At 40.0% G+C, this 59,029-nt stretch overlaps 2 protein-coding genes across 3 annotated transcripts; one reads left to right on the top strand and one right to left on the bottom strand.

The window, feature by feature from the left end:
* The first annotated feature begins 1,078 nt into the window (after positions 1-1,078).
* Positions 1,079-4,702, top strand: LOC141764036 (transmembrane protein 233). Of its 2 annotated transcripts, XM_074628948.1 has the most exons (4): positions 1,079-1,618; positions 1,693-1,887; positions 3,275-3,409; positions 4,009-4,702. In XM_074628948.1, the coding sequence occupies exons 2-4, from the start codon at positions 1,702-1,704 to the stop codon at positions 4,018-4,020; spliced, it is 333 nt and encodes a 110-aa protein (XP_074485049.1). In that variant the 5' UTR covers positions 1,079-1,618; positions 1,693-1,701; the 3' UTR covers positions 4,021-4,702. The 2 variants fall into 2 exon arrangements, with proteins under 2 accessions (XP_074485049.1, XP_074485040.1); XM_074628939.1 differs by having other exon boundaries at positions 1,081-1,887.
* A 22,162-nt stretch (positions 4,703-26,864) lies between these two features.
* Positions 26,865-55,876, bottom strand: dnai1.2 (dynein, axonemal, intermediate chain 1, paralog 2). Its single transcript, XM_074628928.1, has 19 exons — positions 55,650-55,876; positions 55,423-55,530; positions 53,910-53,990; positions 52,646-52,772; positions 52,331-52,386; positions 52,032-52,187; positions 51,787-51,846; positions 51,535-51,663; positions 50,481-50,565; positions 50,263-50,380; positions 50,017-50,060; positions 49,541-49,788; positions 48,719-48,808; positions 48,429-48,516; positions 48,144-48,223; positions 43,257-43,405; positions 39,277-39,376; positions 34,574-34,759; positions 26,865-27,175 (listed from the first exon to the last, which is right to left on the bottom strand). Exons 1-19 carry the CDS (start codon positions 55,680-55,682, stop codon positions 27,074-27,076), a joined length of 2,040 nt encoding a protein of 679 aa, XP_074485029.1. The 5' UTR covers positions 55,683-55,876; the 3' UTR covers positions 26,865-27,073.
* Positions 55,877-59,029: the final 3,153 nt, after the last annotated feature.

Here is a 59,029-nt window from a genome sequence, read left to right as displayed (position 1 = left end):
ATATATGCAGACACACTGATGTCACACCACTTGACCAGCAACTTCAATTAAATTTAGTCTTCCTCTAAATTAATCCAACTTAAAGTCCCCGCGATATAGGATTTGAACTGAATTTCTGAATTTGGCAACACTTAGTGGAAGTATTCAGATTTGGCCCAGGAATATACAGCACTCACAACAAAAGTGGCGCACGCTCTGGTGATTTTCTGCAAGATTGTATTGCAAAAGTTCATCTAAATTGAACTTGTAAATATTCTGGCCTCCACAAGCACGTCCAGTGGGAATCTGGCATTGATGAGAGGCAGAAATTAAAGGGTCAGTTTGGGTGTTCTGAAGTGGGGTTGAATGGGGTTCTTATCCATAGTCAGTGTATTACCTACAGTAGATGACGGTCGGCACGCCCCCAGCTTGGAGAAGCAGACAGGAGTAAAGCAATAGTGCTGTGGACAGGGACGGCAACAAAATGGATTTTAGCCACCTACAAAGAAAAGCTCACCCACAAAAATCAATAACAGTTTAAGTGTACGCTATATTTAGAATATTTTCACCGCTTTATCTTGTCAGACAGCCCTTTCCGACGGAACTGAACTGAACTGAACTGAAAAACTGAAAAAAACAACTTTCTTTTAGGTGGCTAAAATACATTTTGCTGGCGGCCCCGTCCACAGCAGTACATTGCTTTGCTCCCGTGCGGTAACTCCTGTCTGCTTCTCCAAACTTTGGGCATGCTGACCGTCATCTACTGTAGGTAATACACTGACTATGGATAAGCACCTCATACAAACCCACTTCAAAACACCCAAACTATCCCTTTAAGATGCTAACATTTTAATGTAAAAGTTAAACTGTATGCATCCCCACATTTCCAGAATAAAAACTCTACTATTAAAACATAGTGGCTTTAAAGACACTTGTGACAGTCATATCATGTGCATTTCACTATTGTTTTCATCCCCTCCTGGCCCTTTGTGGCCCTGGTGCCATGTTTACTAGCTTTCCTCATGGACTATATGCATCTGCCTCTAATGCTGTGTTCACACTACGAGTGGCCCATATAGGATCCTTTTCTTACTATAATATTACTGAGGTATTATATGAAAGGAGATAAATGCCAAGTTTAAAGAGTGAAAGGTTACAATGATAAGACATTCAAGATGCAGTAAATGTGCATGGAGGACCAGTTTGCCATGTGCAGCCTGATAGTTTCAACAGTGTTTTCACCAGCTTTAAACTGAACTGTGACAGTCCCAGAAGAACACAATACTGTAGATGGTGTTCTGTGTTAACAACATTCACAGACGTTAGATGGCACTGAACCGTAGACAGGGATTATTTCCTTGTATCATCAGCATGTTGTGTGTCCTGTGAGGTGCCAGCAGTGGTAAATAGAGTCTGATTCCTCACACTTCAGCTCAGGGCCGGGTCCTGGATGGAGGCCAGCAGGGTTAGTGATCCTCTCCCACCTCTCTCCTCCTGTTCCCCCTCTCCCCACAAACTGCATTTTTTTTTCAGCTTTGAAAGAGGACCACCACACAACATATCAGACTTTTGAACTTTTGGTTTCAAACTAGTTACAAGTTGGACTTCAGCTCCTCAAGTTGGATTTCTGTCCTTTCAGGTTCGGCTTATTTACGGCTTGTTTTCACCGTTTCTAATTTCTAATTTTCTCCTCCGGACTGTGTTTCATTTCAGTGAGGTACGATGGCTCCTGGAGTGCTTAATGCACAAGTTAAAAATTCCCTGAGTGGGAATGAATATTTCGACCACGGTTCTATAGAGGAACAGGAATCTCTACCTCCGCTCCGCAGCTACCTTTGCTTGACTATTCTCACCTGCTTTTGTCCTGCATACCCCGTCAACCTTGTGGCCCTGGTCTTGTCTATCATGGTAAGTATGGCATGTCCTGCTGGGTATCATTAAATGTGTCAGAGAGAACAGAAAGTTGTTCTCTCTTCAGGATGTTGAATGTGTTTCAGTTGCACAGTGTTCTGGCGTGTTGTGTTGTGAGTGAATGTGTTAGACACTAAAGATGCAACGCAATCAAACACACACACACACACACACACACACACACACACACGCACATACACACACACACACGCACACACACGCACACACACACACACACACACACACACACACACACACACACACACACACACACCTGTTCTGCCCATCAAAGAAACCTCACGATACTCCATTTTGGAAAATGAAACAAAATGTCCATGTGGCAAACGGATATAAACATTCAGTCAGTGGCTAAACTACAAATCACACTGATGTTTCCAGTAATCTGTCTGCAGGCCTGTTAAGTGTTGTTTTACCAACATTTTAAATATAACCATTAAACCATGTTGTGACCAGGTCCCAACAAGATGGAAAGCTTTTCATGACACTTTAAAGTTTCCAAAAATGTGGTTCGTTTAAAGTGAAGAAGTATAATGTTCAGACGAAGGCTGTGATATGTGTAAACTATGAAATAATTATTAAACTATAAGTTTTCTCTTTAATCTTTTTGGGAGTTATCTTTTGTAATAGCTTAATAATATTGGCCAAAATGATGTACATTTGAATAGTTCAAATGTTTTTGGGGGAAACCCAATATTTCCTAGTATCTTTTATTCATTCTAGAAATTCTGCATATCTGCAATTATGCATGCTCATGGGGGATCTCTTGTTGGGTCTCTAAACTATAGAGTACGTTCTAGACCTGTTCTATATGAAAAGCATCTCAAGATAACTTCTGTTATGATTTAACACTATATAAAAATAAATTGAATTGAATTGAAATTCATAATGTGTCTCTTTATCCTGCTACATAATATGTACTAGCATCCTGGCTGGGGCACTGCTCCTAAAACCTGAATGATACCCTATAATAGGCTACAAATAACACAGGAAAGCAAGTTTAACTTTAAGTATTAACATTATGGATAAATATACAAACACACCACCTTAACCCTATAATGTTCGAGTTGGAATAAAGTATTATAGGCCTGCTATAGAAGATGCATAACCCAAGTATAATAATATAACAACGGCTGATACACACGCCGACATGTGAATAAGGGGAGTACTGGCACTTATTTTTTTCCTCTTCAAGCTCTGGTTTAAACTAATTATCTGCAAATCCTGGAGTAAAATCTTTAATTGGCTTTTTCATTTCTGGGACTGATCAAATGCTCAGAGGGTTTGTTCGTCACAGTTTTTAAAGTAAAATCCTCAAATGTACTGACAGAGTTTTAAGTGTGTAATTGTGATTTCTTATTCTCAGTCTAGGAACAGCTATTATCGCGGTGACTACGATGGTTCGAGGCGGCTGGGCAGGAGCGCTCTCTATGTCGCTGTTGCCTCCGTCATCATCGGCCTTCTCATCATCGCCATCTCCTGCATCGTTCATTTTACCAATGTAAGACCGACTCCTATAGGGTTGGGCAGTATGGCAGTATATTACGGGACCATTACCATGTGGTTATTTTATCTATAAAACTACATTTACTGAGATAGACTGTTTTAACTACACCTTATTCAAGGTATTAATTGTGATGTCATTGTCAAGTCAATTTGATGCCTCTGCATATTTAGTGTAAAAAAAGACAAAGACCAAAATCACACGTTTTAGTTGCCTGTTTCAACTCAGAGCACGTCCTGTTGTATGCTTAATTATACAGAGATTAAAAGTATTTTAAGTATTTTTTCCATAATCTGAATTATGAAATAATAAAAAAAAACTTTCGTTAAACTGTTATCATGAAAAAAAAATAATGAAATAATTCATAATAATGAGTTGGGGTTTAATCATTTCTTAGATTATTTCAGAAATTATTGCTTCATCTGTATATTTTAAACAATTAATTCATGTGACTAATTATTTCAGAATTACTAATTTTTTTAAATTTATTTAATATTGAACACTTTGGGGTTCCACACGATCAAATATGCCATTGTGACACATGATGTAAAATGCAGCACAAGATGTTCTTTAATGTACGTGTGTTTGTGTTGCAGGATGATGTTTAGTGTTGTGGACGGGGAAAGAGAGGGAGAAGAGAAATAAGACAGCTGGACAGAAAACGGTGGATGATGATGTCTGGATGGGCTCAGGTGGTTGGCTCATACTGTACCATCTGCTAAAGAAAGGACTATGACTCGCCTCGTGTTTACTTCAATCTGCACATCGCTTCCTCTCATGTTTACTGCTCTTCATGTGGACGATCAAGGACTATAAAATCTGGTAAATGTTTACATTTCAATGATGCTTTGAATTAAAAAGGCAGCTTTCTTCAAATGTGTAGGGAATCGGTGCTTTACAGCAAGTTTTTGTTAGGTTGTGAACCCAATATGAAAAATGTATTTTCACTGTTGTTTTTTAACTAGAATGGTGACAACAAACTGTCTATAACTTGATCAGAACACCTACTTTATCCATTAAGAAATACTTTTATTTCTGATAATACTTTTACTACAACATACTACAACATTTATATTCATTATTATAATAATGTCTGTCATTGGTAACATTAATAAAATAACTTTGGCATGTACAGTACTATTTTTTCTCATCTGTAACAATAGAGAATTCACAATGTTTTAATGCTCCTTAGCGAACTCCTTATTAATTAGCTCTAGATATTTTTAGATTATTTCCTGCTGTATATCACGATTACGTCTAAGAATTAATGTATAAACAAACCTGTTGGTTCATTTTTGTTCTATGTTTGTTGTTTTACTGTAAAAGGGCCCTCAACCGATTTTATTTCTGTTTACTTGTTGAAAAGAATTCGACTCGCCCTGTGGCTACTTCTGAGGCTATGAAGGGAGCTTTTTATCTTGAGACGATGCAACTTTTAAAGAGGAAATAACATATTATTCCACTACCTACATTCATGAGCAATAAAACACTCTCTTCTTCAATTTAATACAGTCAGGGTTTTGCTGCTACAGCCACACGTGGTCTGGTATGACTAGTAGCTTATGGTGGCTAATGTTAGCAAGTTTGATTCAATATTGTTAGTCATTTCACTGAATCGGTGTTCACCAAAGTGTTTTTTTTCCCAGCTGAAAACACCAGTTGCTCTTCTGAAAACGCTCAGGTGTTCCCATTGCAAAGCCTAAAACAAAATATGCTGGCCTCAGGAAAAAACACTTTGGTGGACAGGGCCCCTTACTCTTCTTCACTCGTGCTACTGTTATAGGTTTTAGCAATGATCCCTTAATTGTCACTTGTGGCTGCTGCACAGCAAAAGTTACAAAATCCCACTTTAAAAGTACAGAAAATAACCCTGATGATGTCATCACAAATTTGGAATGAAGTGCCCCTTTAACAACATACTAAAAAACATTTTTTTTTTACCTTTCTTGGCAACTGCAGGTTATATTTCCCGTTTGATTCATTTCATCTTGTTAATGCTATGTTATCTGAGAAGTGCCACACTATTTCCTGTGTGGATTGACAAGCCATGGCGTGGCTCGAGACTGGGCCAAATTTGGCATCAAAGCTATCATATAAAAGTAAACACAATCCAAAAGATCATATTACATGTCTTTGAGATTATCTACACCTGTTGCCTATTGGACCTTCACACTCCACCCCTCTTTTTTAACCTTTAAATTCTGTTTTAAATTATGATTTAATGCACAATTAATAGAGTTATGTACATAAACAGACTCAGGCCTATTTGGAATATTTATTTCTCACCCAAGTTTATTTCGAAACCTCATTTGAACCTTTAAGTATGACATGTCTTACTGGGAAATTTTCTAGTAGTTTGATATGTCATAGTATCTCCCCAACTAAATATAGAAGATTTCCCGTCCGTGTCGCAGGTTGCGCAGCACGGCACATGGTCAAGCAGAAGTGACCCTGTTGCAAGGTAGTTGAAACATATGAAAAGTGTCATAAAAGGTAGGGAGGAAATAAAGTGATGATTCAGATAAGTTCAAGCAGGAAGGGGCTGACCCTGTGTAACAATGACCTTCATAGACAGACAAATTAACACCTAAATGCTATAAACAAAACTAATTAAAATGCGCCGTTTGCGTTTTCCTTTTCGATTTGCAGTATTCTGTCAAACCAATCTCCCGTGTGCAGGTGTAACTCAAAGCAGTGCCTCTGATGTAACAAGCCTGCTGCCAAGTTCAGCAGTTATTCTAATGCACTTGGACAAATTAGTTTTGGCAGTAATCTTGTACTATTATCTCCCATTACTTGAAATGCAGTGTGTTTGTAGTGCCACCTCTTTGATGTCACACCAAAGCAAAACTCAAGAGAACGAGATGAAAAATGAAATGACTGCAGGGATTAGGCGACTTGAAAGCACTTAGTAAGATTATCTTGGGATCAAGGTAGACTTTGTGACAGGAAACTGATTACCGTAGTATATAATGAAGCCTTTGTATTGAAAAATCCGCACAAACAAAATTAATTAATATAGTTTTCATTACATATTTAATGCTACATTACAGAGATTTCCAGCTTTGTGAGTCAGCTGTGTTTTTTTCTTATTCTGTACCAGAATGATGTTCTTTTCCAGCTCGCATTCACAGCATCAGCTCACCTGAAGCTGTGCTGTTGTGTTGCTAGCTGCACTATAGCAGCCAATACATTTGGAGAGCACTCCATGACTCACATGAAGTGCTCATAAATAGGCCACTCAAAGCAGCTGCTTCCATTAGCACAAGATAGAGCCTCCGCGCGTACATATCCCATGACACATTCCTCCCAGGGAGCAGCAGTTTGATCCAGTTGAAATACATGAAAGAGGATAACTGTGGGAATGATGCAGAGCAGGCAAGGAAACACTAAGATGCATTCAGGTACCTAATAGCCATAAAGCTACAGGTTCATTTTAAATACACATTTTGTCTCAGTTTTATGAAAGCTGTTTTAATTGACTTCTTTGGTCTCTTGGGGAAAATTAAATGAGCTGTAGACACAACACTGACATAATACCACGGGCTATGTGTTACCAAACAGGAGTCCATTTACACATCCGGCAGAGACAGAGCAACATTAGCATTCATTTGGAGTCGTGTTTGTGATCAACTGACAAATGTAAATCCAATATTTACTCTACTTTTAGCTCTGCTTTTGGTCTCCACCATCTCCTGAGATAAATATCTGGCTCTTTAGCTGCTAAATGCTCCACTATGTTCTCTGTGTCAACTGTGTCTGTCTGCTGTTTGGTGCAGGGCAGGTAGTGTACGGTGGGTATTTAGAGCTTTTATTTTTTTTTTACTAAAATGGCAGGAGTATTTGACTTTGCCGCAACCATCAGCTAAATTGAACACACCTGTGGAGGCAATTAACGGGGGCGGGAGCACAGCGACAGGATATAACTGCTGGCCAGAACTGAGCGACAAAATAAGAAAACACAACGGAGCAAAAGAGAAGCGGAGAGACACGGAGAGCGGAGCAGGCGGACGCAGCCGCAGAGCTGAACCTGATGGTGGTCCAAGGAACTGAGGCCACAAATTGTACATGTAGGCCTACCCACCCAGGTGAGCTGTACACGGTCTGGACGGCTTGTCCCAGCCGCCCAGACAAGGCCTTGTTTTCATGCTAGTTTTAATAATCCTGCTTGGTGTCACTTTCACTGAACAATTTATAAATAAATTATTCAACTTGAGTTCTGTCTCCTGTTTGGTCATTTCTACTGTTCACCCGTTATTAACAAAACATACATGAGTCCTCCTAGGCTCTCTCCTAGGTGGCGTTGTCACGACAAAGAACATCTCGGTCCACATATGTCAGTCTGTCATTCGATTTTCTCAACAACTGTATATCCGATCGACTTCACACTTGGCGGGTGTATTGCAGAGGAAGGGCAGTATCGAGAGCGAGCTCCTGAGATCTACGGGACTAACTTTTACACCGGTGAACGGCATGCTGGGTACAGCTCGCTCTCTGTTGCTCACTAGTACAATATTAACTGTCACACCGCCGAACGGCAAGCTGGGTCGATGTTCGTGTGAGCTTTTGCACCCAAATCATGCGTGTACTCTAGCAGTGCTAGGGGATGCAACTATGTCATGATAGGTGTATTGCTCAGGACCCAAGGAAGCGCAATGTCGAGTGTGAAGTTGTGTTTGGATGAGCCGTTCTTCAGAAAGCTACAAGCAGCAACACCACAGGCCGAACCATTGGCCCGTTCCAAATAGAAAACGTTTTTAACAGCAATGCACTAGTAAGCCGAAGGACGCAAAAACACTCCGTAGAGCTGAGGGGAATTGCAGAGTCGGGTGATAATTACCTGGGGGTTAATCACTGCAAGTGACCCAATCCATATGCACTTAGTTATGTCATCCATTGATAATATAAAGATATTGATTATAGCAGCTTTAAACTCAACAACTAAGATTTCTATAGTGTTGTGTTAGCTACACCATGGTCATTACAGTTATAGTGTGTTGTGACATTTATGATTTCATATGGGGACATATCAGTACTGATAAGTTAAGTCAAGTCAATTATATATATATATAGCCCAATATCACAAATCAAAAATTTGCCTCAGGGGGCTTTTGTTGTTGTTGATGCAGTGGGTCAGTGAATATCTTTGATAGTCATTTGACAAACTGAATTGTCAAAATTTGCATCTGTCTGTAGTTGAAATGCTTTTCACTCTGTTCATAAATGTGTTAACACAGTATTTTGACACCCACGTCTACACTGATGTTGCCTATGTCGACCCATAATATCTTTGTCTACTTGAAGTGATGCCCACTACGCTAATAGCGGTTTAGCTGGACGGTTGTCAGGAGAGATCTGATTACTGTGTTACATTATGTTGAATAATCTCTCTTGTCTTGTTGGTGCACTTACACACGGACACTGTCCAGAGGTAGTGAAGCACCGACAGCTCGAGAAGTCAACTGTGTTAAAATGAATTGAGTTTTTAAAGTCAAAACCTTGATTTCAACATATAGTTTCATTGTTTCCAACATGGTGCAGGATTGAATGAAATGGGGGCGGTTTGCATGCTTGTTCCGGATGTCTTCCGGCGGCAGCTATGTTTGAACACTTGTATGATAATACTGACTGATCCTTCTCTTGTTAGCCTGAAATCAGGAAGAATAAAAGATTTTATAGTGATTATAGAATCTACTCCTGTTTACACATCACTCATGCATTTACTGAGATACACTGAGCAGCCTAAATTGCATAAATTGTTCATGGAAAACAAGCTTTTCTATCACTAATTAATAGAGAAATAATTAATAATGCAAAAGCTTTAATTTATTGAGAAATGCATTATATATTCAGTGTATCCTGCACTTAAAATAAATTAGATGTACTGTTGGTATATTTTTTTTCTATTAGCTTTAGTTTTTTTCTTTATCTTGTTTAAACCTTAAAGGTGCAGTGTGTTGGATCTGGTGGCATCAAGCGGTGAGGTTGCAGATTGCAACCAACTGAAGCTTCATCCGTGTAGAAGAACTACGGTGGCCAGCGCGAAAACATGAAAATGTGAATCGCCATATCTAAAGCCAGTGTTTGGTTTGTCCATTCTGGGCTACTGTAGAAACATGCTCCGTATGTAGATACTGTATAAACAGCTCATTATAAGCTAATGAAAACACAATGATTCTTAATTTCAGGTGAATAAACACTAAAGAAAACATATTTATTCATATTATATTCCATTTCTGCCAATAAATCCCTCTAAATGTTACACATTGGTCCTTTAATATATGATAACTTTTCACCCGATTGTCGCACAGTCTATATTTAGAAATCATTGTATCACAGAGCGTGACCTGTAAGAAATGGCATTTTCTGACCTGCTGCTATTTGTTCGCTATTTGAGTGAAATGACCTTTGAAAACACACACGTGGTAGAAAAATCATTGTCACACAGCGGGTCAAGCCTGTGACATGCGCACAGCAGAACAGTACAGATGACTCATCTAGTGGTGTATTGTCATAACACAAATAATGGCTGTTAACATTAACTCTACAGGGATTTTTATAGAGTAGACTGTATATCATGCGCTGTTTATTTTGATGTGAGTAACGTTTGAGTTACTGTTTGCTGAGATGAGATGGACTGATCGTGCTCAGCTGGCCTGCCAACAACACACTTGTCCCTGCTACGTCATCTTGTCCGCAGTGTAGCAACCACTAAGGCTGTACTAAATTCGAAACTACATTCACTCCGACAACAACAGATTTCTTGTGAATTACATGTCCTGCAGTTCTTTAGTTCCATTCTGAAACATTATGCTTATTAACTGTACGTGCGTGGGTGTGTTTCAGCTGGAGGTGCTGTGCTAGGGGAGATTACAAACACTGCAGCGTAAAGACAACCAGATTCAGCTGTGGGAAGTAAAGGAGAATGAATGAAGAATGGAAAATAACTGAGTTGTTTTGGCCGTATGTTAATCAGCATTTGCTCTTAAAAGACCTGTAATGAGATGTGCTTATTAATGGTTTCTGTTAAAGGCAGTGGATTATTGAGCAGACAGACATTGCTGTTGGTTCATTTTAGTTTTTTGGTTTCTTATGATATGCAGAGTCTATGTTTTCTGTCAAAAATGTAAGAATGTTTAAAAAGTAATTACATGCTGTACATACAGTATATGTGATGGTGAGCAGCCACAACACATCAAGTTTAGTTCCTAATCATGATTGATTAGGAACCTAATCCTATTCAAAATATCTGTAATCATTTATTCAAGACAGAGGTTTAACAACAATTTCATAAATGGAAAGTAAATGTTTGACTTTCCTTTGACTATTTTGTTGACTAATTGACAGCTCTTTTACCCTGTATTAGATTACACCTTGCTACAACCTTTGACAATATAAAGCTCATGGAGGTTCAAGTCATTGACTTGATTGCAAAAGATGTTGCGGTCATTTCAGCAACGACATCTTTAATGACATCTGCCATGTTGTGAAGTTATGACTGAGCTTTTAAGAACATTTAGAAGGCTGCAGATAAAAAACAGTGAATCTTGCTATGCGGCCTCATTACAGAAAAATATCCTAAATGCTTGTCCTATCTTAACTTAAAGGTGCTAAATGCAACAATGGGAGCATTTCTATTGCTTCCGCTGACTCTCAACATGGCGAGAGCTGAGCCGGCGGCTAGTAGCCTATGGTGCAAACAGCGCTAACAGTAAAAACAAGGGCAACAGTGCTGACGGAGCTAACAGTGTTAAGCTAAGCCGAAACCGGAGGGTGGGTGCTACGCTTCCATGACGGCGCCGTCGAGCTAGCCAATGGGCACGTTCACATGCATGAACATGCACTGGAAGCACACACGGCCGGCCCGGCTATGTCAACAAAGCACTGACTTCATTCTCGGCTCAGGTAGACATTACTCCACTTTATCTTTACATAGACAATAGTTGTTTGCTGCTATATTAATGCTCTAGATATCGTATGGAGAACCTTTAAGTTTCAAAGACAGGAAAAAATCCTATCTTCCTATTACAGAAGCAATTCCTAAACTCATGACTGTGTCCCATCTTATCTCAGAGCTCGTCTCTTATCGTAACTTATCCTAACTATATCTGTAAATTACATTTTTCAATCGGCACTCATCCGGTCATGCTTGTATCTTTGATTAGAACGTACCGGTAGGCTACTTGAGATGGATAAGCCATAAATCAACGGCTCTCACTTGTCACCGGCTAGCTAAATTGCTATCATGGACAAAAAATGACGGCCGTTCAATTTTTGGATCAGTATGACCACTGGTAGAGCCCCCTGCCTCCTTGTAGGCCTCTCCAGAGCCAGACGTAGCATGTCAACAAAATTCAAAATAATCACAGTCGATATAATTTATATACCCATTAATACGTGGTCCGGGAAATTTAACGCATCAGACTTAGGAAGTTTCAGTAATGAGGCCTCAGGAATATATTTCTTTGTATGCAGGTCAACATTGAGTTCCTCATTCAGATTCTAATTTAAATTTTATTTCTCGTTGCTAAGCTATAAGTGACACACGTCTCAACACAACTACAGTCTCCAATGATGTAATTTAAGGATAGTGGGATTTAAGATTGTCAATCTTCACGTGAAAGCAGAACATTCCTCAGCAGATTTAAATTAATTGTGAAGTACTTGATGTCTCAGGAAACTGTTATCTTCTATCTGAAAAGCCGTCAAACATAAAGGAGTTGGTGCACTGAAAACAATAAAGAGTTGATATTTTCAAACAGACCTTTGTCTGTATTGCCTTCTGCATCTGTCTAAATCTGGCAGCAAAATAAAGAAAGGTTTCCCCCCCACATATTTCCAGTTCTATTTTCAGTGAATTTAATAATCATTCCACAGGTGCATGCTTTAGATTTACAGCAACCAGATGACAGATGAAAGTCTCATTTTCAACTGTTACAGGTGTGCACTGCTTTTCTTCTTTTCTTCTAGGAAGACCTGATATAAGAATGTGTATGTCTGCCGTCACGTTTTGGGAGCTAACACAGAGTTACAGTATGTCCTGTCTACGCACAGCAAAGGTCTCGATCTGTTGTGCATCGGCTTTTCTATCTCAAAGGGAAAACTGTCTTTGATCCCAAATCCTGGTATTTTAAGTTGAGTCAGTGTGTGTGTGTGTGTGTGTGTGTGTGTAACAGAAAGAGAGACAGTGTGACAGTTTCACAACCATATCGTTCACATTCAGTCTAAATTCTTCTCATTTTCTCACAAGTTGTCGTGTGTTTTTTGGGAGTACATCATGTTCTATTTGTTATTAATCACAGTTTATATCAGGACAGTAGTTTGCAATATGATTGATGACTTTGTCATGGACATTGCTAGCAGTACTTCAAGCTTTGCTGCACAGCCACAGTCCCTTCAGAGGGAAGCTGCAGATTCTTGATTTTTCCTGTGAAGCCTGTTAGTCTACACAGCTTCCAAAGTCAATTCAAACTGTCCTACACATGCCAGTAATAATATTTTTGGCCTGTAGAGGGGCCTCAAGCTAAATGTTCCATGTTCTCCTCAAGTACTGATCCTGCCTTCTACTAAGTTGTAAACAGTAAGCAGCAATGGGTATAAATAAGCAGATTCCTTCAAGGTCATAATTAAGAAAGCAGAAACACAACACCTACGTCTGTATAGAACAAGCTATTTCTATAGAGAGTCCAAAGAGGTCGTTCTAGGTTGTATTGACACATTTACATTACAACAATAATTAACTACAACTTCACAAACTCATCCAAAAATTAAAGATTCTTTAAAGTCTTTAAAAGTAGCATGGTAGTAAGGCACTTTTCAGCTCCGTAACTCTGTAATTGAGATTTGTTTTAATTTGCCAAAAATAATTGTTGTTTATGTTTGACATTGAGTAACTGTAGATATTGAAAACATAACTAAAAATATTAATAGCTTATGGAATAAACAGTCAGAACAAACCTTACACAATTTGAAAAATAAATTAAACATTTTATATCAGTCTTTCATTTGATATAATGCATTAAATTGTACAAACTAACTAAACAGTACCAAAGAAAGTATAATGCTAAGAAGTGAAAGTCAATTGTTCGTTCCATTGCAACGCCAGCGCTCAGCAGCAGACCTCTGCCTCCGTCATTTTGGACTGTAATCAAGTCGACTACCATAATGACGCCAGTTAAACGTCCGCCTACAAAGTTCTGTACAATTTTAAAACATATGATTTCTATTCTATTGCCATAATTTCTCTACCGAAAAGGCCTGAGTTGAACGATAAAATATTTAAAATATGCACACTATTATAACTATCTAGTTACTATCTAGGACCTCCAAAATGGATGTCCAATAGACCACAGACCATGGATGTATAAGAGGTTGTGCCCTGTGCGTTTGCCCTGCGTGTTAGTAAATACCCTACAACTACATTAAATTCTGTTTATGTCATGCTAATAGACCTACAAACTGCTGGTCGATAGCCGTTTGTTTGGGAACAGAGACGTTAATACATCCACCACGGTACAGGCTTACAGCATACAGCCCATGGGTGTATTATAAGATAATAAAAGTGATGAATTACAGCCAATATATCCAATATTACAGCTGCATACAGCTAGCAGGAAGCTGGCAGAACCGGATGTGTCATATGAGCGTGCAGGGCGGTGCAGTCCCGGGGGTCTGATGCACGTTTATTATGCCGAGGAAAATAACTCTGGATTTGGGTATTAGTGAATTTGACAACTTTTAGAACATAATAATTTAAATGAGGGCTATTTGAGGGTTCGTACTGGGAAGTTGATTTACCTAAAAAAAATTATCCTGTGATTTACAGACGTCTCTTTAAGATTCACAGCTATAGACTCATTGGCGTTTACAGTCCAACCTAGTGGCCATTGTCAAAAAAGCACCAGAGTTTCGCTGCTTTGCTTCTATACTCTTTGACAGTACAAGTTAATTTGCTTTCTCCTTCTTGTATACCAGCCAGATGTACAGTATGTTCATGGTCTTACACAGAGCTCATACTGTGTCCCCCCCACCCCCACAGCCCCAACAGCAATTTTGAGCAAGATCCCATGAGAGAGATCATTGTGACTGACAAAGGAGGATCATAAATCTAATGCAGAGACCTCAGATGAAAAACAATCCATTGTTTTCATTTGCAACAGAACATGAAGTCCTAGTGGAGCAATTTTGTGGGTGTATACTGCTGCAATCAGGGCCGGCCCTAGACCTATGGGACCCCCCCCCTCATTGTACAGTAACATGTTCTTACTTACTTCACATGGCACTGAACCAACTTGTGTATTGTAAAGTATTAGTTTAAGCACACATTAAATAAGCATGTAAAGACTAAAGTGGGAGCTATCAGCAGCATCACTATCTTTAAATAGACTACAGTAAATACAGTATTTGTCTATTACCCCTTAACCCCATGAATGGTCCTTCTCAGGGGCTTTTGCTCCGGTTAAAGTTTGATGCACATTTTAGTTTCATGTTCTCGTTGTAAAGAGCTGAATCTCACCTGTGTTCAAGTGTAAGATGTCCGAATGTAAAAAGGATATGACACAACCAAAAAGATATGATGCACGAGGCATCCATATGGTGAAGAACATACTTCTATTACAAATAACTAATAATATTGTGCAAAGTCTGGTACAGTGATCAAATGAGCAAGAAAAATAAAAGGATGCTAATATAAAATTGACCTATTAAAGGAACCAATACAGCAAATTGGCAGTTAGTTTGGAGCACAAATGTATTTTTTCTTCTTTAATTGATTATTATTACAGTTGACCTTTCATATACTAGGGTTTAAAGTACATTTGTGCTATTCCTTATAATTTCATATTCCATCCACCATGCAGGCACTTAGGGACATAACATATGGCCGTTGCAATATGACAAGAATTATACCACTTTCTAAACTGACCTCCAAATGTAATCTATTTCTCATAAATCATGGGCTGCAGTGCTGGCAAACTGTCCACGAATAGCTTGTGAATATACTTATTCCAGTTTGAGTTGACATTTCATTCTTGTCTTGTTTATTCATTTTGTTTAACTTCTAATCTAATAAAACTGCAAAATGTGATGATTTTACCGCAGACTCCCGGGAGTGTTTGTTTTGTAGGGGACAGTAAATTACTTACTTTGCCTACATAAATTGTCACCCAACTCTGAGATTATTTTGTCAGTATTTATTGACAAAAATGTCCCTGAGCTGCTTATATTGCTTAATGTTTAGAACCAGCTGCAATACTAATTGTTTCTCTCTCTGCTTTGTCAGCTGCTTTTCAGCCTTGAAGACAATCTCTGTGCTCAAATCATTTTGTAAGCAGTTCATATGATAGTGTTACTGACTGGAAACCCGACTACAGTGATTGTTTTGCAGCTTACTTGGGTTGGCCTTACATTAGAGTATCGATCAGAGGATCAGAGGTTTATGTTATGACTTTAAACATGTAATCTGGTCTATTTCCAGTTTGTGAGTTAAAGCATTAGTGCCCATTCATTAACATCTAAAATCTCATAAAACACCACAAATCTCCAAATTACCCTCCATGGGTTTCAGGACTATATATTCATGGGTCTAGGGCTGGGCAATAAATCACATTTTATTTTCAGTAATTTTTACTACAACGATTATGAAAACAAGATAATCGAGATAAACGATTATTGTGCCGCATTATGTTTCGCAATCATGTTCTCGTTTTGTCTTGTGTTATAAATCCAGCACAGCCCTTTTTTTTTACAGCAGTGCGCTTTCGACAACAGGGACGGACGCTCACCAACGCATTTCCCACGCGGTGGTGCCATGTCATCACCGTTCATATCTATTCAACCAATTTATTTATGATTAAATGGTTTACTAGAGCACAAAATTGTTTACATAAGAGCGCATATGTCTTCATAGATCCATAACCTTTTAATTTTGCTCTCAAGGTGCACTAGATTGATGCATTTAACTTTAAAATTCTAAATGCATCATGTTATTTCCAAAGTCTGTGTATAATCATGTTATATAATCGTGATCTCAATATTGACCAAAATAATCGGGATTATGATTTTGTCATAATTGAGCGGCCCTACATCGGTCATTATCAAACCCTAAAACTACATCACTAGTGGGGCCGAAGGAGGAGGAGCGGGACTGGAGAAAGATGGAAGCATCAGGATGGAACAAAAAAACAAAAACAGGAAACAACTGTGAGACTTGGACAGACAAGGTAAAGTTCCTATTTTGGAAACTGTATAAAGTATCTTCACAAGCTATTCGTTGACAGTTTGCCAGCACTGCAGCCCAGGATTTAAGTGAAATAAATTGCATTTGGAGGTCGGTTTAAAAAGCTATTTATTATGTCCTTACGAGCCTGCATGGTGGATATTTCAACCAGTTTGGAATTTGCTGGATCACTAAACCTGATTATATTTAGAAGTTCATCATAAGAAATCATAAGGAATAGCACAAATGTACTTCAAAACCTAGTAAAAGAAAAGGTCACTGTGTTGAAAAAACGAAAGAAAAAAAATACATTTGATTAAAATAAGACTTAACTTGTACTCCAAACTAACTTCTGATCTGCTGTATTGGTTCCTTTAATTGGTCAATTTTATGTCAACATTTTACTTTATATTTCTTTCTCATTTGATCGCTGTACCAGACTTTGCACAGTATCATTAGTTAATTATAATAAATGCATGTTCTTCAACATATGGTTGCCTTTTGCATCATCTCTTTTGGTTGTGTCATATCCTTTCTACAATCGGACATCTTGAAGACAGGAAAAAAACAAGAAACAACCGATAGACTTGGACAGACAAGGAAAAGTTCCTATTTTGGAAACTGTATAAAGTATCTTCACAAGCTATTCGTTGACAGTTTGCCAGCACTGCAGCCCAGGATTTAAGTGAAATAAATTGCATTTGGAGGTCGGTTTAAAAAGCTATTTATTATGTCCTTACGAGCCTGCATGGTGGATATTTCCACCAGTTTGGAATTTGCTGTATCACTAAAACTGATTATATTTAGAAGTCTGTCATAAGAAATCATAAGGAATAGCACAAATGTACTTCAAAACCTAGTAAAAGAAAAGGTCACTGTATTAAAGAAGAAAGAAAGAAAGAAAAGAAAAAGTGCTCCTTTTATCCTTCTTTCTCATTTAATCACTGTACCATTTGATTTTGCACAATAGTATTAGTTATTTGTAATAAATGCATGTTCTTCACCATATGGTTGCCTTGTGCATCATATCTTTTTGGTTGTGTCATATCCTTTCTACAATCGGACATCTTGAAGACAGGAAAAAACAACAACAAAACAACCGTGAGACTTGGGCAGACAAGGAAAAGTTCCTATTTTGGAAACTGTGTAAACTTGCTCTGAGTGCATCATTTGTAAGAAAAACAATGTCCTTGATTGAGCCTTAATTTGGGTTCCTCTCATAATAGCTGAGCGTGCCTCCCCCCTGTTCCCGGTCCTGTGTTGAACAGCTGAAACAATTTGTTTGGCCATACTCTGCACTGCGAGGCGAGGCGGAAGTCATTGTTTTGTCTGACAGGCGGCTTTGCTTGTTCTCCGTAACAACCTCCACACACACCACCCCCACCACCACCCCCCCCCCCCCTCCGACTCCCCACTCCTGTCTGCAGCAGGCGCCCTGTGTAATTACATCCAACCCGTTCCCCTCTCCCTTACGCTTGATATCACTGCTGACATCGACGAGCACGGCCCCTCCTCTATCTTCCCTCCCTGTCTCTGCTATTGGGGAGCTCTCTCTCACCAGCAAGTGTGCAGTCCTGCCTCGTCTTCAAGCTGTGTGTGTAGTGCAGCGGAGCAGATGGAGAGGGAAAGCAAGAGGGTGAGACGGAGGCAGAGATGAGAGAAGGGGGAAAGAGCACGGTAGACAGCTGAAGAGGGAAGTGTTATCCGTGTGAACAGAAAAAGGAGGATGGAGAGACGACTGAAATTATACGGTGGGATATTTATTCAGAAGAGAAACTCTGAGTCTGTGAGGTAAGTGAGCAACTAGTATGCATCTAAGACTTTGCTCTGGCATGTGACAGCACACAAATTCAAAAAGTCTGAGGTAAACATCCAGACAGTTATGAAAGATGTTTTTTCCACAGGACTGGAGGCAATCTGAGCCTCTTAAAATGTGACGTAATTAGACACCGAATTGATACACAAAGGAGATCTTTAATTGTGATTGCTGCATCCTCAGACTCTCGGGGGAAGTTCTGAATTGTTTGAGATGAATAACAATCCTCCTTAATCTCCTTAGAGTGAGAGAGCGGAGGCTCCTCTCCACCTGGGGGTTGAAGGCTGCACCAAAGCCAGATCAAACGCTCGGTGACTTTATCAAAATCCACCTGTCACACTCCGTGGGCAGACAGGTTTCCCATTACAGCTGTGGGTGTATAAAATCCACTGGGGCAGGGGAATTAACAGATCAGGCTGATTGATAGGAGGTGATTAGGGGTCTGGGTGTGATAGTGCTGTCAGGGTTTCCTAACAGCTCCAGGTAGACCTTGTTTTGTGTGTGTTGTTTATGTGTTTTGTGAGAAAAACAGATTAAAGATCGACTGAAAAGAGATTCAAGTGAGTCAAGTGAATAACTCAGTTGGGAATACATCACTGTGATTCACAAGCTTTTTCTCACGGGTAGTGACTGCACTCATGCTATCTACTGCTTATTTGAGAACAAAACTTCTGAATTGAGAACGAGGGCCACCATTCTTGATCTTTAAAGATAATTTTCTTATTGCACATTAAAGGCAGGGATGGTAAAGATTTTAGAATTATTTTTTGTTATATTAGTTGAAATTTGTATTACATCCTGACAGCAATCAATAAATAAAACGCTCTGACAAAAAAAGGGGGAAAAAATCAGGTATCTGTTGCTGTCACAGGACTGAAATAAACCCAGAATAATTGGACTGGCTACCTGTCTGCCTGCCCGTGCACTAACTGGAGTTTTCCACAACCCCTTATCTTGACAGCTGTGAGTACTAATAATAGCCATATTTGCCGTTCACGTTCAGTATGATATGTTTATGTTAGTAATGATTTTAGGGGAGTGGTTTTGGAGGGAGGCCTGTAGCGACGGACTGTCAGTGTTGCCGACTTTCTCTCTAGATTTAGAGAGAAGTCTGGTCTAGGTTTTTCGGTTGGATCAATTTTAAAAATCTACTGTACTCTTTCTAGCTTTTCAAAATTGCCAACCCTGCCTTTAAGGCAAATCGAAACTCACACAATACTGTATATCTGTCAAAATGAAAAGCTCCCACTGTTTTAAATAAATGTGTCTCGCCAAAGGACCAGAATGCACATCACAATCAAATCTCAAATCATCCAGATACTCTAACATGAGGGTTTCTTCAGTCAGGTCAGTTCTCAGAATAAGTTATACTTCTGTTTTTTATTTTTCATTTATATCTTCTGAATCCAACTGTACCACAAATACAGTAACTCAGCAAGTCTTTTTCTATTGTTGTCTAGACGTTTTTATGAATTCAAAATGATGAGATTGGATAAGCACTCTCCAGGTAAACACTAGCCACTCTCTGTGGCACAAGTTCATTGTTAACTATTCACACTTCAAGTGCTATTCCAATGTAAATTTATGGATATGCAAATGTTCCTAATGGAAAAATAATGGGAGTGAATTTTCAATCTAGTCTCTGATATTGTGCGTCCACATTAGCATATGGGCCGTCTGTACTGCAGATGTTAATTTGAAGGATTATGAAGAAAGATGAGCACATCAAGTATAGTATGTAGACGTGTGTGGAAGAGTGGGATAGTGCATGTTGAACAAAAACTATGCAGCATCTGATTGGATACAGAATTTGTGTTTATTTTGGTGAATCAAAGTGCAGTCACACTTTTGGTGTATAGCCAAAGAACGTATATGGCTAAGAAGTGAAAGCCAATTGGTCTTTTCATTGCATAATCAGCGCCCAGCAGCAGAGCTACGCAGTAAAACAGCCGTACAAAGTGCTGTACAAAAGTAGAACTACATTATTTCTATTATATTGTCGTATTTAATGTCTGTACCAAACTGGCCTGTGTTGAACAATAAAATTATTACAAATATGCATACTTTTATAACTATTTACTTACTTAAAATTTAACTTTTTTGCCCGGCTGCTTCCTAGAGGAGCATAAAGTGAGTGATGGGCATAAATGGAAGTTAGAAAAATCCAGCACACAGATATTTAGAGCAATCTCAAACTTTTTGTCAAGGACCCCCCAAAATAGATGAACAAGAAACCACAGACCATGGATGTATAAGAGGTTGTGCCCTGTGCTTTTGCCCTGCGTGTTAGTAAATAGCCTACAACTACATTAAATTCTGTTTATGTCATGCTACTAGCACTTCTAGCTACTGGCTGATAGCCAGTTGTTTGGGAACAGAGACGTTAATACATCCACCCGGTACAGGCTTACGGCATACAACCCATGGGTGTATTATCAGATAATGAAAGTGATGAATTACAGCCAATATATCCATTATTACAACCGCATACAGCTAGCAGGAGGCTGGTAGAACCAGATGTGTCATATGAGCGTGCAGGGCAGTGCAGTCCCAGGGGTCTAATGCACGTTCATTATGCCGAGGAAAATAACTCTGGATTCGGGTATTAGTGAATTTAACAACTTTTAGGACATAACGATATAAATGAGGGCTATTTAAGTGTTGGCACTGGGAAGTTGATTTACCTTAAAAAAATGATCCTGTGAATTACAGACGTCTCTTTATACATTCATGGTCACAGACTCATTGCCGTTTTCAGCCCAAAATGGCCATTAAATTACCATTTAGCGGCTGTTGTAAAAAGAAAAACAAACACCGGAGTTTCGTCTCTTTGCTTCTATACTCTTTGGTGTAGTTGAAGGCTTGCAGTGCACCAGTGGTGCACGTGGAAACATGATGGGGTTGTCAGGAATCCATTATCAGTTATTATCATTCTAAGGAATTGGTTTGGGGCTAGTAACAATCACAGACACTGACAGTTGTGGTAATAGAGTGGAGAGTTCAGAACAGCATCTTTTAAGTGGAGAGCATATCATTGTGTGTGATTGGAGGGTAGTCTATCTGTTGGAGGGGAAGGCCTCCATATAGCTTACAACAGATGCTGCTAATGTAAGAATCAGCCGATCACTATACCAGGGGTGGCCAGCCATCATGGCAAGAATATGCTGACCTCCCACGCCTACCGTCCTCTGTGAAAAGTGCATGTTCCCTGTCGCCTCCAAGTTACCAATAATTCCAGTGCAAGCTCTACTTCTATGCTGGAATGATACTTAATTTGTGTGAGCTTGTGGTGATTTGATTCAACATAACTTTACTAGGAATGTGCAAAGAGTGAGCACAATGCAAACTTAAATAACGAAGCAAAATTAGCGAATAACCGCTGCTCTGCGCTCACAGGGCAGCTGATAACGCCGTCCCGACTGACGGCGCCGTTGCGGAAGCATAGCACCCGTCCAACACGATTAGCTCTGTCAGCACTGTTGCCGTTGTTTTCACCGTTAGCTGCGAGCTGCTGGCTCAGCCGTCGCCATGTTGAGAGCCACGTGGACGCAATAGAAAGGCTCCCAATCTCACATTTAGCACCTTTAAGGCTGGTTTCAACTGTTACTGTTGTTATTTCCTTCTTCCAAAAACAGTGGTGAAGAACACCTGGAGAAAATACCAGGAGTTGAGTTTTCATTAAAACTAAATTATGACTTCTGACTGAAATTATGTCAGCGTGTCGTTCACTACCGAGTTTGTAACCAGTACCGACAACTCACTTGTCTTTCCTCTGCTCCGCGTGTGTGTGTGGCGTGGCTAAGCCCCGCACTCGGTGAAACACTAGAGCAGATACTAATGATCGTGTGAAATTTTAGCAGCGGCGCACACAATTCTGCAGCGGCACACCACCGAATGAATATAGGGGAAACGCTGCAATTATGTCCTTGCGCATCTGATGAATGTTGATATGTTATGTTATAAAGAATGTCACCTGACTGATATAAATCTTGTTCCTATGTCCCATCACATTACTCCTAACCGTTCTATTTGTTCCTCTCTTACAGACACTGGTAGGCATTTACTGGAATCGTAATCTTTTGATAGTGCAGACTACTGTGAAATCAACATTGTCAGAAAATGCCGCGAGGCTCATCTGTATGGCGGAGCGGTGGTGTGTCACCCTAACGAAGCAAAAAAGAAAAACAGAGCCTTGAGGAGAAAACATTCATCTCTGCACTGACAGGTACAGGCAGACTTTCCTGCTGTTGTTGAATCTGAATATTCAGCAAAACACTATGAGCATCGTGCCAAGGAACACTCCCCTTTTACATTCACAATACATATTGATTTTTTTCGCCTCACAATACCAAAGGCCTTTAACTATATGATGGGAATGGAGTAAGTTAAATCCATCTGTGGACATGAGGAATCATAATCGTATGGATTCAAGCTTCTACAAATAAATCAAGACCTTGGTTGTGCTCAGTCTCACTCAATGAACATCATGGAACCAACTTAAAATCGAACATCCAAGTTGACCAACGCTGGACACTGCAGTCCAGTCTTCATAATGGAATCTGAGGAGAGCCTGCCAGGGCTGTCCACAGCTGCGTTGGTGGCCATCGCCTGCAACACGCTTGTCGCCATTCTGCTCCTTCTTCTCTGTCTTATCATCTACCGAGCCTGCGGGGTCCCCTCCAGCCCGGAGAGGCTGCCGGTGCTAGCTCCGAGCGGAGGAGAACCCCAGCAGGTGAACGAGCACAGGTACCTGTTGACCTCCTGACTGCAGATGGATGAGTCAATGTAGCGACGAGCGAGGGCCTCGGTGCACTCCTGAGGGAGCACTAGGACTGACTGCAAGGAAGAATCAGGCTTGTCCTTCGTAGTTTTTTTAAATCTGCTGCCGATCTGATGGCAGAAATGCCTCAAAAAGATAGCAAGGACGAATTGTGGTGGAGTGAGGAGACTATTTTTAAGCAGCCATCACTTGTCAAATGGAGGAATGCCGATGTGAATGTTTAACATGGACACACACGGCCTGAAGATAAAGGACATGGCCACGAGGATGGAAGCAGGTTACACAAAGACTGAAAATGGAATGTTCCGTACACAAAGAGCGGCTGGCCTGTTGTTGGAGGTTTCTAAATATATCCTCTCATTTTGTACTCTCTCCTGAAAAAAAAGGACAAAACCCGTATATTGCTGAAAACAGGGACTTGAGCCTGTGTGGAGTGTGTGTGTCATTGTCACTCATAAATACCAGCGATCTGTGAGGCATAGCGCCTTGCTGAGGGTGTTATATAAGGACTAGAGAGGCTTAGTCGAGATTTGTGTCCTCTTCAATACGGCCCTCACGCCGACATCTGCTTGTGGCTGTACATGATGGCCCACTCACTCTGGACTGAATCACAGGACGCACACATGCAGACGGATCAATCATGTGGAATTCTACAAACAGAAACTGCCCACATTTCCCCCCACAGATTATCAATACCTAAGCATTTAACCTGCATCGCTGGTGCAGCAACTTCAGACTCGACAAGGCATGTTGTAGAGTTAAAAGATATTATGATGTGTGTTTTAAACTTCACAATATCTTCCAGGCTTTTAGCTCATATCAAAGTACAACAGAGTATTGTTACATTGGTGTTGCTCACATGAAAACATATCTGCTAAAGTTACTACTGTGTGTGTAGAATTTGAAGATTTCAAACTTTGGGACACCCCAGTGGTAGTGCCAAAAATGCACTTTGACAGACAGCAAGGTACACTGCAACATCCTCCTCCAAACTACCACAACCACGGATCGGATGCAGGGAAACTGAGAGGAACGGGCTGAAAGCAATACATACACTGCACCAATTCATACTGGGATTGGCTTGTTTTTCTACAAACAAAAACTTTGGTCACCAGAACAATTCAAAAGATGCTGTAAATCACTTAAATATACTACAGAATGCATAGCGTCTCTAAAGAAACTATTCAAGAACACTTTGCCAATATCAAGATAATGGTTACGTCCAAAATTCTATGCTAACATGCTATGTGGTAGTGGTATGACGTCAACGTTCATAACAGATGTTGACGGATAGCTCAATGACGCTTCAATTCAATTGTAAGTATAAGATTCCATTTTGCTAGGCGTAGGTTGGCATGGGTTACCATGGTTACACATCTCCAACCGGCAAGCAGGCTCTCAGGAAGTGACGACGTAAATTACTGCTCAGTGCATCCGAAAAGATACATACTACTGTTTATTCACAAAAAACGATGATAGTACACATATTGGGTATGTAGTGCATAGTATGCGATTTCGGACAAAGCCAAACTGTTGGGATTGTTCTTGCATTGATAGGACCGTTTCATCAGGTTTAAGAATATCAGAATCAAAGAATAAGAGAAATCCACAGAAACACCAATTTCTCCACCGACAATAGCCCCAGTAGACCAGAATGCAAAGCAGCCACAAAACATGTTATGATCTGAGTAAAAGGCAACTCACGGTCATTAGTAGAATAATTGACTGAAGTCGATGTCAACACAAGAGACGGCGAATACAGAAAAAAGCAACTTGCAACATCTCATCAAGTAGCACCTGGTGCTCAAATAAGCCTCTTTCCCACTGGACAAAAAAACCCATTAACACCCACTAACATCTGGCTTTTGTCTTCAGTGGGACAGGTAACAATCGGCATTCATACCCGGGACAAATGACTCTGCAGTAGTTACGGGTATTTATCAGCTCTGATCGGCAGTGATGGACACCCGGGTGGACACACTCATTGTTGCCTCTTTTCCGGCACGATGCTATGTGACGTGCGTTTAAGTGAAAATATAATAAAACAAATCAAAAGGGATTTGGACTATTATTACCATGTATTAACATACAAAACATACAATTAATATGCTATCCTCAATGCTACCAGACTCCAGTCAACAGTAGTGGTTAGTCTTTCCACTATTCCAACAAACTCAAACTCAATTTTCAATTCAATTCAATTTATTTTTGTATAGCGTCAAATCACAACAGAAGTTATCTCAAGATGCTTTGTCTCAACTCGACAGTTTGGTTGAAGTAAACCCTTAATTCACAGAATTAGATGTGAAAAGAAATTGCCGTTATATGCGCTCCTCAAAGCCACCAGACTCCAGTCAGACAACAGTAATTTCACCTCACTGATTGTCGTAAAACACACCTCATTCATTCGACAGAAACAAAATAAAACTTATCAAAACTGTCTTTGTTAGTCTTTCCACGGTTCCAATCACCAACTCTGGTTTGAGAGTTTGAAAAAGAGACTAAATAAGAAATACACATAAAAAAAGATGTAACCACGTAACATTTTCACTGTTTACTAACCCTGCTTCCAGTGCCGTCCATGACGTCGAACGTGACACAGTCTTAGAAATAGAAACAATAGAAATGCCAGTGCAACGGCACGGCATACTTGCAACGGGAAGGGAGTCTATTGCCTACTTTTAGTGGGTTTCCCGTGTTTAAAAAAAAATGCATGTACACGATAAGTTTGGTGGAAAAAGGGTATAAATAACACATATTGATGATACATAAGAGTACTAATACATGGGTGGAAATACTACAGTTGTTCCCCTGAAATTGTGACCTTTGTTTTGCTCTTTCTAACCACTACTAGACACACTTCCACCCAACCCAAATGCAAAACATGTGGCTGCAACAATCTACAAAAGTGCAACACAAACAAATCTGACAAATACAGTAGCAGAACAAACAGTTCTTGGACCAAACTGCAGTATGCTTCCTATTACCGCAGTAACAAAGTAACTGGTGCAGCTTTGTTCTCATTAATACTACACCATGGCCACAATCATTTGTTACGCATTGTCTGTAAAAATGAGGTGATTGAGCTGCCCTCTCTAACTAAACTTGTGGAAATGAAGTAATGAATCACACTTAAGGGAGAGAGTGCTGTGTGTATTCGCAGGAAGACTCGAAGGGCAGAGGAGCTCTGTGTAGCGTAAAGAGAAAAAGAGAGAGAGAGCATTTGATTCCAGTTGAGCATCAGAGCACTGGGTGGTGCTTTACTGAAGGACAAGATCATTAAGACAGAGAGGAGCGGAGGAAAAGGCAAAATAAAGACGGACACTGCCATGAGTCAAAGCAAAGTTCTCTCCGTAGATGGGAAAAAAGGCTTCTAGCTCATCCCTGGACGGGAGCCCAGGACGGCGTGTGCCAGCCAAGATAAGTCGTCTGGATATGGTCCATAAATGCTCCATCTATTACGCTAATTTAACTCCCCGTTCGCTTGCCGTAACTCTCCCCCTTCACTTTTTAGCTTAATCAACTTGTACAATACATACGGAATGGGTTTAATAAATCCCCGCAGAAGGTCAGTAAAGTCAATGGAATCCTAATGTTGCCTGTTTAACATGTATCGAGTGCTGCAGTATAAATAAATGCATTATTGATTGAATATGAATAATTTATTAACAGTTTAGGAGGGATCAAACAATTTTAATAAACATATAGAAATAGTTTCTTGTTATAGTCTTGTTGTGTTGATGCTGTTTGCTGTTGCACACGCTGAGCAAATGGAAGTGTTGTTTTTTTTAATGAAGGAGAATAAAAGATTGTACCATGTTGCTGTGTTGGGGAGCCACGGCGGCCACGTTAAGCTGTGCTTTGCTCTGGTTCCCTCAGCAGACTCAGGAGCTTCTCCATCTTGGCTACTTCCACTTCTGGACCCTTAGGCAGCTCCTGACCCTTCTTGCCCTACACACACACACACACACACACACACACACACACACACACACACAGAGAGAGAGTGAGAAATTCGAAATGATATTATGCTTACCAAGCACTTAGGGAGACCACAAACCCAGCAGGCAGGCAGTTAACCAGAGGAGAAGACAACACAATCAGACATAAATTGAAATGGATGTAAGGTCAATAGCAGCAGAGTGGTTATATTACTCTATTATGTAATAATGTCTTTCCACCATATTGTGAAACGTTCTTTGAAGACATGGAGCTGCTGCCTAAAGGGCACCACCGCAAAGAGATCTTCCAGTTTGTGGTGTGTTGTTATTATTGGCACATTAAATACCCCCGTGTGTAGAGAAGCGCAGCCACTTAAGAGCTATATAATACGGCTCAACATTTGTCCTGTTCTGCTGCAGGAGGCCATTCTACCTCTCTTAAAGGATATTTAACGGGGCCTTTCCTTATCGAGTCTCTTTTACTATTGTTCCAGGCTTTTGTCAAACTGAATTGGACTGTGATTAAAGAAGCCTGAAACAATCTTACAGTTCAACAAAGCTTCACTTGATCTTAATCAGGAAATAACACACCATTGGGAATTGAAGAGGGAAAATGCATTACGACTTGTACCACTGAATTAATGCAACTGTTCACAGATATTACTGGATATACTGTGCAAATACGATATTTATTTATTTACTACTTTTATGAACAGAGATGTAATAGATTGCTCCAGGCATGATGTATTTTTGTAGGCCAAACAAAGAAGTTAGCATCGCCCTGGTTTTCTCAATAAAAAGCCAATGGGATTTTTTCAGTGAATACAACGAGGCTGTAAAGGCGGATGAGTCGGCGTGATGACATTTAGTAGTCTCATTTAGCCACTTGTTAGCAACCGCCTTTTTTTAAAGACATATAAAGGCTTCAAAATCCACGCGTGGGATATTTACTGACATATTTTATTTAGTAGAAACGTTAAAATCTCTCAAGCTGGTGTTAACCACAGACTTTATTTTAGGCATCTAACTAAAAAGCCATTCAAAAAAACATTGACTTCGAGACGAGGGAACGGGAAGTGCTAAAATGCTCATTAATTTCCGGTTTTTAGGATTCATTCCTATAGCACTCTATTTGTATTAACATGTCTTGTGAGTTTGCAGAGAGGCAGGATACTGATAACAGTTAGCATGATTAGATTTTATTGTTTATACAAATACAGACCTGAGATTCTTAGTTTGAAGAAAGGCAGAGTGAGGTGCAAAAGCCTAAATCATCCCAAAACTGCATGAAAATCAGCTAGCACTGTACAGAAACTACCGTTTATGTAAACAGTGAATATTTGTCTGTCCGTCTTCCACCCCTTGAGAGATCCAACAAACTGCCTCAAGAATTAAAAAGGAAGAGGTTTATAATACAGACCGCTGGAGGGATGCATCAGGACGTTTCCTGAAACCTTTTTCACAGCAACAACTTTGTGACATTTGTTAGAGCAGGAAAAGCACAGGTGTAGCTAATAAAATTAACGATGGCTCGTTACATTCAAGTGTCCCAGTAAGTCATGCTCATTAGCCAGCAAGCACAACACTGTTCAGGACCCTGGAACTACAACTTTACTTAACTATAATTAGTATTAGTAGATACACCTGGGCTTTTAACACTATGACATCCCATAATGTCTGTAATGAAATGCTACGTCTATTCTAATCATTTATTGTGTGTAGTATGTTCACACTGAAAAAATGACAACATGAGGGATAAAAATACCAGTATGCGTAACTAAAATATAGTACATTTTTGAGTGTGGTGTTGATGGATGCTATCATCCCATCCCCTCAGTAAACTCAATCTCAATCCGTAGTTTCAAGTTTCCAGTTTCAAGCTTCTTCAATTTAACTTCAGCATGATGTCCATTTAGTAAATTATGGTCACATTTAGAGTAAAATAAACGATAAAGCAGGGGATGCTTTAGGGCGTGGCTACCTTGTGATTGACAGGTCGCTTCCACGGCGTTGTCCGGTCTGGGAGTTGTCCGTGTTTTTTCGTCATATTACTTTAACCCTTTCGCAGTGTGTTTTCAGTTCATGAAAGTTAATTGAAACATTTTGGTCGTCTAAAAATGTCTTATTCAGCATTCGGTTGTACTCAGCTCCACCCTCTTGTGTCACTTGTGGTTGCAAAAAAACAAGATGGCGACGGCCAAAAACCAAGATGGTGACGAATGCAGAACTCGAGGCTTCAAAACGGCAGTCCACAAATCAATGGGTGACATCGCAGTGACGGTGTGTACATACATTTGGGTATCTGGAGTGCCTACCAACCTACAAACTATGAAATAAGACAGCCCAGTCAGTTTTTTGTGGGCTGCCTAGATCAGAAAACATGTGATTCAACAAGCCATTCAGACTTGGCTCCCCTTCCTATGTCACATGCAGGCTCATTAGAATATATCGCCCAAAGCTTGAGAACTACCTTTGCAATGGTGCACCATATTTTTCTAGCAAGCCAATCAGAGCAGACTGGGCTTTTTGGAGGGGGAGCTTAAAGAGACAGGTGCTGAAACACAGTGTTTCAGACAGAGGGCGAATACAGGTATATTTAGACGGACAGTATGCGAAAAATAATGTGCTTTTTGAACATTAAAGCATGTAAACATGTTCCAGTAGAAACCCAAAATACAAGTATGAACTTGAAATTGAGCATGATATGTCCCACTTTAAAGTTTGAAATGGATACAGCGACGGGGGATGGTCCAGACAGACAGCTGCGTTCCCTAAACGAATGGGCATCAAATCTCGATGCAACATAATATCTCTGCCATGATGAATGGCTCAATAAAGCGTCCTCCACAGTAGAGAGAAAGGCTGAGCGCGCACAAACCAGCGCTTCAAATTAATAAAACTTCAAAAGTAATCAAAATCCTAAAAAATGCATCATCTCTCAAGATGTCAACATGTGTTCTGATTCATTTTCTAAATTCCTGGCTGGCTTGCTTACTGCAGCAGTAAAATCCCAGACTGGTTCTGTCTGTATAAAAGTAATGCATACAGATAGGAAGCCCCACCTGTGGTGTAAGGCCCAGACTGTTGTGTCTGCTCATTTTCTAGCACTCATCACGAATACAAATGTAAATATTATGATGGATGTTATATTCTGGGAGACAACAGTGATTATTAGACAATCACAAAACATTGCATAAGGCTGCTTTTATATTGCAACTGCCACTTGTGATTAAAGAGAAGAGAACAAATGAGATGAACACATTCAAGCAGAACAGTGTGTTTGGTTGAACACAGACAGGGGTCATTTGATGCTAGTGGTCATGAACATTTGAAGTGTGTGTCTAAATAACACTATTATGTGCAATTCCGGGTACTGAATATGCATTATGTGAATTGTGAAACACTTTCTGAGCAGATTCCACTTGAAAGTGAAGACTGCATAAACTAAATCTATGACAGTAGACTCTTGTTTCTCCACGCCAAAGATCCTCCCAGCCCGTTCTCATTTCCTGGGCGTCAAATACTGACGCCTTGTCACTGCGTTTCAATACCGCTGCACAAGGCATCCTTTAGCGCCGGTATTTGACGCACTGGGCTTTCCCTTAACTACAATGTAAACCCATCCACAGCAACAGTAAGCACACAGGGAAAGTGCTGTGGTGATGTAGTTTAAAGAGTGAAAGAGACACACAGCAGGATGGGAGGCGGATGGGTCCAACAAACACAGGAGACCGCTGTTTGTGTCCCGTGCATCACGTTTCGCTTTCACGTTACAATCAGCTGATCGTTCGCGTCCCGTGTACACAACGTCCAGTCACATTTTCACTGTACAAATGTAGTAATTTTAAGCCCAACCAAGTTGTTTTTTCCTAAACCTAACTATAGTGGTTTTGTTGCCTAAACCTAAGCAAGTGTTTTTGTTTAATGCACAACATTAAGCATGTGTTTACTAGGGGTGTAAAGATACATCGATATGGATCGTTATATCGACTCAATGATCAACGATCGAATATCATCAGTGCAAAGTGAAAACATCGATATATGTTGTCATCTCTAAGATATGTCTTTATTTTGAAAGTCCAAGGCACATCTGTGTCACCATTTCCGTCTTTCGTAAACATTCAAACAGTGCTGAAACATGAGAAATGTGGCACTTTATAGTGAGCAGCAGGGGGGTCTATTTGTATTCTTTTTAATAAAAAAGAAAATTAAAATGTCTGGAAGAGCCCAGTAATAAAATTGTCAAATTATATATATATATTTTTTTGAATTGATATAAATGGAACTGATTGTGTTATATGGGCATATGATATCATCCAATATCGATCGCAGGCCCCTGAATTGAATCTAAATTGTATCGTGGCAGACTTTGGGATATCAGCAAATATCGTATCGTTGTCCAAATAATCAATATAATATCAAATTGTGAAGAAACTTGCGATTTACACCCCTAATGTTTACTGAGAGCCATAAGGGACACTGAGGGGTCTGACAAAGTTGGAATGAGAACGTGTTGCAGCGACGCTCCATTTTAACAACACATACCCACAGGCCTATACATTTCTGTGTGTACAGCATAACAGCAGCCACACTCGACACTACCACATTAATGACTGTAGCCCTCGCCAGGCTTACAACTGGGAAATAACTGCCGAGTTCAACACAACGGAGAGCCCTTAGAACATTTTGGAACATACTTTGGAAAGGTACATCCTGTAGTAAATGTCTGTTTTGTGTTGAGTTCTAACATGTGACCTCATTTTGCAAGCTCAAAACAATTAATCAAAACTATTTGAGGAACACCACAGGACAAGAGAGGTCAAGTGGGCTGCTTTAGTGAGAGTAAATGAGCCAAGAAGTTGGCCTGCCTCATCAGCCTTACCCAATGCCCTTCAATTAGGTCAGTACAACGCACTTGTATTGTTACAGTTTGGATTGCCAGGCCACTGTGCCAATGTTTTGGGTATATTAATGGGCCACCATGCCCATTGTGTGAGTGTTAGTGGACTGCTGTGCCAGTTGTATAAGACATATAACTGACAATATTTGCGGTGGGTGTTTGTGCCTGATGCTTATTTGCCACACTGCGTTCCAAAATGCTCTGACCACTGTCAGTGGTGCTGAACTGTGCAATTATTCCCCAATTGTACGCTTTAGGGCTACAGTCTGAGGTCGCTAATGAGGTACCACTGGATGTGTGTGTGTATGTGCTGTTATGCTGTGAGTGGTTGAATGAGAACCGTTTATGTGTGTTGCACCCAGGCCCGGCAATGCTATGCATTATGCACAAAAATGTGTTGTGAAAATAAATGCGTATTACTCTACTCATTAGAATTTCTTCTAGTTTATATGCTCCATGTGACCGACACAAAAGAAAAGTGGAGAGGCTGCTGAGCTGACTCTAAATGAGCCCTGATTAAAGTGTTGTGACTCAGGGTGCCATTTGGTTTCCTCCTGTGTTTAGTAGGACCGCTGTGATTACTCCACAGCTCATTAACCGTTGTCATGAGTGGCAACAGAGCCTTCAGTGACTCATCAATTGTGAATGGAGTAAAGTGGAATTTTGTTTTACTGTATAGCAACAACTTGCTTTGAATACAAAATTTATTTTAGCATTTTTTTCTTTTATATTTCCCCCATTTTGTCTTGGTATTAATTGCCAGTTTGGCAGAATGAGTGACAATATGGGGAGACAGACTTGTGAAAAAGATACGACGATGGGTACCCTTGCACGGTTATGTGATCGGCCTTTTAAACCACTGGGCCACCAGTAATCACATTGATTTTCAGTAAAATTTCCATTTACGTTCTACTTCTCCTTCTAGTGATCTTTTCTAACAAGCTTATTCAATTACAACGAACACTCGACTTCTCTGTGCCTAATTGTTAACTGGCCTAAATGAGCAAGGAAGAAAAAATACAGGCGATTAGTGATGCTGATAATGAGCTGCTGAGGAGGGGGGAGAACGGTGGCCTTCATTCTATTGTTATTTGGGGAAATTAGCTCGAGGTCAGGACTCTGTGAAGAATGAATCATCTGATCTGCTTTCGTTGATGTGGAACAGGTGGCAGTGATAAATAATGCAAAAGGGCAGACATGTATTCAGATCATTTACAGATAAGATGATATGTAAGGTGAAAGAACCACCCATTTCGAATGTTATCAGCCAATTGAATGGACGGTATCAGCGGTTATCACTATCATTCTAATGCTTCAGACAGACCAATCTGCACCTCACGTTGTGAACAGTGGGCAACTCTGGGTCTGAAAAGTGAAGCCAATGTGGAATTACCTTAAACTTGCATTCTTTCTAACAGCCAGCAGGGGGCGATTCCTCTGGTTGCAAAAAGAAGTCTGATTGTATAGAAGTCTATGAGAAAATGACCTTACTTCTCACTTTATTACCTCGTGTCAACATGAGTTTATGGTCTCAATTACTAAATTCAAGTCTTCTTCAATACAGCGTGATGTTGATTTAGTAAATTATGATCCCATTTAGAGTCAAATAGACCATATAGCAGGTTATGCTTTAGGGCGTGGCTACCTTGTGATTGACAGGTTGCATAGAACTTTAACCCTTTCACAGTGTGTTTTCAGTTCATTAAAGTTAATTATATCATTTTTGATTGCCTAAAAATGTCTTATTCAGTGTTCAGGCCAAAAGCCGAGATGGCGACGGCCAGAAATCAAGATCGCGACGGACAAAATGCCGAAATCTAGGCTTCAAAACGGCAGTCCACAAACAAATGGGTGACTCCATTCACTTCTTATATATTAGTGTATGGTTGTGAAAGTGAAAATTAACGTGGCCAATTCAAACAAAACAACCTTAGGTTTAGGCAACAAAACTACTTGGTTAGGTTTAGAAAAAGACAGTGGTTTGGGTTAAAATAAGTATTATGTAAATTACAAAACAAAACTATGGTAAAATAAGTTACCATTGACTTTTGGTCTCACGTGGGACACGAACAGCGGTCTCCATGATCAACCATGTGAATATATGATAATGACCTTCTGAACCTACAAGTAAGTGTAGCAGGCCCCTTCTAAACCATATCTATGAGGCTGATAACCGCTAATAACACCCATTCAATCGGCCACAACACAATAGGCCATTCAAGTTCAATGGTAATGCAGAACACATTCCTCCATAGTGCTGAAAGTGGCAGAAGATTTGGTATCAAATTTCTAATGTGGACAAGCTCCATTCGTACGTGCCAATGGAGCCTCGTTATATAGACAAAGCAGCAAGAGAAGAAACGTGGGATGGTAAAGCAGCTGCATTTGGAAAGACGGGTTTATTTTCTTACCACTTTTAGGCAGGCTTAAAATAGGCATAGCTTTTTAGTAAATAACGATTGTAATGTGATTGAATGTCCCTCTCTGGCAACTCGATACGATTCTTACCTTGGGTTTCTTGCGGAGGTTAGGGGAGAGTTTGAGGCTGCTGACATAGCCTCGGTCATCGCCCACGATGATGATAGGATAGATGGGATTAAACTCAATGTGAGTCAGCTTGGTCTTCTTTTTGGCCACCACTGACTGATGGCAGATGGCCTCATATTTGTTGATGCTGAGGTCAAACACATGAACCTGAAAAAGATGAGTGATCAAAAGAATGAATGTGTTATTGATGAATCTTTTTTATTTCTGACCCTCTAAACGGACATTTCAGGAGTTTGGCATTACCACTAACACTGACTGAAGGTCTAAATAGAAATCCGGTAAAAACTGACCCATCTTATTGATCACCATAATTAGGCTGGAGGGTGTACAGTGTGTCTGGAGAGTCTGCCTCCAGAGTAAGTAAAGGCTACATCTGTTGCTACAGATTTTGCCCTTTCATATCTTGTATTTGTGTTGTCTTTTATGTCAGAAGGAGACTGGTGGAGCCTCTGCGGGGATGCAGCCTGACCATCTGGTGCAAGGAAGGTTGTTCCCAGTAACTCAATGACTGTGCACTTCTGTCTGGATGTATGTGTGTTTTGTCTGTGCTGGCAGCCCCAATACAAAATCATAAGCATCGCTAACCAGAAGGACCAGATCCCAGATATTCTTCTTTCAGCCTATAAGTGCATTTAGACAATCTGTCGGCAACAAATGAGCCCACTGCCTCTCCACAGCCCACTCCTTTCACCAGAAAGATGACTGTGCCCGGGCTGCTAGGGTTCATACCGTCTATGTGAACCAGCGCCACACAAAGCATCGCAGTCATCACTTACAACCAATCATCATATTCTGCCAGGGTATGACTCTCTGTAACCTCCATCACTACAGCCATTATCTGCAGTGTTTTTGCTTTTGATATATGAGCACTAATGTAACATTAGTCATGACTGACTGCAGAACACACAGACTACATTTGTAATTCACACAAGAACTTGGGGCAGAGATACATTTTACTGTGTTGAAATGATTGCCTATAATTCATCAAACGTATATTGTATTACATATTGCATTCTAATTGATTTTAATTGGGGCTGTCAAAGTTAACGCAAATTTGTTTTAACTCCACTAATTTCTTTAACACATTAATTAATGCAATCGATCTTTCGGAGGTTGTAGCAGGCTCAATTTTAAAGCTGTAGTGAAGATACTGTGATCATATGAAGCTAGAAAAACTAAGGAATCCATTGGTGCCAACCATGTCATACTAGCTTGTCGTGAAGGTTGTCGCTAAATAACACTCCAAACTTGTGCTCAATTTTGACTGTCATGGCCATTTTCAAAGGGGTCCCTTGACCTCTGACCTCAAGATATGTGAATGAAATGGGTTCAGTGGGTACCCACGAGTCTCCCCTTTACAGACATGCCCACTTTATGATAATCACATGCAGTTTTGGGGAAAGTCATAGTCAAGTCAGCACACTGACACACTGACAGCTGTTGTTGCCTGTTGGGCTGCAGTTTGCCATGTTATGATTTGAGCATATTATTTATGCTAATGGTAATGCAGTACCTGTGAGGTTTTCTGGACAATATGTCATTGTTTTGTGTTGTTAATTGATTTCCAATAATAAATATATAAATATATTTGCATAAAGCAGCATATTTTCCCACTCCTATTTTTGATAAGAGTATTAAATACTTGATAAATCTCCCTTTAGGGTACATTTTGAACAGATACAAAATGGGTGATTAATTTGCGATTAATCACAATTAAAGCTGCAGTGGTTTGAAATGGATGAAATATGATCTTAAAAAGTTATTTTTAATAAAACGGTCACTATATCCTGACAGTAGTGCATGAGACAGGTAATCTGAAAAAAATCATGTGCCTCTGTGTCCCTAATGGCATCTGCAAGATTTCACAGACCGGAGGAAAACAACCAGTCAGAGCTAATCTGGAGTCTGCCGTCCAGCTGCTGTCTCTGAGCAGCTGTCAATCACTCGCGAACTCCGACCAAACGGTCAAACTAGGCAGCGCTGATCAAATATGAATCAATATTCTGTTACTGTAATGCCTATTTCTCCCCTCAAATGTTTTCAGAATCATCTTGTAGTGTACTGTTTAGCTGTAAAATGAGAATGTTTGTGACCTGGCAGCCATGTTGAGATCTGTTGAAAAAATACCAAGCACCGCACATTAGCCAGAGCACAGCCAATAGGAACGCTCTCTCTCTGAAATGACCTGTGATTGGTCAAAGTCTCCCGTCACGGGCTAGATTTTTTAAAGCCTAAAAACAGAGCCATGAGGAGGTGCAGAAGTCTAGTTTTCTCTCAGAACACTTGAATTACAATATGCTGAAAGGTTATTATGGAATTTTTGCCCAATGATGCCAAAAAATGTCTGCCTACTGAAGCTTTAACTATGGACATACATAAATATGGAATATTTTAATAGATTGACAGCCGTAATTTTAATATATTAAATCAAATTATTTAGGCAGTTTTTATTGCTTTAGGCTGATGTTGAAGTATCAGATCTAAGAATCTAACATGAGCTGATGCAGGTATACTAACTGCAATATGACACGGTCCATGTGCAGAAGGTTAAGAGGAGCTGCACAGAGAGCAAATATGGATTTGGAGACTAATCACTGGAGGATAAGCCTGGACCTCTCATTATTTCATCCTGACACTTTATTTCCTCAACAGTCAGCTCAGATGGAGAGGCAAGCCAAGGACAGAGAGAACGAAGAGATATTTGTTTGCACTGCACAACTCAGTGTCATTCTTACGCCTCAGCTTGCCAGGCAAGTCATTATCCTTATGAACACATGTACACGAGCACGTACGCACACACACACACACACAAACACGTACGCCATTGTGTCTCTGACATTTTGCAGTGTGGCAGCAGCAGGCCAGGTTTTCATCAACAGAAAATACATGTCAAGGGGCTCACAGCGCATGCTGAGTCACTCAAGCTCTACAAGACACTTGTCACAGAAAACGACAAAATGTACTGCAAAGAATCTGCTGTCCTGGGGAAGATTATGCCGGCTAACATCGTGCACTGCGAACGCACCAGTCAATGTGGGAATTCTGACAATATTCTGACATTCTTCAAAATGTGACAGCGACCAAATGGCGAGTTTAGCCTTGCCTTGGACTGAATGTGCAACAGTTATTTAGTGGATCCAGGGAATTCTGCACAAACCCCCAATACCTATATATAATCACAAGCTCACGTCAACAAAGTCTAAGCTATTTTCACCCAAGCGCATCTTTAAAATCAGACCGAAATGATCAGTTTTGAGTAAAGCACACCAGGCACACTGACCTTGATCGAATCCAATTTAATATCCCTGTCCTTCTTGCTGCTTAGAAAGGAGGGGATATTGTGCTTGTAAAATGTATGCCTACTGATGAGCTTTTAATGAGTTTTTTTAATAGCTGCTGAAAACTGCTTTTGATCCAGTTTCAGAGAACAAATTGCAGGACTGAGATTTAGTATGCTTTCTAGCAAAGTCATTTAATTAGATTTTTCTTTCTGCAGATGATGTTTACAATTAAACAAACTGCAGGTTTTATTCTGGGTTTAAAAACCAGCTGTACACATTGCTAGTTATTTATGTGCAACTTCGATACTATAAAAGGGACATTAGATTTATTATTGTGAATTTGTTTCCTCTCTCCTATATCTCATCAAGACTGATGTTTGGTTGTGAAATAATTTGCATAATTGTGGGTGTACCTCTGTATGTGTTGTGCCTATGGTGACTGAATTCTGGCATTTGAGAGGATGGGACACACATGCACACGCTATCACATAAGGTGCGTCTCAAATTGCTCAGTTTTCATTTCCTCTTTGTCACCCTCACCCGACTTCACTTGGCACACTGGACAGGAAATGTGTCAGACACAACACTGTGGACTTTTATAGCATGGTTCAGACTGGTGCGAAGACAAACAGATGGGGACAGCTTGCAGCCATGCTAAGAAAATATGTGAAGATAAGCAACGCGGCATCCACTGAAATTACTTTTGGCCGGAATCAATAACCGCTGGCAGGGCAGGAAGCCGCCTTTGTCACAAGAAACCGTGTTTGAACAAACTCAATTGCCTGAGGCCATTCTGCATTAATCTGAGGCTTAGCCTATGAATATAGTAAGGGTTTAGTCAGCTGAGACTATAAATATATTATTAGGGGAATTATGAAGTGGGTGGCAGGTGGTAGCTGGGGCAGCTGTTTGTGGTTTGACATGTTGTGTCAGGTAAGTGTCAAGCTCATGTTATCTACACAGCAGATGTGTGGTGGTGATTATCAGACAAAGCATCCTATAGGCCCTCATATATATATAGGTCTGAGACTACAGTATATCACCTGGGGCCATGAAAATATCTCATATGTTATTATATTTTTGATTTAATATATTGTTACAGATTTTTTAGTAATGTGTCCCTTCTTCTAATCCTAGCTAAAGGAAAGAAACATGTTTAACAGTAATTCTGCATTGCATGTAAACAGTGCAAAATCTGCTTTCTTCAAATATAAATGTAAAACACTTGAATGCACAATCAATAATGGGAAATTCTTAATAAACTAAGCATAAATCATGCACTGTAGCTTGTACCAGAGCATTCTGAAGGCCAAAGCAGGCAAAAAAAAAAAAATGTAAGTCAAGCTGTGGGCTGCAAAATGTAAGTTTAGACGTAACACTTACTGTTCCGTCTGTTGTGACAGCAGCGAATACAGTGGAGGAGAATGGAGACCAGGCAACATCGCCAACAGCTGCATTCAGATCAAAGGTGAACATTGGAGTGCTGAAAAACACACAGACATCCACCGTCAGACAGGAAATCTGTAACTTTTCATTATATTGCATGAAATGATCTGTGCCTCTGAAATCCAATGTCACCCAGGATGAACAAGAACAGCTACTCATCATCTTAAGTTGCTGTTTTCAATAAAGTCAGAGAAAGATCATCAGACGTTTTGCTCTATCTGATTCTGCATTAGAGATATAAAAAGTACACTTAATTTCTATGGTCAAGGCAATGATACTGTACATCTGTGATTTCTGAAGCTCTGAAGTTTCCAGTGGTTTGACAACTCTCTTTAGACAGTCATCCATGGTAACCAGTTATAATCTGTCTGAACCATAAACTGTATATAAAGATGGACAACATGACAGCTCCCCAAAAGTGAAGCCAAAACATCTCGATCGCCCCCTGGTGGCTGGCTGCAGTATAGGTCATAAATATCACCCACCTCCATGTTGGTGGATGGGACATGGAAGTAAAAAGTCAAAGCACACATCAAATACATTTTTCCCAAAGATGGCTTCTGTCATTTTAGGCATTTCTTATCATGTTGATGTATGTTCAAGAGTTAATTTTTCTGATAAGTTTGGTTTTAATTAGTTATTTGATGCTATAAAAAGGGGGTGAGACGTCATGATTGACTGCTGTGATTGACAGCTGCTCTGAGTGAAGTAGTCGTGGAGCCGGGAATAGTACGAGAGAAGAGATGTAACTTTAATTTTCCATAACCGTCATTACTGCGCAGACTCTGGCTCCAAATGACGTAAAAATCTCAAGAAGGCAGATCCCTTATGCGGGTTATTTTGGCCTCACTTTTGTACAGTGGGGGCAAGTGGAGACGCGTCGTCCATCTATATATACAGTCTATGGTCTGGAGACTGATGCCTCATCACAGCCTGGCAGAGAAAATGAGTGTCCCGGAGACACCACTGGATGAGACTTTGCAATATTTCTAAGAAAACAAGCACATACAAGTCTTCTTCAAATATCACAGAGGGAGAGTGTGTGTGAGCGAGACAGACAGAGTAAGCAAAACTTTCCAGTTCAGTAGGTAACACAGAAGGACAGACTTACATGCGTACGTGAAAGCAATTTCACACAAGCAGTCTGTTAGGTAATTGGTGTTTGATTTAGTAAGGCAGAAACTAATTACACATCCAACACCTGAGATGGCCTTCTAGGCACATTCTGCCAGGGAAGCAGAGCTCAAAGGGCCCTATTCAGTGGTAGAATATGTCTACCATCAGCAAGCTCAGGAAAATAAATCAAAATGTTGAAATGTGCTCTCGAGAATGCATTCAAAATAGTGCTTCAGCAGCTCTGTGAATGTCAAATACGGCCACACACACACAGCCCAAACTCTAGGGCCCCTTTTTGTTTGAAATGACATTCATTTATATGTTATTTATTGTTTTGGGACTATTTCATTATAGTTCAAATATATACTTTTTTGAGGTGCACTCAGAGTCCAAACGCTCCGTTCTGGGCTGCTGTAGTTACCAGTGGGCTACTGCCGGGTCTGAAAAGTGAAGCCATTTCGGACGTGCCTTAAACTTGCATTCTTTCTAACAGCCAGCAGGGGGCGACTCCTCTGGTTGCAAAAGGAAGTCTGATTGTATAGAAGTCTATGAGAAAATGACCCTACTACTCACTTGATTTATTACCTCAGTAAACATTGTAAACATGAGTTTATGGTCCCAAATGTGAGTTTAAAGTCTTGTTCAATACAGCATGATGTTCATTTAGTAAGTTATGGTCCCATTTAGAGTCAAATAGACCATAAAGCAGGGTATGCTTTAGGGCGTGGCGACCTTGTGATTGACAGATCGCTACCACGGCATCGTCCGGTCTGGGAGTTGTCCATGTTATTATCTTACAACTTTAACCCTTTCACAGTGGGTTTTCTGTTAATGAAAGTTAATTATAATCTTTTTGGTCGTCTGAAAATGTCTTATTCAGCATTCGGTTGTGCTTAGCTCCAGATGACGGCGGCCAAAAATCAAGATGGCGACGGCCAAAATGTCTATATACAGTCTATGGTAGAAACATGGGGGACTCTGTGAAGAGGACCCACTCCTTATGTAGATATAAACAGCTAATTCTAAATGAACTAAAACACAACAATTCCTAGTTTCAGGTGATTATACACTAATGAAAACATGTTATGAATATTATATTCCATTTCTGCTAATCCCCTGAAATGATGCACACTGACCCTTTAAATGCAGTATACTTACAAATATTCACACATTTGGAAAAGAGTGGAATATTTTCTGTGCAAAAAAGACCCTCACAGATTGTATGAACCTTAGTAAACAAACCAGAATGCACAATCAACTACACTTAACACTTTCTATTATTTGCCACTCCTTTATTGATTTTGTGGAAGATGCGCCCCAGATGACCAACAGACTGTGCTTCCGTGCTGCTCTGCCTGTTTGATAAATAGCATGCACTCTGGTAGGTGTAGAATACGTCTGAAATTAGGTGCAAAAGGCTAATAAATCTGGCTCAGAGTCTCTCAAGAGCAGAATGCACATACTGTAAACCCAAGCAATTAGGAGTCTGAGCGATTAGGAGTCATAAATTATGTCCAAGTTTATCTCTTGGCTCAGGAGAATATATCAAGCTAAACTTTTATGTGGGCTGCTTGTCTCCTCTCTCACTGCTTCAGCTCATTAAGGACTGCCATGTGACAGTTTTACAGGATATATTTTAGCCTCAGACGTCAAACAAAAGTAGAAATTTTCAGCGTAAAGCCTTCACACCCTTCTGAACAGTGTGGCAAAGTTTGTGAAAATTTGTTTGATCCAGTCAGCCCCTCTCCTGGAAACAATACGTCTATGGGGTGTTATGGATCATTCTTGAAAACCCTGTCTCTCATAATGGGAGGATGATTACTATCATTATTCAGTCAAGCTGCCTGTGCTGACAAGAAGTGGGAGGCACTGTGGGTTAGTCAGATAAGCAAGGAAAATTATGCCACGAGTACAAGAAGGTAATAAAGACTAATATACTGTAATATTATGGAGGAATTATAGGAACGGTGATTATCTTGTCAGTGAGTGTACATCGACATTTGAAAGCATAGCATTAGTAATGTTGCTAACCATGAAAATATAAATACACTTTAAAATTGCTGTTGCTATTCTATAACTAACCACGGCATTTAATTTCTCTTCCATCTTCTTCCAGCCAGGTACTTTTACTTGAATAATGCTGAAACTAAAATATAAATTATACTTTAATAAACAGTTAATTAAACTGAAATAACAATAAAAGCCGTAGTTACTGGGAAATCCTGAAATTGAAAATAGCCAATTGACAATTTTTCCTTTGTTTTTCTCTTAGATTTCTTTTCCCTTTTCTCTCAATTTGACACGGCCAATTCTCATGCTCTGTAGTTCTTGTCACTGCTTAAATCTGTCGGCTTACAGCAGGCCATGTGTCAAGTCCAACACATATGGAGTCATAAGCTCCTTCTTTTCACCCGACATTGAAGAGTTTCACAGAGAGACTGTGAAACTGAGTATTTGTCACCCTCCTCTATAGGAGTCACTGGTGCAGCACCCTAGTTGCTGCGATGGTGGGCGAGTGTTATTACACAAAAATGATTTTTTTCCCGACATGTACCAGCACTTCCTTGGTATGGACATGGTGCTTGTACTTCTTGAGATACTATATGAAATGATAATAATGTAGAACTGGAAAACTACACAGGAATGGAAATTACATTTGATGATAAAGGAACACTGTAAAAGCTTCTACTAAAAACTAGATAACATAAAGACAAAACAGAATACTTCTTTAAGCTGTGATACAATATACAGTGTGTAGAGTGATGTCATATCTACAGTAGCTGTTTTATCAGTCGTCTTACTTGATGGTATGGTCCCAGATCTTGACGGTCCAGTCTGAACTGCAAGAGATGAAAACCTTCGGGTGGAAGTGGTTCCACCTCACAGCATCCACTGCCATGCTGTGGGCATTGTAGGTCTCCAGGAACTGGCTCGAGTAAGTCTTGGAGCACTGGGGAACAAAGGCAAAGTCTTGATTTGTCAAGAATCCTCTTAATATTTTTACTATTTAACACAGTGTTCAGTGACAGAACCATTTCATTATCAGCTGGTGTCACCTGCTACTGTAACCACTGCACTGGAGGATTGTTGAAATTTCTAAAAACGGTCAAGAACAACTTATTGTATTGGACTTGGAACTATGTGCCTTTACCATGCTATAAATTAAAGGGTAATAAAAGGATTCAAGGATCATTTATTGTCATTCTGCAACACAGGGTTGCAAACCAAAATTCAGTTGTAGTCCATTTATGCTACACAAGAAAAACATGACAAAACGAAAACAAAAACAGTAGTGCATTCCTGTAATTCCTTTTTTGAATTTGCATAATTTTCCACGTATACAGCAATTATTTTCATATTTCTGAGCTTTGTTACTTTTTGAGTTGCTCCAATTTGCTTTGTAAAATACTACGTGACAGCTCGCCAGTCCAGTATTAAATTATTGGTAACACCGTTCCTGCTCAGCTTAAATCAAATCTTGACTTTGATCCAAACTGTTATTGTTGTTGGGGTTTATATAGTATAGTTAGTAAACATGTTTTGCAGAAATCAGAGAAAAACAAGGCCTAATTATAGACATCACTCTGACTTTACAAAGGTCCCTACAGTGCTACAAAAGACAACTATTTTCACAAGCTGAGTAGTAGTCTTCATGACGAATAAACAGATTGAATATAAAAAAAGATAAGGACATGAGTTGGGTTGAATTTGTAAACTAATTTTGTTTTTATGGAAGTCTGAGGAGAACTTGAATAAAATATATTTTGAGAACGCTTTATGTATCTAGGCACATGTAATTTTTCACTGACAGCTGATATAAAGGTCATGCTGTGACATTATTGATTGGAGAGAGGCTAGAATCTAACATATTTGACAGGTTTAACCCAAAGAGAGTAATGTAATCCTTTGCGGTTCAATGTTGAATTGCTCTATAAATTTCCACAATTTGTTTGCAATTGACAGAATGGGCACCGAAACAGCAGCAGAGTTAGATTGCAGGGACACATTAACTGGACAACCCAGGATAAAACTGCTAGACAGCTTGTGGGGACAGCTGTTGCACTTCCGAGCACTGACAGTTTGATTGTTGTCCTGCAGCTCGCTGAGCGATTCTTTAATTGTCCTCTCCTGGGGTGTCTGCGCTGCTGAACCTTGAGGTGACAGACAGAACATATTTCACCACACATACTGGGTGTGTGTCTGCCCATATGTCTGCAAGGAGGGTTAGGTAAATTAAGTGATTTCACAGGAGTGCAGCCAAGGTGTGTGTCCCTATACAGACAGCATCTATCTAAGCCACAACCATCAGACAAATCAGTCTGCTGCTTCACTTGTGACCTCATAGTGTTGCAAAGCACAAAACCACCGATATGCAATCAAAAATGCTTCAAATTAACAATTCACAATTAAGTCCAGTGAGTAAGATAATCAGGGATTTCAGACTGTCTTAGTCAGGAATTCAAGGATAATTCTTGTCTGATATGAGAAGAAACTGCGAAAGTGGTTTTCGGACAACACAACAAGACATGATGTGAATAGACACTAATGAGTGTCTTGTTACCAGCCGCGTCAGCGTGTAGGCTGGTATTGTTTTCACCTTGTTAGTCTGTGCGTGTGTCATCATGGCAAAATGTGGTCCCGGAGACACCTACTGTAGCGGGAACTACCACAGAAGCAGTTTTGAGTACTTTGCCAGGTGGCTATACTGTATGTCTGTCTGTGGACAGATTTTGAATGCGTGTGTGCTCTTGGGTGCGTTACATTTCTAGCAGCCACCTTAAAGGTGCTAAATATGGGATTGGGAGCATTTTGATTGCCTCTCAACAGTTCTCAACATGGTGACAAGTAGCTGGTAACTCTCAGCTAACGGTGCTAACAATGCTAACAGTGCAAACAACGGCGAAAATGCTGAAAGAGATCACCTAGTGTTTACCAGAGGTGGGACCGGAGGGTGGATGCTATGCTTCCGTGACATCGGTCAGGATGACGTTATCAGCTGTAACTGCTATATGTGAGCAGTTCAGAGCGGCGGCCATGAGCTAGCCAGTGGGGCACGCTCACATGCACGAACATGCACTAAAAGCATGCGCGGGATTACAACACAGAGGGAGAGTGACTTCATTCTCTGCTCAGGTAGACATAACACATCTATATATTTACAAAGCAAATAGTTGTTTGCTGCTATAGTAATGCTCTGGATATCAAATTTAGCACCTTTAACACATCATCATCATATGGAGACGTCTAGCTCAACCGGTAGAGTGTGCGCCCCATGTAGACTGAGTCCTCTCTCTCCTGTCATTCTCCAGCTGCTCTAATAAAGGCTTTATAAAACCTCAAAACATAATCTTAAAAAAACCCAAAAAACTCTCATCATATACAGTACCAAACATTGTATTCTCTTTATGATCATGTGAGATAGACTTCCTTCAAGCACTATGTTTAACTTTATAAACATCAGCCCATTTCAATGATGTGTGCATTAGTCAGTGAGCTGTTTTAACAATTTTGATTATTATTAAATCAATACAATGAGGGCACGGTAACTGCTAAAGAATGAGACTTTTATGAGTGTCTTTCTGCCGACGGTAACAAGAACATGAGGAAGGAAAGCATAGAGAAGGTGGGAGGCCAGCCAAAAACTACCAGCTGCCTGATGTGGACAGAGAGAGCCTCTGCTTAAGGAGACTCATTAAACACTTAATGTCAAGCCTGAGGAGCTCCCAACGAGCCACATGCACACACAAGTGCACATGCACATATGCACACACACACACACACACACACACACAATGGAAACTTTCTAGCTTGTGTGCACCCTCTGGAGTGCAAGCCCAGCACGACATCTGTTAGTGTACCACAAACAAAATGAGCTTCCGTTTTTCAGGGCAGATACTGCAGACAGTGTAAAAGCCCCAAGATGATACTGATCTCATTTACAGGTGGTATAGAAAGAAAATATATTTTAGGGATACGGCTTTGCTGCACAACATCAGCATAATTTTTTGATGACTTTTCAAGAGTCGTACTAAGCAAATAACTTCACAAAACCTTTGTTTTGGTTCTATATGTACTGTATACACAGTGCCTTGTGGTCAAAACATTAAAAGCAGCTTAAAGGTACATTAGGTCAGGGCTAGAGAATAGTATCGCCTGTCAGTTTACCGATCTCACCCTTAAATTGGTCCTCAGGATACAAGGCTGCTGGATGGGAATTAGAGCTGGTAAGATGGGTGGTAGTAGTCATGGGTTGACGCCATGGGCCACCTTTTACAGCCTGTAAGGCCCAGGTGAACTTGATCAGCTGCCGACCCTCCCATGGCAGCCAATTGCATGCTGAGGTTGGCCAGGACAGCCGTAACAATGCCCAATAGGCCTTTTTCACGGAACACATTTTGACATGTCACAGTATGAAAAGCACAGGTGTATATAATGAAATGAAGGGTGGCTGAATTACATTTAGCTGCTTTGATTTCAGGTTCAAGGTATCGTGCATGCTGGCTCACTGTCACTCTCACTGGGACACATGAATACAACGGAGCCATCGTTAGTGTTGTTAGTAACACCTGTGCTTTTCCTACTATGACAAGTCAAAATGTCTGCTGTGAGAAAGGCCTATAGCAGGGCCTAATAATCATTTAACATGAATACTGGGTTTTCATAGGAATGCTCATCCAACTTGATATATGTTAAAAAATTCCAGACTTGTTTTGTCTAGCTGCTTCCGTCAGTGGTCATTCATTTGCACTCTGTGTGGCACACCCGTTGTGATGCATAATTGATCAGGAATTGCAGATTATTTGACACTGGCTCTGTTTTGAAGCGAATTTAATGGCACTGGACAGAAGACAAACTAAAACTTTAAATTATACTCAACATAACAGTTGCAAAAAACTACCAAATAGCTACATATTAACTCTGAAGATTCAATAAGAGGGGATGAGGAGGACAGCTAATTAAAGACACTTGTGTTCAATTGACTGAAAAATAAATTAATTTAATGTATTTTACCTGCTAAAACAGTGCACTATCAAGATTAAGACATGGTGTATGTGGTACATAGTTTGGAAGTGGGACAGATATGTCTCAGTATGGGATTATCTCAAGCATGTTTCAAATCTCTACTGAAATAATCTAAGATCCATGGGTACTTGTGTGTTTACAAATCAATCTAAAATGAATATAATAATACAAATTATTACACTAAATGAAAACCATTCAGTACGATTGGTCCTTTAAAGTGAATAATACAGTATCTTATTAATTCATGCTTTTTAAAAACTATTTTGCCATTTTATAAGGTCATGTTTTTATTTGTTAGACACATATTGTATTGTAATGTATTACTATAGGTGATTGTCCTGTAATGTATTATGTATCATAGATTTGTCTATATCATCGTTACTGTGGCCAATGTGAACTATGTATCCATTATCTGTAACCACTTATCCCATTCAGGGTCGTGGGGAGGCTGGAGACGATCCCAGCTGACATTGGGCAAAGGCAGGGTACACCCTGAAGAGGTCGCCAGACTATCACAAGGCCAATGTGAAGTATCTTGATGTTATTGTATAACAAGTTACGCTGTGATTCCCCCTGGACATTTGACTGTCTAAATGAGTCACGTCAACAACATGTCATTTTAGAAGTGACCTATGTCATCCAGCCAGAACTAGATAGATACATACCTTGTGTATTTTCCCCTCCTCGGTGCCAACCAGGAAGAGATAGTCGATCTGTTTATGAAAGTCAAACGATGTACCACAGGCTGTGGACAAGAGGCATCAAGCACTTAAATTAGACACATACTGTTAGACACCGGTCTGATGTAACGGACTGAGTCAAATCTGATCTGATATCATCTGATATTTAAAGTGTAGTGCTTTGCATGAGTAATAGCAGTTAAAAAATCATATTGTAATTGCGTACATTCTTATATACATGCACAAGATGCCGTGAAATGGAGACCTTACCGGCGCCGGGCTGCTGTGCACCTTCTGGTCCCTCAGAGACAGCACCATTTACTGACAGTCTGATAATGTCTGTAAAGACCAGCTCATTCTGTTGTAAAGTAAATTATAGATATAAACACACGCAAATGAAAACAAAAACACAGGCACACTTATCCAGAGTACACACAAAAAACATGTAATTAGCATCCTGAAAGATTAATTATATTTGCATTTTGGTGAAATAACATAAAAAGAGAGAAAATGACATATAAGTTACTGAGATAATGAATACATATAATGCCTCGGCTAACCTTGACGAGTGTCCAGGACACAACTCGGCCATCAGATGACACAGAATAGAAATTGTGGTTGTTGTCCATGTCGTCCTTCTGCCAGCGCACCTGAATAATAATAAAAAAAGGAATAAATCTACTGAAAACAGAAGATGGTTTTAGTGTGAGTGAAAAAGGTTCATGTTCATATGTTTTCGTTTAATTTATTTTCCAGTACATGAAATTCTCTGCTAGATTAGTGTCACAACTCAGGATCACTGCTTGCTAAACACCTTCTCATCCCAACTCGTCACTTACCGCCCCTTGGCGTCACGCCCCTTTAGGATTAGGCAACAAAACCACTATAGTTTAGGAAAGAACTACATGGTTGGGCTTAAAACTACTACGTTCGTACAGTGAAAATTACACTGAACGTGGGGAACGGGTTTGTAACGTGAAGCACGGGACATGAACAGCGGTCTAATGGATGAAACCCGCCGAGCGTGTCGCTTTGGCTCTTTAAACTACGCCACTACACTCCCATCACACTTTCTCAGAGCGTTTACTGTTGCCGCAGATGGATATACATTGTAGTTAATGGAACGCCCGGTGCGTTTCATACCGCCGCTAAAGGTTGCCGTGGGCAGCGGTACCAAACGCAGATGACCGTGACAAAGCCTCAATATTTAACGCCTTGGAAAAAAGAGCAGGTTGGCATGCTTAGTGTTAGAGAGTTTAGTCCACCTCCACTATGAACTAACTAGTTTGGGATAGGCCTCAAAATGGTAAAACTTTCAAGTAAATGCACATATGGAGACAAAGTTATAGTGCCTCTACCTCCACCTTGTCCCCTACTCTCACCTGCCAGACGGGGTCTGTGTGCTTGCCAGTCTTAGCTGTACTCTTATACACAGGCGCCAATCCCTCCTCCTTCAAGTTGTAGACAGCTACACAGCCGTCGTAGAATCCCGCCACCACCAGGTAGGAATGCTGCTCATGGATGTCGAGGCTCAGGACGCTAAAGTCGGTGGGGTAGATGTACTCTGGGAAGGCAGTATTTTTCAATGAGTAGTAGACGAGCATGCCGCGCCCCTGCTTACTGAAGTCGTCTGGCAGGCAGAGGGATAGAGGAGACGGGACGGGACGGGACGGGACGGGACGGGACGGGACGGGACGGGACGGGACGAGGGGGGTAAAGGGCAGGTCAAATACCAAGTATGGTTCATTAAAAAAGTAACAATTAAAAATCTGATTAAATTTGGTCAAATTAAAACAGTCTTAGGAATGCTAACATAACTGCTCACTCATGAATCCTCATTTTTATCCTGTGTACTTACATGATCCCATTCCCACAGCAAAAAGGTCCTGATATTTCTTATTCCTGTTGAGGACCGATGCATCAATCAGTTATAGATACACAGATATGCAAACATTGAAATACAAACACTGATAATTAAGGTATATAATCAATGATATCTTTAAAACATCAGAAAGTGTGGCAGTTGCAGCTACATATTCCCGCCAAGAATAATAACAAACATCATTCTGAGGGATCTGTTAGCAGAGTTGATGAGCAAACCTACCAGCAGAGGGCAGTGACGGACAGTCTTTTGGATTTGTCATATTGAAACTTCCACAAAGGGAGAAGGGTGCCCTCCTGGTCCCTGAACTCATCAGAAGCATCCTCAAAGTATTTGAAATCTGAAAGGGCAAGAAAGGAGGCCAGGGAGAAGAGAATCTGTAGCAACCAGAGTATTAAATGGGATTGTAGTTTATTATTGTGTCACTTCCTAGAACATACCTTGTGCTATGTCATCAAAAATATTCTGATTGACCATTCGTTCAAAGATCTTGGACGTCTTTCCCACTTTGGTGATGTCATCATTCTATAACAGAAACACGGCAACATTTTGGTAGGAAACACTGCAAGAACATCATATATGTGTCTATATTATCATTACTGTGGCCAACGTGAAATATCTTGATGTTATTGTATCACAAGTTATGCTGTGATTCCCTTCCCACCTGGACCTTTGACTGTCTAAATGAGTCATGTCAACAACGTGCTTGATGTCATTTTAGAAGTGATCTATATATTCTTCAGTGGGCAACCTCCGGGTCTGAAAAGTGAAGCCAATGCAGAAGTGCCTTAAACTTGCATTCTTTCTAATAGCCAGCAGGGGGCGACTCCTCTGGTTGCAAAAAGAAGTCTGATTGTATAGAAGTCTATGAGAAAATGAGCCTACTTCTCACTTGATTTATTACCTCAGTAAACATTGTAAACATGAGTTTATGGTCTCAATTGCTAGTTTCAAGTTTTCTTCAATACAGCATGATGTTCATTTAGTAAATTATGGTCCCATTTAGAGTCAAATAGACCATAAAGCAAGGTATGCTTTAGGGCGTGGCTACCTTGTGATTGACAGGTCGCTACCACAGCGTTGTCCGGTCTGGGAGTCTGCGTTTTTGTCTTAAAACTTCAACCCTTTCACAGGGTGTTTTCAGTTCATGACAGTTAATTATAACCTTTTTGGTTGCCTAAATGCCTTATTCAGGGTTTGGTTGTACTTAACTCCACCCTTTAGTGTCATTTCTGGTTACAAAAAAACAAGACGGTGACAGCCGAAAAGCCAAGATCGCGATGGACAAAATGCGCTTTAGCACAAGTCCTGGGTGATCATGTTGGCTTTGAAGAAACAACACTATGATTTGATAGCCATTACCAATGTACTGTAAGTCAGTGTATGTATAGTATAATATGGCAACAACATTAATATCAGATCTTATTGGGCTAAGATGCAAATATTAGACACATGTTAAGTTTAGGCAGGACAGTTGGTGAACACTGAATTTACCTGAGTCTCCATCAGCATCGTCTTCTTCTTGCTTTTGTCATTATCTTTCTTTGATGCTGCAGCTTTCGGCTTCTCTTTATTTCTTTTTTGCTTCTGCAGCTCCTCCACATATGCATCATAGATCTCCCACTGCAAAGAGAATGGAGTTATTACAGTCTGCCCATGTGAGCACTTATATTCACTGATGCTCAGCAGTGTGAAAACAAGTCTGGCCTAAAACATCTCTTTTAAACAAGTCAGGGACTCCAGTACCTGATTAGCGGTGGCGGAGAAGCTGCTACGTGGAGGAGGTGCAGTCTGGCAGCTTCTTTCCTACAGGAAAATAACACTGACTGCTGAAACTCTTGAGGCACAAGGCTATGAATATTTAACTACGCACACATCAATATTATGTTTTTCATAAACACCAATATTTAAATTTTACTTTTTTTAAATGTTAGAAATCTCAACTATTATATAAAAGATATGTGTTGAGATAAGACATAAAATACGCCTACCCTCAGTGGGTTATTGAGGGTCTGAGAAGCCCTCTCACTGAAGTTGAACTGGTTAGTAACTTTTGGCTCCTTCCTGTTGGTTTTGGAGGCAACACTGTCTGGTCTCTCGTCTTCTCCAGCTTCCTCCACGTCCCCTCCATCCACTACAGGTGTTGCCTGTGGAAAACCAACAGGGTAAAGTGTTGTAGGTCAAGTTATACTCTTGACTTATTGACCTTGTGAGGAAATGACGATCAAAACGGAATATACTGTCCAACACAAACCAGTGCTCTGATTTTAGTACAGCAAAACATTTTTACCGGGGATTCTGTTTTCTCCTCATCAGGTTCTGCTCCTGTGTCGACTGTTGCAGTCTCTGGGTACATTAGAAATATGAAATCATAATTTGACTTTGTAGAAAATGAACACATCACTCTTATTTCGTGTAAACTCTGAGCAAGTCTTCCTTTTCATGGCACATGTTGAAAGTGACACCTTGTGGCACCAGTTATGCACTACACCAGAGAGGAAAACATAATAAATGCTATAAAAACACACTATGCAACACTGTGTACATGTGTTATGGAAGTGATCTGTAAACACAGAATATTATTGCAGCATGTTTCAGTAACTACCCTCAGGGAGACCCTCCTTGGCCTTCAGTCTACGAGCCTCATCAGAGTCTTCATACAGGAGGCTGCCCTCCAACACAAAATGAACAGTCATCTGATCCACAACACTGGTCGGCTTGTAGGAACGTTCCTGCGAAACACAATAAGCAATGATGTGAGGAATAGCGAGCAGAGGAACCTGTTATTAGTTTTGTTTGATTGAGGTTAGGTGAGAAGACAATCTATGATAAAGGATAACTTCGGTATTTTTCAACCTGCACCCTATTTCCCAATGTTTTGTGTATAAATTACTAAGGGAGACAACAATTTCAGTCCAGTGTTGAGGTTGATGCTGTAACTGGCATCTGCAAAACGAGCTGCGAGGGAAAGTGAGCAGCGTCAATGTAGCGTTACATTCACTAAAAGCGTTTGTTTTTGCCGTTGACAGGCTCAGATTGTTATCATACATGTCTGACAACATTATGGAAAGGACCTTACAGAGAAATAAAACATTTCCCTTACCTTTTGCTTGATCCAGTCTGTTTGTTATTGTGTCCATGTCACGCTCAAGGAGAAGTCTCGTTGTAAAATCTGAATATCCGTATACGGGCAGCCAAAGAATTCAATGACCTCATCCACATTGTTGAAATCATCTAAATATTCACCCATGACATTGAAAATCTTTTCGATAACACTAAGCTACACTTTCTGTACACCAACACAACAAATTCTACCCGGCTGGCACTTGTGTTTCCACCATGGATGTATTCCAGTCTTCCACCGTTGTTGTCCTGCAACATGTCACCTCGCCAGATTTAAAAACAAGACTTCTCCTTGAGCGAGAATCTTTCCATAATGTCAGACTCCTATAATAACAATCAGAGCCTGTCATGGTAAAAACAAGCACTTTTAGTGGACGTAAATGACGGTGCCATCTTTCCCCAATAACACCACTATACAGCCTGTGAGCAGCTGCCGTCTACAGCGTTATCCCTCAATACTGGACCAATTTCAGCAATTGTTGTCCCTATTAGTCAGTTAGACACAAAACATGTGAAAATAGGGTACATTATGAAAAATACCAAAGTTACTCTTTAATTTTTTAAACAAAAAAGTACAGGAACATTGGTTGGTAATAGCCATCTTTGAAATGCGACTAGCTGAGAGAGAACCAACAATGTCTGCCTTTCTCATGAAATAATCTTCAATATGAAGTGGCTTCAGTATTGCAGTGATACATCTTACAGTGAGTGATGTAAAGTAATAAGCCTGGATATAACTTTGTTACCTTGAAGCTGTAGCGGACAATATTTTGGGGGGCGTGTGGGTTGTTTGCAGTCAGGATCCTTGTGATTTCCTCTTTCAGCTCCTATTGATATCATTATAGATGAAGCAGAGCACGCATAACAGCACAGGTTACACATGACTGATTAATTTGGCAAAGGTATTGATTGCAAAAAATAATGACTAAAAAAGATGATGATGAACTATTCTAGTTGGGAAATAAACTCGGTTTGGTGGATTATTTCTCTGTTGTTACAGTGCTAATTGGCATTGTATTTTACGTCGTTGGAAAGCCTGTTTATTTACCTTCACAATGATGTCCAACTTGTAAGGATCATGCTTTTGTGGGATGAGCAGCACAAGTGATTATGTGGGTGGCGCCCAAGAAAAATTCGCCAAAATGCTCTGCCAATGGTAAACAGTGTATTCTCCTGTTGGTATTGACTCTTGTTTTGAGTTGTTTGGTGGATTGGATGATTGAACTCTCTATCAGTAACAAGGAACAAACAAGACATATTGGCTATTTTACACTTTTTTTTAACATTTTGGCAAATTTTTCTTGGGCGCTACCCACATAATCAGCTGTGCTGCTCATCCCACAAATGCATTATCCTTACAAGTTGGACATCATTGTTAAGGTAAATAAACATACTTTCCAACCATGTAAAATACAATGCCAATTAGCATTGTAACAACAGAGAAATAATCCACCAAACACAAATTTCCAAACTTTTTTCCCCAAGTTTAGAAAGAAGTTAAAGGGACTGTTTGTAACTTTTTAAGCGTATAAATGTACCGGGTCGGGATCCCATGTGCGCTCGCGTGTGGCCGGAGTCACTGCTCCTCTGCCTTCTTGCCTTCACTCACACAGCGCGCGTTCTCGCTGTCTCGCTCCACCTCTAGACGTGAACGCGCGCTCACTACACACCGCAGAAGAGTTAGTTTAGCTCTGAGAATATCTAGTGAATGTACAGGGGACGTTTGTGCAGAATTAACTGCTGCAGCTCCTCCAGACCAACAGAGGTTTTCCGTGTCTTGTGAAGTGACGGGGCTCCGCAGCGAGAAACGTTATCGTCTCCGACCGGGTGCCGGTGTCTTCCCTGCGGGCGCAGTCGGGAGGCGATAACGTTTCTTTTCCCGCTTCAGCCCCGGCACTGACGTGCTTTTGCTGAAGCAGGAAAAGCCAACACTAGGATCAGCAGTGATTCATGGAGAGACCTCCGTCTGGTCAGCTAACATTACTGCCAAGCAGGTGAAATATACAGTGATAATGTGGTTTTAGCTGACGTGTGTCGCCTCACTGTTTTGAGTGATGCTCGTTCATGTCTATTTAGAGCGAGCAAGCGCGAACCCAACGCTGACTTTCGTTGGCTTAACGGCCACAGGTGTCGCTGTTAACAAGCATTTCTGAATCTTACAAATAGTCCCTTTAAGCAACAGCAACAAAGTCTGAGCCAATTCCCTCAACATAACCCAGGTGGCTGTCTTGCTAAACTTGAGCAATGAAGATCTCTTACAGCCTCAGGGACCTCCTGTTGATCTGGAGGCTTCATCAGTCCTTTCCCTTGAGACCACTCCTCCCATCCCTCAACAGGTACAGGTGCCTTCTGCGGAACAGTTGAGGGCTGTGGGAAAACAAATGAAAAACAGCTAAACGGTTAACTAGTTTCCCCTGTGTGAAAACAAATGACAACCAGCTAGCTAAATGGTTAGCTAGCTGAACAAAGTTGTCATTCAACGTTACCTTTCTCAGTGATGCTGCTATATTGTTAGGCATTGTGAAAAGAGTCCGGTTTAAATACCAACAATTTAGTTAACGTATTTAACGTTAGCCGTGTCAAAATACAGCACAACGACACAAAGTAAACCTTTAAATAGTTGTAAACCGTGAGCTAAAAGCTACAGAAGTCTCCAGCCAAAGAGTACAGAAGCAGCTGCCTGCCGCTGCTGCTGTATACAGGTTGCCATGACAACCAGCCGCCGCCGCCTCTTTCAATGGCGCTGGTCTCCTGTCAATCATTAAAGAGATCAAAGATCCTGATAAAGTCAAGATAACTCCCCATCACACGGAGCTCAAACGTATGGAAAGCTGTTTCAGCATTTATTCCATATCTTTGATAGCTTTCACTAGTACTACCACTAGTAAACATTTTGAGCCTCACTAGTTAACTAGTAAGTTCAAAAAGACAACGACTAGTGTTACTAGTGGACATTTTGGCCCTTACTAGTTAACTAGTGGCTCTTTTTGGCCCGCAGTAGTTAACTAGTAAGGTAAAAAAAAGACCTTCACTAGTGCAACTAGTGGACTTTTTGTCCCTCACTAGTTAACTAGTGGACATTTTGAGCTGCACTAGTTAACTAGTAAGGTAAAAAAGGCTTTCACTAGTTAACTTGTGGACATTTTGAGTGGCACTAGTTAACTAGTGAGCATTGTGAGCTGCACTAGTTAACTAGTAGGTCAAAAAGGCTTTCACTAGTTGACTTGTGGACATTTTGAGCTGCACTAGTTAACTAGTAAGGTCAAAAAGGCTTCCACTAGTTAACTAGTGGACATTTCGGCCTTCACTAGTTAACTAGTTAGCATTGTGAGCTGCACTAGTTAACTAAAGTCAAAAAGGCTTTCAGTAGTTAACTAGTGGACATTTCGGCCTTCACTAGTTAACTAGTGAGCATTGTGAGCTGCACTAGTTAACTAAAGTCAAAAAGGCTTTTACTAGTTAACTAGTGGACATTTTGAGCGGCACTAGTTAACTAGTAAGGTCAAAAAGGCTTTCACTAGTTAACTTGTGGACATTTTGAGCGGCACTAGTTAACTAGTAAGGTCAAAAAGACTTTCACTAGTTAACTAGTGGACATTTCGGCCTTCACTAGTTAACTAGTGAGCATTGTGAGCTGCACTAGTTAACTAAGGTCAAAAAGGCTCTCAGTAGTTAACTAGTGGACATTTTGGCCATCACTAGTTAACTAGTGCAGGAAATTGTAGGTCACTAGTTAACTAGTGAGTTGAATATGTCCTTTACCAGTTGACATGTCAAAGCTTTTGCAAAATTACATGTTTCATTTGTGATTATATGTAAATGGTCTTAGTTTTACAGTGTATGACTATTCTAACAATAAATATTGGTTAAAAGTAAAATATTTCTTGTAAAATTACAGTAATAAAGGCTAATTATATAAAGATAATTACTGTTGTTTTTTTTACAGTTTATTTATGTTAATTAACGGACAGTATTTTTCCGTTTTTTAACAGACATTTTCTTATGCCCCTACTGCCGGAAAATTTCCGTTATTTTACACTTTTTTTTGTTACAGTGTAGTTAACTAGTGGAAATTTGAGCTGCACTATTTAACTAGTAAGGTCAAAAAGGCTTTCAGTAGTTAACTAGTGGACATTTTGGCCTTCACTAGTTAACTAGTGAGCATTTTGGCCCTCACTAGTTAACTAGTGCAGGAAATTGTAGGTCACTAGTTAACTAGTGAGGTGAATATGTCCTTTACTAGTTAACATGTCAAAGCTTTTGCAGCTTACTAGTTAACTAGTAAGACTGTCAGCGTTACTAGTTCGGTCCAGAGGTCTACTAGTGCGTCAAAAAGCTGACTAGTTGGGCTTTGGTCCTACAAGTGTGGTGCACAGTCTCACTAGTAAGGCTTCTGTTGGAACTAGTTGGATAAAAGTGCCACTAGTTGCTGAAAAACATTGACTAGTAGGAGTTTTTGTTCAACTAGTAAGACAAAATGGCCAACTAGTGCAATCAAATGTCCAACTAGTGCTGACAAAGACCGAACTAGTGGAGGACAGGATATGGAATAAATGCTCAAATGGCTTTCCATACAAACGTCGGGTTCTAAATATCCAAGTTGTGAATTACTGTTTATTGCACCAACATTTTAACTGTATCAGCCCATGACAATATTTTATAAGTTTTGAAAGCAACAAATCTAACTTTTTAACATTTGAAACCATGTTTTAAAGTGCTAATTGTCTAAAAAATAATAATATGTTGTATCCAGAGAATGAGATTAGCACCTGCATGCCTCCTGCCAAATAACAGGGTAAATGTTGGCTGTGGCAGGTGAAAATGTCAGGTCACCTGCCACCATGGCGGACAGGTTTTCTTTATATTAAGAAATATTATTTTTTATAAGCAATTCTAAAGCCTAAATTAAATATATTATAACACTTCATTTTACAGGTCCACAAATTCCATGGTAATTAGGTGATAATTAGCAAGTAACCTATTTGAAATTTCTTTGGAATTACTGCCAAATTACCCCAATATTTACCTCAAAATTGATTGAAAACGACTTTGTTATAAACATTATTTAATGATTATATTCCACTATTTCTCAATATCTGGTAATTTATTTAATACATTTACAGGAAAAGAATACAAAGTTAATTGATTGACTTTATTTCCATGTCTGCTGATAAATAGATAATAATTAGCAAATAAGTTATTTGAAATGTCTTAATAAACTCCCTGAATCATGACATTAACTACCAGGTTATATTTGTGTAGACAATAAGTCACACAATGGTGAGATTTGTGCCTGATCAGAAGTGTCTTCTATTAGTTTTGGTTTTCCAAAATCTGGTATATTTTTTTGTACTTTCTACTTTGCACTACTAACTTTTTACTGCCTTTTTACTAACATGTTTTGCACTATGGAACTGGGATGCCGGAAACCTGAATTTCCCTCGGGATCAATAAAGTTACTATCTATCTATCTATCTATCTATCTATCTATCTATCTATCTATCTATCTATCTATCTATCTATCTATCTATCTATCTATTGATCTACATGTGTCAATTAGATATTTTAATTCATTAGCATGTAAACCCTTAATACATTTTAACAAAAGACATGTTTTAACAGTTACTTAATGCTTATTATTGTGTTACTTAATGCTTACTAGTGTATTAACTAAAGCTAATAATGTCCTTTCAAACAGTAAATAATATATGAATTAATACCTTGGTTACCATGACCGTGGTTACCATGACCATTAGTAAATGCTTATTAGACACGTTAGTTACTGTTAATTAACTGTTAAAATTAAGGCTTATTAATGATTAATTAATGTACCGTTATTGTAAATAAACATTTATAAAAACTGTTT

The sequence above is a fragment of the Sebastes fasciatus genome, chromosome 1 (genome assembly GCF_043250625.1).
Source record: "Sebastes fasciatus isolate fSebFas1 chromosome 1, fSebFas1.pri, whole genome shotgun sequence".
Taxonomy (NCBI): Eukaryota; Metazoa; Chordata; class Actinopteri; order Perciformes; family Sebastidae; genus Sebastes; species Sebastes fasciatus.
This window is presented reverse-complemented; position numbering and strand designations above follow the sequence as displayed.

Coding starts and splice junctions, on each gene's coding strand:
- LOC141764036 (XM_074628948.1), top strand. CDS start 1,702: ATGGCTCCTGGAGTGCTTAATGCACAAGTTAAAAATTCCCTGAGTGGG. Junction 1,888..3,274: donor CCCTGGTCTTGTCTATCATG/GTAAGTATGGCA, acceptor TCTTATTCTCAG/TCTAGGAACAGCTATTATCG.
- dnai1.2 (XM_074628928.1), bottom strand. CDS start 55,682: ATGCCTAACAATATAGCAGCATCACTGAGAAAG. Junction 52,188..52,330: donor AGGAGAAAACAGAATCCCCG/GTAAAAATGTTT, acceptor GGTTTTCCACAG/GCAACACCTGTAGTGGATGG. Junction 51,664..51,786: donor TCTCCGCCACCGCTAATCAG/GTACTGGAGTCC, acceptor TTCTCTTTGCAG/TGGGAGATCTATGATGCATA.